Source organism: Bidens hawaiensis, unplaced genomic scaffold (genome assembly GCF_021521415.1).
Source record: "Bidens hawaiensis isolate Kalapana, Puna unplaced genomic scaffold, B.hawaiensis_p1.1 tig00018123_1, whole genome shotgun sequence".
Lineage (NCBI taxonomy): Eukaryota > Viridiplantae > Streptophyta > Magnoliopsida > Asterales > Asteraceae > Bidens > Bidens hawaiensis.
The window spans coordinates 40,288-112,376 of record NW_027492736.1 but is presented as its reverse complement, the minus strand read 5'-3'; the positions used below and the strand labels follow the sequence as shown (position 1 = coordinate 112,376).

The following is a 72,089-nucleotide window of genomic DNA, read 5'->3' as shown; positions in this document are numbered from 1 at the left end:
AGTTGGAAAGCTTAGTCAAATATCACCATTCTCTTAGCCCATATATACGACACACACACATATCCATAGCATCCTTGTCATCTAGTGGGGTAAAGATCAAAAGCCATGCATGCAAGATGTCATAATACATCAAATACACTTTAAAGAATTCTTACATAAAATTGGAGTGAAAATAGTCAAACCAAATAAAAACACTTTCAACATTATTACATACTCACTTCCTATCCAACCTGTACACGCACTCTAACCCCACCATACTCACATCTCGAACACAGCTACACATTTCTTTAACATTTAGTGTTTGGGTAGAGACTTGGTTGCTTATATAAGAAGTCCCAAGGACTATAACACCACACACCACCTTACTACTCACCCTCCCTTATTTTATAACACTCAACACTCCCACTCCTCTGTTCGTTTATTTTTATCCAACATCACCATCATAACCATTAAATAAGTTCCATGGCCTAGTCAAGTTCAAGAAAAGGTGCTTAAGCTCAAGTGGGAAAACCAAGAAGTAGGAAGAATTTACAAGTGCTAGAAGTTAGTTTGGAGTGCTCAAGATTATTTTATTTCATCACTAGAAATCTTCTCCTAGCTTGTCTAGTGGTATGAACACCATTCTAACCCTCTACTTACACTATAAATATAGTTTAGGTTATGTTTAGTTCATCCAAGTAAAAATAATCAAACAAAACTAATAATATAACAAAGTGTCTAAACTTGTCTAAGTAGCATTTTAATAAATATGAACATAACATAAAACTATGGAATCTAAAATGTTGTCGCTTAAAGTACATTTTTAACTCACAAATCTTGTAAGATGCACCTAGTAAACATAGGACATAGAACTTATGATGGTAAAAAACAAAACTTAACATAGACTTAGTGGTCTAAAAACACATAAAATGAGTTGGGTTTGAACAAAGAATCATTTTTGAACACACTAAATAAAATGGTGGTTAAACTTAAACTAATAAGTTACTTGAATAGAATAAAATATTATAAATTTATTACTTTTGTGTCTTGAAGATATTATATATATATATACATTTTTTATATCAAGACTAGTTATAAAGAGATTTATTTAAAATGAGACACTTGAGTGCTACTTTACAAAATATAAGTTTATTTAATAAAGTAATTTAGTTTTTATGAACTTATTTTAGCCATACATAAGAATAAACATATTCAATATTATATATTCTTTTAAACTAGTTAGATGTTTCGTGTAACAACGTAGACATAGTTGTACTTATAATAACTCACATATATAAGTAACTAGTAGCTATTTACTTATTAATTTCTTAAAGTCCATAAAAGTACAAGGTATGATAATTTATCTAAAATTATTTTTACAATAATTTGTATTCTTGGTTGAATAAATACTTATAGTTCCCAAAATATGTTTATACAAGTAATAGATTTAGTAATATAAATATATATAGATACAAGTTTCCTTTAAAATAAATATATAGTGTAATATATATTTTATTTACTATTACTTATAAGATAAGTATATGAATATATATTTACGAAACATAATATATTAAACTTAACGTATCACCAACGAGTCGTACCATGCCTAGGTCTAGGTTGTTGGATGAACACATAGCATAAACCGACATAACTAATATGTCGTGCCGACCCTAACAATAGCCCGTACTTGTCATAGGATATACTTAGGTCGAATAATGTCAAGATTCTTGTCATCACCACTCACCAACACTAAGGTGAGTTTCACAACCCCTCTTTACTGTTTTACTATTTTTGTGGTGGAAACATACTTTATATTTTAATGCGTAATAAATAATCTTTATATAATCATGAGTAACTCGAGGCCCTTAGATCTACGGACCAATGCATTCTATAATCATCAACTATGGGTTTACCCGAGGAATATGTGGGTAGTACTATCGGGATTGATCCCTCGCTCGTGGTTAGTCGCTCTAACCGACGTGTTAATGGGAACATATATTCTATAATTCATACCGTAATGGCACGGTTATCGGGCATACATAACAGATTTAGGTTTAATTATAGGCTCATGTGTTATATATTAATTCGTATTCCTTGCAAGTTTACGAAGGATTATGCATTACATTACATTTACTTTACACGTTTTAAATTCCTTATTTAACATCAACGTTTTAACTTTTCGAAACAAATGATTTATATTGTGTCATTGAATTTGTGATCTCACCAACATTATGTTGACGTTTTCAAGTATGTTTTTCAGGTCGCTAAACAAGTAAGAAGTATTATGATTGCCAAGCATTGCATGTCGGATCACCTATTTTGGAGGATTTTTGTCTATAACTTAAATTATTTTGAGTCATAGATTTGGGAATCCTATATTTAAGTCATGTTTTGAAATGCTTTCAAACCTTTTATTTTGTAAAATAATTAAACTATTTGGTGATCTATGAATGTGATGTTTGCTTTAATCAATAGCTGTGATTATCCATGATTCGTCTCACGCTCGCGATTCCGCCGAGGCGCTTAAGCCCATGGACCTAAGGCCCATTCCATCTTCTAAAGTCCAAGACCAACCGTGTACAGTGTATTATCTAAACCGATAAACGACACAATCTAAAATAAACGAAATTTATTTTATTATTATGACCAAAAGTAGGATGTTACAATTTCCTCTTTTTAACATTAACTAGTTTCAATACCATGATTAGGCCCTCTACCTCTAATATCAGCGCCTTCTGCAATAACAACAACACCGCTATTTTGAGTTTTTAAAACTTTCTCTCGCTTTTGTGTGTGAAAACGGTAACCCTTAACAAGGTACCCAGAGTAACTGTTGGGTCAAGAGTTTGACCCAAATGAGGAGATTTGACCTAAACGAAGAATATGGAAGATTGAAATCTTCTCAACCTCCTCAGAAACTGCTAAGTATTGAATCCGAGCACACCTTGGAACTCCGAGCAAGCTTTTACTTAGCCGAGTACGAGATTTTGCCTTCCGAGCAAGGTTTACTTCAAATAGTCTTCTTAAGTGGATATCCGAGCAAGGTATGTTTTTTAGTGATTTCCCGAGTAAGGATCACTGATTTGGCATCTCCGAGCAAGGTTCACTTTGTCAAGCAGGGTTGTTCTTCAAGACCAAGTATTTTACTCATCCGAGTAAGGTTTGGTTAACCAAGTCCATGAAGCCAAGTGATTGGAAGACCGGGCAAGGTATTCTTTAATAATTATGGTCCGAGTATACTTGATGAGTTAATGGAATATCTCCAAGTTATATCGAGTAAGGTTCTGCTCAAGTAAGGTATGTACTCCCGAGTACGCCTTATCAACAAGTTAGTCAATGACAATGAGCCGAACAGGACCATAGAAGAACAAGGTTGCTCGTAAGGATTTGTCGGGCAAAGTTTGATAAGTTCAAGAAGATTGAAGTCTACTCGGTGAATATTTTACTTGGTAAAATATTCTTTAAGTAAAGTCTACCCGGAAACTGATCCCGAGTACACTTCTATGTTTACCAAGTCTGAAGGAAGGCCGAGTACACTGCGTACTCGGAGACTGAAGATTAATGAAAAGCCTACCCGGAAGACTTGTTTTACACTTAGCTTATTTTGAATATGTAATTTGAATACGTATGATTGTATTTAGGGTTTCTAGAAGGAATAACAGCTGTCCTAGGTTGGCAGGCCTATAAATAGAATATTTAGGGCAAGCCGCCAAGGAAGAGGCAGATGGACACATGATACGGATAAGACCGACACATTAATTGAGAATATTTTGTGTGTGCCGGCTGTCCTAGGATTTCTTATAAAACCCTAAATCGATTACCCCGTTTGTATGATTAACATTATATAAATGGAAATCTTTTGAGTGAATCCTATGTGTGCCATCTATCTTTGAATATTCATTGCAACCGTATGTTTGTTATTGATTCCGCCTTTAACAAACGGTTATCTTTCTAAATATAGCAACCCGTCATTAACTCTCTTGTCAACACGATTAATTTTGTGTGAGTTATGACATGATTGATTAAGATCCGAGCCGAATCGACCATATAAAAGGGGACCTGACAAGTGGTATAAGAGCTGAATACTGCTATTTTTAAAAAGAGTGTTGCTGATTGAAGATTTGAAGAAGAATGACGTAAGCAGGCACTGTTCGATTGATTTGTGACGTCAGCAGCCCTGTTCATCATTTTTCTTCCAGATCTACAATTTTCGATGTTTTCTTCCGAGTATGCTTTGTGCTAGGAATGTACTCGGAGTATACTTTGTGCTAGGAAACAGAGTTTAGGAAACAGAGTTTGTGAAACATTTCAAAGTTTTGAAGAAACTTTTGAGATTTTTAGTACCGTTGACCGTTTGACCAAGCTGTTCTCTACGGAAGATATATACCAGGGGTATTTTGGTAATTTTTCTCCAATCATCAACAAGCTTATGGAATTCAAACCTCATCCAATTTCACGACTTCATCAAAAGCTTTACAAGAACAAGTGTTGACCAAGCTTAAGGATCTAATCACTTTTAGTGTCAACCAACTTTTGAATATGTTCATTTGAGATTTTTATAGTCTTGATGAGGATGATCAAGATTGTTTCACCCGCACTTGATTTGAAGACACATTTTATTAAAGACAATTGCAACGAAATTGGGGGAGTAAAATCTTTGAATTTCATTGCAAATGGTTAGCTTCAAATCAAGTAAAAGACTCAAGTTAAGGAAAAGTTGATCAAGATCAACAATCCAAGGTTTTTCAAAGACGTTTCATCATTTGTAAGTTTTCAGATTTCCTAGTACGGATGAGAAGATAGAGTCATCACGAGTAACAAGTTGAAAGGATGATCAGTAGAGTTTAACCTCCTATGAAATAGTCACTTGAACAGTCAAGAACGGGTTATGGTTGACTTGAATTCTATCTTAATTCAGGGAATGGTTTGAAGATGATTTACAGGGGAAGACACAAATTTGAAGAATTAAAGATTATTTGATGATCACAATGAGTTTATTTCTTTTTGTGATAACCTTGTTACTTGAAGTTGATCTTTTGAAGTTCAAAGCCTCGTTCATATGCCCATACAACTATATCCAAAAGTGATATAAGAGTGATGATTCGAAATGAACAATGGGAGAAGCTTAACGTGAGGGGGAGAATTTCAATGAAAGACAACGAGTTATGAGGTGATCATGGAAGAAATTCGATGGCATCGGTCTAAGAGGGAGATTGTTGGGACTTATATTTTAGACCGACGCATCGAACTAATCTTTGGGTGAAAAATGTATTATTCGGTCTCAACCAAGGGTGGATGGCTTGAAGACCAAGTCATGCTAGACTAGTATAAATAGATATTTTTATTCATTTGTCTAGTATGAGTGACTGTATTTTGTATGTGTGAGATTTAGGGTTTTATCCCTTTGAGAGAGTCTCTGCCGCCAGGATGAGCTCTCCTGGTGGCAGCTGAGATATTTCTTAATTGATTGTATGCATGAATGTATGTATGAGTGTTTCATCTTAATGAGAATCATTCGGCTAATATTACATACTACCTTTTCTATATTGTTTGTGTTTTGATTACAATTGTTCATCCTACTTTATTGTTGATTGTTAATCAAATCAGGCTCTCTCCCAATACACCTCATCCGTCCAACTGATATCATCATTCAAGAGTGAATCTAAGTAAGATTCGATCCTAACCCTAGACCCGAGCTCCACACCGTTGATTGGTATTGACTACTTATTCACGCTTCCGCACCGGGGCTCGGAACTCACAGTAACGTTTCACACTTCTAAGTGGACCACGAGCGAGCCATTTTAGATCTTCAGTTACATCTTCATCTTGCTCTTCCATACGTGCAACCTACAACACAATTGTTCATATTAATTACACTATGATTCCAAATAACAAGTAATAACATATTCAATATTCATTTAAAACTACCCTTCTCTTGAACCAATCAGCAAACGTTTGCACATGAATCTTCTTCATTTCATAATCTCGCATCCTACGAGAACGATATTGTCCCTTGACTATTCGTTTGTGTTCCCTTAAAAAGAAAACTCATATTACTAAATTTGCGTTATAGATAAATGAAGAGAAAGAGTATCTAATAACAAACGTATATTATCTTACTCTCGAAAAGGTGTAATTAACATTAAATAATACATAACGGTGTGCTTGAGGGAGAGACTTCTTATCAATCTTTGAATTTGAAGATCTCTTTCTTTTTTTAAAGAATACTTTCAAAGGCAATTTACGACCTATGGCACGACCAGGGAAAATATTGTTGGATTCTTCAATGTGATTTTTGTGACCCTCATCATCATTCCTAATTGCTCTAGTGAAGATAGTTTCTACTTTCGATAGATATCTACAGCAAAATGTTATACTTTCCTCAGCTATATAACCTTCAGCAATTGATCCTTCAGGATGAGCTCTATTATGTACATATGACTTGAGTTTTAGAAGTTCCCTGTTCGAGTCATACAAGTCACTCATAATTTAAAAATAAAAAAGTAGCAAATAATGGAAAAGATTTATAGAAATGTTATTCACCTTTCAATAGGATACGTCCCCCTAAATGCAACGGGATCTCCCAACTTAACCTCTCTAGTTAAATGAATCACCAAGTGCACCATTACAGTAAAAAATGATGGAGGAAATACCTTCTCGAGTTTGCATAAAGTGAGAGCAACTTTAGACTCAAGAAAATGTAGATCAACTTCAGATAAATCCTTGTAGCAAATGGTCTTAAAAAATCACATAACTCGATTATAATCGAGCTTACATGGTTTGGTAAAGTTCCACATAATGCGATTGGCAAATACTCTTGCATCAACATGTGGCAGTCATAACTTTTCATCCCAATTAATTTGCTCTCATTTAATTGTACACATCGAGAGATATTGGATGAAAATTCATCGGGAGGCTTGATGAACTTGAGGGTCTTTAAAAATTCAGTCTTTTCGCCTCGAGTCATTTGATAGCAAGCTTTTGGCATGAAAGTGATATCACTTCTAGGTCGCTTTTTTAGATGAAGTTCCTTTCTTATACCCATTTCTTTTAAATCAAGCCTTATTTTATAGTTATCTTTTGACTTTCCTTCTTGTCCCAATAAAGTCCCCACTATGTTGTCACAAACGTTCTTCTCAATGTGCATCACATCAAGATTGTGACGTAACAAAGAAAATGTTCCCAATATGGCAACATAAAAAATATACTTTTCTTTTTCCATGGACCACCAGCATCATTGTCAACAAGAAATTCCATATCATCTAGCTGTTGTATAACTTCCTCTCCGGAAGGGGGGACATGAGCAACTCTAAGCTCCTGGCCTCCAACAAAGGATCTAATGTTTGAACGCCACCGATGGTTAGGTGGAAGCCACCTCCTATGACACATGTAACACCACTTCCTTCCATGAGTTAGCCATTTTGAATCAGTATCAAAACCACATACAGGACATGCAAGTTCTCCTTTTGTGCTCCACCCGGATAGATTTGCATAACCTCAAAAGTCTGATATGGTACAAATAACGGAAGCCTTCAATTGGAAGTATTGTTTTGTTGATGCATCAAATGTATTAACTCCATATTCCCATAACTCTTTCAATCCTTTAATCAAAGGTTGCATATACACATCTATTTTGTTTCCAGGACCTTTTGGACCTGGGATGATTAATGAAAGAATTAAATTCGGTTGCTTCATAACCAACCATGGTGGCAAGTTGTATGGAATAAGAAAAACTGGCCAGATACTATGTGCCACATTCATTGTCCTAAATGGGTTAAAACCGTCACTTGCCAGAGCAAGACGAACCTTACAAGGAGCACTAGCGAATTTAGGAAACTTTTCATCAAAATATTTCCAAACTAGTAAATCTGTTGTATGTCGTAACTTTTCATCTTTCACACGCTCTATATGATGCCACTTCATTAAGTTTGATGTCTTTGATGACATGATGTGCGAAAATATATATATAAATAAAACACAAGTCACAACTAAGCTTTAAAACCAAACAATCTATCCTAGCTCACACAAACGGCAAGTGTACCGATCGCGTATAGCACAGATAAGGAAAGTCCGGATATCGAACTCGAAGACACGTGAAAACGTTTTTAATTACTAAACTCTAACTAAGACTCACCAAAATAATATTTAAATGATTTTTAATATTTAAAATTGATTAAACTACTTAACTTAATTAAACGAAAACTTTTAACAAAACTCTTTGAAAACTTTGACTGCAGTGATAAAAACGTCTACCTAGGAATGAATCATGTTGACAGAAATAACAAGACAATGGATTGAAAACATTCACGACACCGGCTATAAAAGATGACACAACTAAAACTTGTTTAAGAAAGTCAAATTACCTCTCAGTCTCTCTAACAATCTCTAACTTATTTTAGTTGATTTTAAAGAATAAACCAAAAAAACAATTATTAACGTGTTCAAATACCGACTCACCTCTCGGTCTCACCGACACACTATCCTAATAGAAACGAGTACTACGCAACCAATGATAGAGGAACAATTTAACTTAACCCAAATTAAACCAACTAATTGCACATAAACACTCAAACTTGACAAGACAAAAACCCGCTCTCGCGCGGTCTTAATTCTAACAAGTAAAAGCAACGAGACAATATTACTTCTTATCACCTCTCGGTCTCAAAGAAGGTGTATTCTAACTGATTTTAGATGATTATATTACCCACTTATCCCTACGGTTGTACTTCCCGCAAATAAACCCAAAACACCAAGTAAAGAGTTTAACAAGCAATCAATTAATCAAAACCAATTCAATTAACTAATGCAAGAGGATTATAAGTAATAACAAATAAAACACAGCCATCACACACAATCTAATTTATGGTTTAGTTAAACTTTACATCAATAATTTAAGTCTTGAACATTAACAATCCATTAAACAAGTCAAAACTACTCAACAATCATCTATCCTAGGTAGAACAAACAAGTTTAGCTACATGTTAATTTTGGACAGCCACATATACTCAAGAAAAACACCATAAACATCATCATAAACATTATAAAACTCATTCAAGATCCAAACACAATCAATCACAAGACAAACAATCAATCAATTGCAAAACAATTCAAAACAAAAGATCAAATCAACTAAGTTAGGGTTCTTGAACAATAATTAAAGATTAAAGATGTTTTACTATGTATTATGGCTGAGATTTTTGCTTATTTGAAGTTCCTAGCTGCTGCCCCGATGTCCCTCTTTGATTTCCAACCGCCTACAGCCCACAGCCGCCACTAGCTTCTCTTTTTTTCTTTCTTCTTTGGCCGGCGGCAGAAGTTCCGATCGGAACTTTAGGTTATGGGGTTAGGGTTTTTAATTTTGGGATTATGGAGAGATTAATGGCAGATTTCTTTTGATAATTAACTTCAAATAATATTATACAAGGCCTCTAAGATGTGGGCTTGGGTCGGGCCTTGATTAAACTTTGAAACTTTGACACTTAAACCCTCCAAGTTCTCTTTTTCTTGCCTTTTTTTCCACATCTTTCCATAACCTACACAAAACATTTCAACTTTGTAAAACTTTGCACTTAACCCCCTAAACTTACATAAATTTGATATTAAATCATTAAAACATTATAAAATTGTAAGGAAATATAAGTGTGTTATTCAACACATCAAACATCCCCACACTTAAGACTTTTTCGTCCCTGAAAAAGATTTTACTGCAGTTGGATCAGAATCGGAAAATCAAAGTCAAATCAAACATATAGGTTAGATTTTAAAGCTCAGAAAAACGCAAAAACCGCGATCATCGATATTGTTGTCCACCTAAACCCATGCCTTAATCTTTACCGGGACAAATAAGATCCAACAATAATATTACTTAGTGGTTTACACAATTAAGACCCGCTTATTTTCTGCTTTTACCGGACCAGACCACCCCAACTTGACTTAAACCTCAAAATTAGCAGAATTAAAACTTTGTTGCTCAATATTTATGAATAGTTAAGACGATCAAGGGTATTGTCTATCCACCTAAGCTTAAGCATCAAAGTCTACCAAGCAGCCATTAGATATGATTAAGGTTCAATTATTTATAGCCAGTGCTCCCCACAACATGACATACCCCCGTTATCAAGCAATACCCCAAATCCATAACCATAGGTGAGTATGCAAAATTTTATCTGTAGGGCTTACATGTAGCGTGTCCCTTGTGGTCCGTTTCTTAATGGTAATGAGACGCGAGCAAGGGGACCCCACATGACTAACAGCGTGGATGATCAAGTCTGTAGTGTATTTGTACTTTCGTACTTTTTGTGATCATGTTTATAGACTTATAAGGGTTTTGCTCTTTGGCTTTATTTTAAATATCCACAACCCCACTTAGGAATTGTGAATACCCAGCTAAATAGATTGCATACAGACCCATGGTCTCCGGACCCGAAGCATCCTATCAATACAGGATTTAAGGTTATAAAACTATACGCCGATGAGATGTAAAACACTAAACTAGCATTTTAAGATTTATATCACAGGCTACACAACATACTCTAACGTTAAACCTACCCAAGCATCATATGATAACGTATTCAGATTTTTAAAACTCATGATATTTCCATTTTTTTCATACCAAAATTTGAGGCTTGAGTATGGCCCGACCTTTCATTGCTTATATTCCACGGACAAAACGCTTTACCCACAAAAGATTTCCGTTTAACCGTTTTATCAAATTTGCCCTTTCATTTTCAAGGCTGAGCCTACCGACACATCCCAAGTTAAGTGCGTTTTCTTTTATTTATCTCATATTATTAGTAGTTTGAAAAACCGATTTCCGAATAAAATCATCATCTCCGACTTTAATGCAAAAGAAACTAAAAACAAGGGACATTTTTTCTTTTTTTTTTTCAACTTAAACAACGTACGAAAACGAAAAACGAGTGAGAAATTTTTTATTTATTTTTTTTTCTACAACTAAGTAAAATAAATTCTCATCCCCACACTTAGAACGAAATCGTCCTCGATGAGAACAAGGAAAAGAAATAAAATAAAAATAAAACGTAAAGCATAAAATTAAAACTTTAAAGAACAGAAATTAAAATAGAGAACGGGTTACTCCCCTGGTTTAGATGCAAATTCTTCATCGGCTGTATATGACTCGAACGACCGTATAGCATTTCATTCGCGGCCGCAACCACGGGTGAACCAGTTCCAAAACGCCATCAGAGCTACCATGCGCATAATAATACCTGTAACAACTCAAACTCGCTCGCATGTAGCGGCGTACAAAACAGAAAACAAAAACATAAGAAATAAACATATTTTTGTGTTTTTGAATTTTTTGAATTTTTTTTTATTTTATTTTTTGATTTTTTTGATTTTTTTTAAATATTTTTTTTTTGTATTTTTATGTTTTTATAAATAGAAATAAAACAAATAAAAACAAAAAGTAAAGGGAATTATAATACAAACTCTATAACTCGGGCTGTCTCCCGAGTGATGCATCCATCACGACTATTCCTCGGTGAATGAGTCAAGGTAGAACACCTCGATTGTCTGATCAGTTCTCGGCTCTCCAATGTAGTGCTTCAATCTATGGTCGTTCACCTTAAACTTCCCGCTTCGATCTTGTATCTCGATCGTGCCATACGGGATAACTTCAGTAACCGTGAACGGTCCCGACCATCGGGATTTCAACTTTCCCGGGAATAACCTCAACCGTGAATTATACAGTAAAACCTTATCCCCACACTTGAACTGCTTATTACCCTTTAATTTCTTGTCATGCAGTTCCTTTGTATGCTCCTTATACCGAAATGATTGTGCATATGCGTGATCCCGGAGCTCCTCTAATTCATGTAATTGATGGAAACGATTACCCTCTGCGGCGGGTAAATCAAGATTAACCCTTTGAAGGGCCCATGAAGAGCGGTGTTCCAATTCAACAGGAAGATGACAGGCCTTCCCATAAATCATCCGAAATGGTGTGGAACCAGTCGGAGTCTTGTAGGCTGTACGGAAGGCCCACAGAGCGTCATCTAATTTGTCGGACCAATCCCGACGATTTGAACCAACCGTTTTCTCGAGAATACGTTTGATTCCCCGATTACTCACTTCTACTTGCCCACTAGTCTGTGGGTGGTAGGCGGTCGCAAGCCGATGGGTGACCCCATAACGCTTCAACGCTTTATCCATCTGCGAGTTGCAAAACTGAGTACCTCGATCACTGATCAAGGCTTTCGGGACTCCAAAATGAGCAAATAGACTTTTCAGAAAACGGACTACCACTCGGGCATCATTGGTGGGTAGAGGTTTGGCCTCAACCCACTTAGACACGTAATCGACGGCCACGAGTATGTATTTGTTTCCACGCGAGGATGGAAACGGTCCCATGAAATCAATACCCCATACATCAAAAACCTCACAAACTTGAATGGCATTCTGAGGCATTTCGTTTCGTGAAGAAATGTTGCCGACACGCTGGCAACGATCGCAACTCTTAACGAACAGATGAGCATCCTTAAAGATAGACGGCCAGTAAAAACCAGAATCAAAGACTTTCTTTGCCCTAGAACTCACACCGTGGTGACCTCCAGTCGGTCCCACATGACAATGGCTCAAAATTTGCCATCATTCCTTGACATCTACACACCTCCTAATAAGCTGATCAGCACCAATGCGGAAAAGATATGGATCGTCCCAAAGGTAAAATTTGATGTCAGCAAAGAATTTCTTCTTTTGCTGGTAAGGCATCTTTGGGAGGTATCCGTCAGCAAGATAGTTCGCGAAATCATCAAACCATGGAAAACCTTCCTCTTGTGCTGTAACGAACATCAGACTCTCCGTCGGAAAACGATCGTCGATCCTAACTCCCGAGTCTCCTAAATCAACTCCCTCTAGTCGTTAAAGATGAACAGCCGCCACATTCTCGGCCCCCTTTTTATCACGGATCTCTATATCGAAATCTTGAAGTAAGAGGATCCATCGGATAAGACGAGGCTTAGCATCCTGCTTGCTGAAAAGATATCTAATAGCGGCATGATCCGTATAAACAATCGTTTTGGACAAAACCAGATAGGACCTTAATTTGTCGAAAGCGAACACCACAGCTAAAAGCTCTTTTTCGGTGGCGGTATAGCTTTCCTGTGCGCTATTTAAGGTCCGGCTCGCATAATAGATCGGATGGAAATGTTTATCCTTCCGTTGTCCAAGAACCGCTCCGACTGCGAAGTCGCTTGCGTCACACATCAACTCGAATGGTAACGACCAGTCGGGAGCAACCATGATCGGGGCGTTAACTAGTTTGTCTTTTAGAAGATCAAACGCCTCGATACACTGCTCAGAAAAAATAAATGGAGCATCATTCTCCAAAAGTTTTGTCATGGGTCTCGCGATTTTAGATAAATCTTTGATGAACCAGCGGTAGAACCCGGCATGACCAAGAAAGCTACGAATTGATCTCAAAGAAGTAGGCAGGGGAAGATTAGGAATGGTCTCGACCTTTGCCCGGTCAACCTCTATCCCCGCACTTGAGATTCGATGACCTAGAACAATACCCTCGCGAACCATGAAATGACATTTTTCCCAGTTAAGGACTAGGTTGGTGTCAACGCAGCGGGACATCATCCTCTCGAGATTTGATAAACAATGATCGAAGGAACTCCCAAATACGGAAAACTCGTCCATGAACACCTCCATGGAATCCTCGATCATATCATGAAAAATGGCCACCATACACCTCTGGAATGTGGCCGGAGCGTTACAAAGTCCGAACGGCATACGTTTGTAAGCAAACGTTCCGTAAGGGCAGGTGAAAGTGGTTTTCTCCTGGTCGTCGGGAGCTATCGGAACCTGGAAGTACCCGGAGAAACCGTCTAGGAAGCAGTAGTACCGTTGACCTGCTAAACGCTCTAACATCTGATCAATGAATGGGAGAGGAAAGTGGTCTTTCCTGGTGGCATCATTCAGTCGGCGATAGTCGATGCAGACTCGCCATCCTGTCACAGTCCTCGTGGGAATAAGCTCGTTCCTCTCGTTGGTGACGACAGTCATGCCACCCTTTTTAGGAACCACTTGGACTGGACTCACCCAAGCACTATCAGAAATGGGGAAAATGATCCCCGCATCAAGGAGTTTAATGATCTCCTTCTTTACGACCTCTTGCATTTTCGGATTAAGCCGCCGTTGTGGCTGGACGACAGTTTTGAAATTTTCCTCCATGAGGATTTTATGAGTGCAGAACGAAGGGTTGATACCCTTGATGTCGATAATCTTCCAAGCAATAGCCTCCTTGTGCTCTCGTAGCACCCTCAACAACTTCTCCTTCTCGACCTCGGTCAACGCAGATGCAATGATAACCGGAAGCTTCCTCTCTTCATCTAGAAAAGCATACTCAAGGTGGGAAGGTAAATCCTTAAGCTCTAAGGAAAGAGGAGGACTCTCGACTGAAGGTCGGTCCATCGGATCGTCTCGTACGAACTCAGCAGACACGCCAGATTCAGGGGTATGCGACTCGGTGTCGTCATTTAAGGACTGATTGGTTACGGCAACCATTTCAATCTCCGGAATCTCCCTATCGAGAATCTGGGTGTCGGAGGCAGATCCTCCACAAATTTCGCTGAAAAACTCCCCGACATGCTCCATGATGGTATCAACGAAGTATAAGGAGTCATCAGCAGACTTGGGGTGTTTCAGTGACTGTCGAACGTCAAAGGTGAGGTTCTCATCCCCAACTCTTAAGATTAATTTACCCTCGCAGACATCGATCAATGCCTGTGCAGTGGCAAGGAATGGTCGGCCCAAGATAAGTGGGACACTATCGTCATCGTTCATGTCCAGGATGACAAAGTCCACCGGGAAGATGAACTTGTCGACACGAACAAGCATGTTCTCGACCACCCCTCGGGGGTATTTCACAGAACGATCAGCAAGCTGGATACTCATACGGGTAGGCCTCGGTTCACCTAGTCCCAACTTGCGATACACGGAATACGGCATGAGATTAATACTGGCACCAAGATCTGCCAGCGCATGGACGACCGTATTATCACTCAAGATGCAGGGAATTGTGAAACTCCCAGGATCGGACATCTTTTCTGGTAACTTTCTCTGCAAGACTGCAGAGCAACCAGCACTCAGCGGAATGGAAGAGACTTCGGCTAACTTCTCTTTGTTCGAAAGAATATCCTTGAGAAACTTTGCGTATTTGGGCATTTGCGTAAGTGCCTCAAGGAAAGGAATATTAAGATGAAGTTGCTTCAGAAGATCAAGAAATTTGGAGTTCTGCTCCTCGTCTCTATCTCTACGGACTCTCCCGGGAAATGGGAGTCTTGGTTTGTAGACTCTCGGTGGTGTGCTGGTTAGTGGTTGGTCCTCGGCCTGTGCTGTACTTCCTGGGCTGTGCCTTTGATGCACCCTGGCCGGTGGAGATTCCAACTGAATCTCTTCGTCTACCTGCTCCTCTACATCTACCGCAGGCTCGTTAACGAGTCCTCTCGTCGCCTCTTGAATAACGGGCTCGCTACGTGCCCCCACACCGCTCCTTGTCGTCACAGCCTTCGCAAACGCCTTCGGATTTTGTTCAGTGTTACTTGGAAGTGTACCTGGTGACCTCTCATTTAGATGACTTGCTATCTCTCCCATCTGACGCTCAAGATTTTGAATTGACGCTCCTTGATTTCTCATGAATGACTCGTGCTCCCGGAATTTCTCTTGAGTTTCTTTGTGACGGGAGTCCTCTCGAGTCATGAGTTGCGACAACATCTGTGTCTGCTGTGCCATCATCTCCTCTAACGTGGGCTTCTTCTCCCCACTACTCGGTCCCTCACCGGAATCCTAGAATAGGCTCTGATGTTGCTGGAAGCCGGACTGATTTCCGTTCCTCCAGTTGGAATTTTGGTTACCTCTCCACCCCGAATTATAAGAATTGAAAGAATGTTGATTTCGGTTTGGATTATTAACGAAGTCGACTGCCTCCTCCTAGAAACATACGGGGCACTGAACCATATCATGTCCCCCTCTACAGATCTCGCATAACTTACTTTTCACCTGCAAGTCCTTCACAATCTTTGCTAACGCTTCAACTTGTGCCGCCAGTGCGGTGCTGTTGTCGACCGAATGCATGCCGCGTGATAGGGAATCGACGGTTTTGGTGCTCTTAACTGGTGGTCGCTGGTATCCACTCATGGCTTAACCGTTAAACAAGGCAATGCACTCATCCGTATCTTTCGTCGTCAGTGAGTTACCTCCTGCAGCTGTGTCGAGCATACTCTGAGTTGCGTACGTCACTCCGTTGTAGAACTTCTCGACAACCGCCCAGTCTTGTAGGCCGTGGTTTGGACATAACGCAAGTAGATTTTTGAACCTTTCCCACGCCTCGTAGAAGCTCTCGGTGTCCTCCATCTGGAAAGAATGAATCTGGTTACGCAAACGAGCGGCCTTAGCCGGAGGATCGTATTTTTCAAGAAATTGGGTCTGCATGGCAGCCCAAGTAGCAATGGATCCCTGTGGGAGGGACTCAAGCCACAGACTCGCATGATCAACGAGTGAGAACGGAAAGATTCGGAGTTTTATGGCGTCTTCGGATACGCCGGCAAGATGAAACGTGTCGCAGATACGTGCAATACGAGTGAGATGAGAATGCGGGTTCTCGTGGAGCAACCCGTGAAACTGAGCAGAATGAGCAATCGTGTTCAGAACGTTAGATGGAATCTGCCAAGTCGTTTGAACTCCTATAGCTGGTGGAGCAATGCTGGATCTCGCGCCAGCATCGACCGGACGGGCCCGGTCTGCAACTGTCCTCCTCGGTAGTGGATTCGCGTCGCCCATAATCCTATCCCTATTGACGGGTTCAGAAAAAGTAGGAGAAGAAAATGTATTACCGACGGATGTAGATGAACTGGAAGACGGTTTTGTACGACGTCTCTCAAGAAGCTCTCTCTGGTTCGGGAAATCCTTCAACTTCTGGTGGTCCTAGAGATCGAGTACGTCGCATACAACTATTAAATAAATAAAAGAAATATTAATTAGCTAAACTATTTTAAACTAACAAACAAAACAAATAAGAAAGACAAGTAGTAAACAAGGCAAGTCCTAACTCGAGCCGTTCTTAATACGCCTCAAACCGTGTCCCCGGCAACAGCGCCAAAAACTTGATGTGAGAAAATATATATATAAATAAAACACAAGTCACAACTAAGCTTTAAAACCAAACAATCTATCCTAGCTCACACAAACGGCAAGTGTACTGATCGCGTATAGCACAGATAAGGAAAGTCCGGATATCGAACTCGAAGACACGTGAAAACGTTTTTAATTACTAAACTCTAACTAAGACTCACCAAAATAATATTTAAATGATTTTTAATATTTAAAATTGATTAAACTACTTAACTTAATTAAACGAAAACTTTTAACAAAACTCTTTGAAAACTTTGACTGCAGTGATAAAAACGTCTACCTAGAAATGAATCATGTTGACAGAAATAACAAGACAATGGATTGAAAACATTCATGACACCGGTTTTAAAAGATGACACAACTAAAACTTGTTTAAGAAAGTCAAATTATCTCTCAGTCTCTCTAACAATCTCTAACTTATTTTAGTTGATTTTAAAGAATAAACCGGAAAAACAATTATTAACGTGTTCAAATACCGACTCACCTCTCGGTCTCACCGACACACTATCCTAATAGAAACGAATACTACGCAACCAAGGATAGAGGAACAATTTAACTTAACCCAAATTAAACCAACTAATTGCACATAAACACTCAAACTTGACAAGACAAAAACCCGCTCTCGCGCGGTCTTAATTCTAACAAGTAAAAGCAACGAGACAATATTACTTCTTATCACCTCTCGGTCTCAAAGAAGGTGTATTCTAACTGATTTTAGATGATTATATTACCCACTTATCCCTACGGTTGTACTTCCCGGAAATAAACCCAAAACACCAAGTAAAGAATTTAACAAGTAATCAATTAATCAAAACCAATTCAATTAACTAATGCAAGAGGATTATAAGTAATAACAAATAAAACACAGCCATCACACACAATCTAATTTATGGTTTAGTTAAACTTTACATCAATAATTTAAGTCTTGAACATTAACAATCCATTAAACAAGTCAAAACTACTCAACAATCATCTATCCTAGGTAGAACAAACAAGTTTAGCTACATATTAATTTTGGACAGCCACATATACTCAAGAAAAACACCATAAACATCATCATAAACATTATAAAACTCATTCAAGATCCAAACACAATCAATCACAAGACAAACAATCAATCAATTGCAAAACAATTCAAAACAAAAGATCAAATCAACTAAGTTAAGGTTCTTGAACAATAATTAAAGATTAAAGATGTTTTACTAAGTATTATGGCTGAGATTTTTGCTTATTTGAAGTTCCTAGCTGTTGCCCCGATGTCCCTCTTTGATTTCCAGCCGCCTACAGCCCACAGCCGCCGCTATCTTCTCTTTTTTCTTTCTTCTTTGGCCGGCGGCAGAAGTTCCGATCGGAACTTTAGGTTATGGGGTTAGGGTTTTTAATTTCGGGATTATGGAGAGATTAATGGCAGATTTCTTTTGATAATTAACTTCAAATAATATTATACAAGGCCTTTAAGATGTGGGCTTGGGTCGGGCCTTGATTAAACTTTGAAACTTTGACACTTAAACCCTCCAAGTTCTCTTTTTCTTGCCTTTTTTTCCACATCTTTCCATAACCTACACAAAACATTTCAACTTTGTAAAACTTTGCACTTAACCCTCTAAACTTACATAAATTTGATATTAAATCATTAAAACATTATAAAATTATAAGGAAATATAAGTGTGTTATTCAACACATCATGACATAAACAATCTTTGAAGACTAGGCTTTAAAGGAAACCACCGTAATATTTTTGAAGCCTTATTCGGGGGAGGACTTTCTTCATTTTCTGGATTAGCTTCATGAACTTTTCATCTAGAAGATCCACAAAAAGAACAAACCTCATCTTTATCCTTGTTATCCCAAAACAACATGCAACCATTAGGACATGCATGAATCTTTTCGTATCCTAATCCCATGCTGGCCATGATTTTTTTCACTTGTTGTGTTGTTTTAGGTAACACATTTCCTTCAGGTAACAAAACTTTTATAAACTTTAACAACATGGACAGTGATTTGTTACTCCATCCATTTAGACATTTTAAATGGTACAAATGCACCACACATGATAATTTGTTGTACTTGCAATTCGAGTACACCTTTTTTTCAGCTTCCTTGACAAGGTTATCAAAATTACTTTCTCTATTGTCCGTCTCTTGACTATTACCGTAAGTATTCTCATGTATCTCTTCTCCACTTCCGCCTTCTGGTGGAAAATTTTCATTCATTTCATGGTGAATTACTTCTTCCTCATTAAGGGTTGTGCTCATCGATGTAGTTGTTGTGTCTTCCCCATGATACACCCATTTCAAGTATTCTGGTCGGAACCCTGAACATAAGAGGTGATCCCGAACAATCTGCCTACATTGAAATTTCATGTTTAGACAATGTGTACATGGACACTTTATCGTGTCCCCATTGACACATGCTCTCTCAAATGCAAAATTCAAGAAGGTTGACACCCCGGTAACAAAAGTTTGGCTTTGTTTAGATAATGTGTACATGGACACTTTATCGTGTCCCCATTGACACATGCTCTCTCAAATGCAAAATTCAAGAAAGTTTGACCTATCCATTACTAATCAAAATGAAAAGTAATAGGTTATTATCACAATGTAAACATTTTTATAAAAATTATATATATATAATCATCATTCAAATACAATGTAATGAACCTAATTTTAGTTTTCCAAATTCAAACCCCTCAAAGAGAGTTGAATGATAAGCCTGGAAAATTCGTCGGGATGGTCATTGCTGTTTGACCACATATTTTAGTATCTTACCACATTATTATTTTTTTATTTAATTCAAAGTAGTATTACTAGTAACTAATAAATAATTTAAATGAATATTCATGAGCATGTTTGTGTTTGTTCGATAAATTATGAAAAAATTATATTAGTACTAATAAGTTTTAGTAAATAAACGAACACAAACACGTATTTCACTGAACGGTGTTCACTAAAGTTTCACTGAACATGTAGTGTTTATGAAAGCTTGAGAACAACCGAAGCCTGTTTGCGTATTTTTCTAAAATTAAACAACTTGCACACACTAATAGTAACCCTTTTGGATCTACAACTTGGGGTGACATTCACAATAGGCCAACACAGAGGGTAATTATGATAAAGTGATAGGTCATCATGGTGTCACCGTATAATATTATTTTCTATAAGTAACACTAACCATACCCTATAAGTAACACAGAGGGTAATTAAGAGAGTCTTGAGTTCTACAAACTTATTCCAAGACATTATATATAAAATTGCACATTTTTTTATTTAATTGCAAGTCATTAAAAACATGTAAAATTAAGGGGGAAAACAGATATGAACTACAAACAATTCAAGACATTATTAGTACTTAATTGCTTACATCACACAAGTAATGAACCCTAATTGTAAAGAAACTGAATCAAATTGAAACCATAATGAAGAAATAATTTCCTTACATAGCACAAGTAATGAACCCTAATTCTTAAGCCGTTGAAACCATGAGGCAGATTGCTTTCGGTAGCCGTTTAGGAAGCCGTTAAAGTTGTGTGGGAAGCCGGTGACCGACATTCGACGACCGGTGGCAATTATGATTGGTAGTCGGTCTTGTTATTTGTTTGTAGGGAAGAAGAAAGAAAGAGGGGTTTGAGATTTGGAATTTATATGGTGTGTGTTATAAATAGAATTGTATATTACTTTTCTTATTTGACTTTTCAAACATGACTTTATACTTTATTTGATTTTCTACAATATATTTTGTTTGATTCGTATATTAATTGTCAAAACGTATCTGGATCATATAACAATAATTAAAAACACCTTTTTAATTAATTAATTTAAAAAAATCTAGTTAAGGTATATTTTATAGAGATTGCGTCATAAAAAAAATTAAAAAAAAACAATATTTTTAGGTAATGTCGTTAAAATGTGTGGCACTAGAATTTTAGTGGCATAGCAAAGTGCGACTGGAATAATAAATTAGTGGCATTAAAACTAAGTGGCATTAAAACTAAGTGCCATTAAAATTCTAACTTAGTGGCACAAATGCTAAATGTCATTAAAAACATGTGGCACTAGATTTTTAGTGGCATAGCAAAATGCGACAGGAATAATAAATTAGTGGCATTAAAACTAAGTGCCATTAAAATTCTAACTTAGTGGCACAAATGCTAAATGTCATTAAAAACGTGTGGCACTAGATTTTTAGTGGCATAGCAAAGTGCCACTAGAATCGTAAATTAGTGGCATTAAAACTAAGTGCCACTAAAATGTGTTATAAGCAAAGATAGCATACGCAAAGTGCCATTAAAAAACAAAATTAGTGGCATAAAACCTAAATGTCATTAAAAACGTGTGACACAAGACTTTTAGTGGCATACACAAAGTGCCACTAATAAATTAGTGGCATTAAAACTAAGTGCCACTAAAAATTTGTTATAAGCAAAGATGACATATGCAAAGTGCCTAAAAACCTAAATTAGTGGCATAAAAGTTAAATGCCATTAAAAATGTATGCCACTAAATGGCCTTTTATTTGTAGTGTTACCATCCGGTATCTTTGAACCAAAGGATTTTGAGAATCCAACATTGTCTTCAACTAATTCATTATTTCTTTATCTAACATTTCCAAACTTGATTCTGAGTCGTTGCGTAAGAAAATGGTTATGTGTTAAAAATAACTTAATTTAATTACTTATAATTTAGATTGTTCATAAAAAATATTAAAAATAATAAATGATGTTTTAAAGATCCACCTTGAGTCGTGACAATTATGATATGTATTACGTAAATTCAGTTATTTCATATAATAATCTTTATTTATGACTCTTTTAATAAGTTTTTGATATATTTATGCACTATTAGTTTTAAGTGGCAAAACAAAATCTAGTGTGATTTATTTTAAAAATAAAATATTCATACTGATATTATTTATTACATTTTGGTTGTATAAAAATGATATTAAGAAAACAAATGTTGTCACGGATTTAAAATATAAATTTACAAAGACTAAGATTTGGTTGTAAACAAAATAAATTATCTTAAAATTATAGGAGAAATGTTCAACATGAGTTAGTAAATCAAAGAAGTGTTTACTACACAGGTGGAAAATATATATGTTATACATTATAATGAATGGTAAAAAGTTATATTTAAAAAAAAATATAATTCTATATGAATCATAACGTATTTATAAAAGTAAAATTAAATGTTCAGTCATCTTTATAACTTAAACCATGAAACAAAAAAATACACTAAGAAAAACATGCAAAATCTATTTAATTCATATGTTGCATGTCCAAAAACTTTGTAACATTAGGAAAACGTTCGAAAATATATGCTTTAATAGGTTATAGGTTAGTGACCCGTGTATTACACGGGAGAAAATTATATAAAAGAAAACGTCAATTATAAATATATGTTAATATATTGAAATATATTATAAATTTTGTATTTATATGAACGAATAATTTTATATACATGTTATGTTTTTGAAATGCATCAAAAAATGGAATGCGTAGAAAGTCATGCCTAATAATTATAATATATGAAATTATTCATTTACTGAATTAATCATTAAATTTTCTTTAAGAATGATCAATAAGAATGTAAGCATTGTTATCATCCTTAAACTCTTCTTGTTTTAGCCTATCAAATTCAAATACAATCGCATAAAATAATATAAAGAAAGTTAATTGAATGTTTATGAATCCATTTGGTGACACCGTTACCATAAAGAGAAAAAATAAACCACAAAGTAAAAATTAAATAAGAAATATATATATATATATATACACACACACACATACATACGTATAAGTCAAAATTTGAGAAATCTTAAAATGACTTTATAATTTGATTAATTTTAATTTGCCTGAAAGTATTAAAATCTCGTAACAATAACATTATATAAGACGTTTTTGAATGTATTGAAAGGCAATTATTCAAGTATTGATATTGATATATAACTAGGTGGTATACTCGGCGCGATGTGCCGGCCTGATGTTATTGGCATTCATATGGCATATTAACGTGTGTTGAGCGGCTGCGAGTCGAGGCGAATTCAATCGTTGCTGGGTTACGACACCGAAAATAAATCAAAAGAAATTTGTGTTAATGTTTAAATACATCAAATTAGCGTAACAAAAACATTGCGTTGTGGTGGTGAACTCGACGCGAATTTGATCGGTATCTAGTTATGGCACCGAAAGTAAAACAATAATTTTGTTTACACTACAACAAATTAACATATTTAAAACAAAAAAGAAAAAAAACTAAGGTCAACAAAAAAAACAAGGAGTCGACAAAAAAAGAAAACACCAAAAATAGCACAAAATAAATCCACGTTACGACGAACCAATACAAGTTCAGTCGGTATTGATGGTAAAAAAAAGGACTACACGCGACGATGGCAAACCAAGAAAAATAACTTAACTTATGTATTACGGTGATAAACCAATGCGAATTCGGTCGGTATTAGTCATAAACATTAATTAATAAGCTAAAAAAAATAATATACATAAAAGAATAAATAACATATGAATCTAATTTTAGAACCAAATCAATACGCTTGGTATTGAAAATAAATGAAAAAAAAAAAACTCACCGCCCAACATGCAAGAGTCGAACCAACGTAGAAGGAAGAAATCAACCCAACATGCAAGAGTCGAACCAACGTAGAAGGAAGAAATCAACCCAACATGCAAGAGTCGGTAGAAGGAAGAAATCAAAAATCACCTTAATATATCTCAACTAACCATCACAACAACAAAGAATCTTTGATATCGGCTGGAAATTAATTCATTTAAAGCCTAAGTAAATTCATACGAAAAGTTGTAGCACCGACAAATTAATATGGCAAAATTTTCAAAAAGACCCAGATGAAGAAAGAGAAAAAAAAAGATCATAGAAGTAACCAAATTTCCAACATAACCCAACGATCTTGTACTGTGGCGAGGCTTTGGAATTATAACTGACGGGATTGTAGAACCAATTAAAACTTGACACTTGGCATGAGTCTGACAAACCCGACGAGATTTTTAAAAATCTTGGAGTTTTCGTCCATATTTATAATTGAAATCCTTTTGTAAAAAGCAGTCTCTCCAGACGTTTTTTTTATGTTTCTTATCTGGTCCGTTCAAATTCTATTTTTCTTGAGAAAAGGGCTTTTTGAATTTAGTCTCCAAAGACACATTTTGAATGAATTTGTTCCAAGGAGATCATACTCTCATGACTTGCCTTTTGATGTGATATTAGGTTTAACCTTTTGATGCAATCCGTGGTTTCAAACCACGACTTGCTTATTTTAATCCAAAGTATTATTTTCTGAAATATGTTTATAGAGAAAATAACCAAACCGTGATTTCAAACCACAGTTCCACCATTTTTATAATAACCCTCAAACCATGCCATTTTTGAAACAAATTTAATATAAACAAACATCATTTGTGAAATAAATTTCAAAGCATACTCTAAGACAGCTTGACATATATATATATATATCTTTAAATAGAAAAAAGTATAAATATAAATATAAATATAAATATAAATATAAAAGGGTTCACCAAGCCAGCAACCCGGGCAAAATGAAATGGGGAAGAAGAGGCGGAGGGAGTCGGAGAACAAGTACTCTGATAATAACCGACCGGACTTCGGTCTTCTGGCATCTCTCTATCCTTCCTTTCAACCCTATGTTTCCTACACTCGTCAAGGCAAAAACCCCAAGATCGACTGGAAAGACTTTAACGCCACTCGCGAACTCACTAGGGTTTTGCTTCTGCATCATCATTCAATCACCTGGTATGTATGTATTTATGTATGATACGCGTATTGTTCCTGTTGGTGTCAATTTTACCAATTTGAATTTTGAATATTTTAGGGTTTACGTTTTTTCAATTTGGCGTGAATTAGTCGTTCGTGACTTTAGACAATAAAGAAACATATTGTTGATAAGAGATGCTAATTTAACTTGAACAGATCATAGGTTTGAACTCAATAGTATTATGTTTTTATCTTAACGTAATATTAATAAAAGTGCTACTAATTGTAACTACCAGTGTGATCTTTTAATTACTTCCTGAATCACACATTAAGACCTTCCAACTATGTACTCGGTATAAATTTATCATTCTTGTACCTTAACAAATTAGTTTTAAAACAAACTATCATGTTAATCAATAGGTGGATCCCCGATGGACAGTTATGCCCCACGGTACCCAACAGATCTAATTACATCCATTGGATCGAAGACCTTTTATCCTCTGATATCATTCCCAGTCATCACAAAGACGACAATATCATAAAAGGATTTGATATTGGCACCGGGGCCAATTGCATTTATCCTTTACTTGGTGCATCCCTTCTCGGCTGGAGTTTCATTGGAACAGGTACTTATCGTAATGATTTTTTTTGTTAATTCGTATACAACTTCTAATAGCTATGAATGTTGGTTAATTGTTAATAACAGACGTGACAGATGTAGCACTCAACTGGGCCGAGAAAAACGTTAAGAATAATCCCCAAATATCTAATTTAATAGAGATTCGGAAAGTTGACTTTGATGAAGGAGAGTTGACTAGTCAAACCACTAACAACGGTGGAACTTACAATGGACCTCCTATACTTCTAGGTGTGGTCAAAACCGATGAGAAGTTTGACTTTTGTATGTGTAATCCACCTTTCTTTGAGTCAATGGATGAAGCGGGTCTTAATCCAAACTCATCTTGTGGTGGGACCCCTGCAGAGATGGTTTGTCCAGGTGGCGAACAAGCTTTTGTCAGTCGAATGATTCAAGATAGTGTTCAACTTAAACAATCTTTTAGGTATTATCCTTTTAGAATAAAACTTAAAGGCTAGTTCATTGTGATTTGGGAAACTTCTTTATATTATGTATTTGTGCTTGTTATAGATGGTACACATCAATGGTTGGAAAGAAATCGAGTTTAAAAAATTTGATATCAAAGCTTCGTGAAGTGGGAGTTACGGTGGTTAAAACTACTGAGTTTGTTCAAGGTCAAACGTCTCGGTGGGGAATTGCTTGGTCTTTTGTTCCTTCAACTAAAAAGATAATATCATCTTACGTGGCCACTAAAAATGTCCTCACTTTCATGCTAGAGGTCTGTATATGTTAATTTGATTCGGTATATTAATCTCTATATTCATTTTTAATAATCATGCTGTTATCACCGTTGTAGGGAATCCAACGCCAGTTCAGTGCGTTTCATGTCCTCCAATCAGTTGAATCTTTCTTTAAAGGGAGTGACGCATCCTGTAAATTAAACGCTCCTTTGTTTTATGTTGATGTAATCTCAAATGATTTGCATTTTCGTGTAACGGTAAGTATGCCATTTTCTAATGATTTTATACGTTTGTATTGTTGCAAGAACACGTTTGTGTTTATAACAATATATATATTTTTTTGGTCTTTTTAATAGGTTTTTGGGCAGATTCCGGGCACTCTTTTAGTTAGAGGATCTTTGAAACCTGGAGAAACCGTTGCACCAGGTTTGTTTGTTTTTTTTTTATGTTATTGAATTATGTGTTATCTAGTTACTTCAACTAAGAACAACGGCTTATCTGTTTTTGTTTATGGACATGATTATGTATTTTGTTTGCAGGGTTACTCTCATCAATATTCTTACAGTTGGAGGATGCTTTGAGAAAAGAGTTTTGCCCACAAAAAGCTTCTACACACATCTCAGATTTGTAATTTTAAAGTTTAGTTCTTTTTTTTTATACTATCTTTTGTTTATTATTGATTAATTTATGTATCAGAAAGAGTATTAAACATATTAGGGCTGCATTATAAGTGATTACGAGTCAACTTGCCTTGGCTCAAGTTCGGCTCATTACAAACCAAGCCAACTCAGCTCACTTGTTTATAAACAAACAGATTTCAAGAGAGTTTTTTGAGAGAGTCATGAGCCACATACTTTTTGAAATACAATTGATTTGGGAATTGGGATAGTCAAAGAAAAGGTATTGTTTATTTGGGCTCTTCGAAAATCTCGCTCAAAATCAACCCATGCCAAGATAAGCTCGAATCGTGGCTTGCTCGTTAGCTATCTAGGTTTGAATTAAACTCAAATTTCATTATTATAGCCTAACATTATAACAATTAACAAGGCATGGTTTTCAAATAGTAATATGGCTATTTTTTAACGAAGCAAATAAATCTTGAAGATGCAATCGTTTATGATTCAGTATTAGTTAAAAATAATAGTTAGAAACCAAATAATTTTGAAGTGTTAAAACGCTAACCCTGATTTAGTGCTCAAATATCCTAAAAATGAAAAATAAAAAGAAAAAATAGAAGAGGAACTTGCTGGAGGTATTAAATTAGTCACGGCCATCACCACTTTGGTGAATGGTAGGGACTCACAGGCTCGATTCCTGGCTCATGTGAACACCTTGAAATATGAGTAAGGGGGGATTTAAATTCGGGTAATGAAGATGCAAGTGTTATGACCATTTGGGAGAGACAGCGATACCACTAACACATATTTTTCGAAAAAATCAAATTAGTCATAGAGTTGCAGGTTTGACAACATGACTAAAATAAAAATAAATCTAGTTATGATATATAGTCTTAGTTTTGCTTTTGATGAGCGTGACATGGATGGTTTTATGAGATGATAAAGAACGAGAATACTAAGGAGTATGAAGAAGTCGCATTATATTATGGTAGGAATTGGGTTAAAAAAAGTTACACGTGGAATTGAATCAAATAAGAAAGGCCCAACTTCATAATCTTTAAATTGTCATAACATTTTCTAATTTTCTAATACACCCAAAGGTATTCTATTCCAACTTTTTCTTTTGTAACACTAATCTATTTCATTATGTCACAAATCTCGCATACCTCTTTCATTGAATCCTGTTTTTCATCGCCGATTAGGCATCAACAATCTATTGGGTATTAGGTTTATTGTCATGAGCCCATGGGCCCATTAGATACTTAGGGTTTGCAATCAACACTATTTAACGTAATTAGTTATTTAGTATTAATGAATTTAGTATTTATCATTGTCTTAAATATGTAAGTTCCAAATCCAGATCTACACAATATGATATCAAGCAAACACAACTACTAGGCGGAATCTAGTAGTTATGGTGATTCAAGAACAAGCAAAGATGAATGAGAATAAGGTGAAAACAATGATAAATTTTTTTAACACGATTATATTGACTAACAACCGTCTGGTACATAAGCATTCTTGATATCGATAATATGCTTAACCCTTGAACAAAAACACAACACCTATATTTATAAGGAAGCATACAAAGCCCAACACATACCCTAAAGCCCACCGAAAACTGATTGAGTTCTCGGCTACTAGCCGGGAACCTTTACAAGCCAACCAAGTTCCACTATACAAAACGAAAACGTTATATCACAAGCTTAAACCATAATTTAACTCTAATAATCTCCCCATTGATTTATTCTTTCTTCATATTGGTTTAGTTACCAGATATGCATCCACCCCATCGAACGCTCCAGCCCACAACTTGTTAATGATCGTGGCACCATAGCAGTGTATTCCTTTGCAGCATGTTCAAATAATGGTTCAACTTCAGTTTGAATGTAGTCAAGGTATGAATGTCATGCTGACCAAACTTCAGCAAATCCTTGGGATCTACAAATTTGAACTGACTTTTCTCAAGACGAACAATAATGCACGCAGTTTCATAATCATAGCACCAGAATTTCATATCATCCAAAGAACCATATGCAATTCTCTTGGCAATTGGTAATGGCTTGAGCTTCTTGGTAGCAGTAACACTCTTTATTGTTTTGTTGGTAAAAGGATCAATAACACCCTTTGTCTTCTTAACAAATGACTCGGCTGTCTTCATCCCAGAAATTCCAGACTCAACCTGGTTTTTTAGAAAATTAAAGAAATTCTACGCCTTATTCACGTTCCCTGGATTCTAAAATGGTGGATGAAAAAGTTCAGTCAAATTCACTTTTGTCCATGTGCTAAAATCAATTTCATTCTTGTAATACTCAGTCCTTTCACTATTATACTTCATAATCCACAATTTTTTGTCAGAATGAAACCCCCACATCAAAATCCCAGACCGATCTCCATATGTATCATATTAATCTTTGTTTACATACACAACAAATCTTTCTGGATGATTGGATGACATGACATTCTGATTGGAATTCTTCATAGTCAACAACTTGTATTTGGTGAGTTGAGAATCTGGAGTATCAACTTCACCTGCTACTTAGTTATTGAACTCTGTAGATTCAACAAGATCACAAGATGCAGGACGAGAATCATCTTGATGAGTAGAAAACTCTGGAAACACATCATTTCCAGATCCAGACCCTGATCCACCAAAATCTTGGTTATATGGCTTATCTTGTCTTCCTTGATCAACAAAATCTTTTCCAAATTTTTGTTCCAGTTTTTGCTTCATATCAAAGAACATGGCGGTTAACTCACCAAGATTAGCTTCCAGTTCCATAAAATTAGCATCCTTGGCAACGTTACTTTTCTCCAATCATTTATCTTCACAACTTTAATAGTTAAATCTTGTTCTAACACAAATACCATGTGTTGCATAGCGTGAATATGATTCAAACTAAATACCTGTGCCCTAAGATTGTAAGAATGTTTCTTACAGAGAAAGAATGATATCAACTCGATCATCTTGAGAACCAGAACTTTCATTAATATTGTGAGAAGAAGAACCGCATGGAAAGCTCACATCCGGGTCAACTATAGGTGGCTGTTGCTCGAAAATCGCTGAATGGACAACATGTTGAACTTCTGATGCAGGTTCATCTGAAAAAATAACGTTAGGAATATTTTGGCTTTGGTTTTGCCTTTGGCTTTGTACTAAGACACATGGTCGTGGATCTCTTCGTATTATCTTTCGTGGAATGAGACAAGTGTCTTAATCTTCAGAAACTTCATCAAGATCACTTAGATTGATGAGGTTTCAACGTTGTTCGTTGTAATTTTTCTTTAACGAAAACAATCCTCCAGAGTCGCTACTTACTGGTTGAATGTTAACTTAATGAGGTATCTCCATGGGTTGTGCTGGAGATTCATAATGAGTGGCTTCCTCATCATCAGTAAGTATAATATTCTCAAGTTCAGGAATAACCTGTTGAGGAGGTAAATCATGCTCTCCCTCCACCTCATTATTCAATTGAAGTTCTTGCTCAGGTCTTTCCACAACCTTTGCTTATAGTTTATACAAACTTTCAAAATTTTTCCAAGGCATGAATCCCTTGATACATTACTTTCGCCCCCTCTCTCTGTTGCTTCATTAACCCAAAGGTATACGGACCCATCCCCATAACATCTATAGTCTCTACCATTTTCTCTATATTTGGATAATTAACATCTAGCTACATCTAAATGAATGTGGGTTACATGAAGAATATCTCCTTATTTCTTTCAAATTTCCAAACATCTCATTAAAAATGAATTTTGAAAAATTATAATCCCATTCATGATTAGTGCAATAACAGCTGATGACTGCACATGATTTATCTGATCAGTTCCTTCCTTATTCCCAGCCAACCACATAAAGAACTAGTGAAACAAATATCTCCAACATGGATGTAACAGTTTCTTGTTGATTAGAGGATATGTTCTCTCATAACCCGTTCTCTGTAATATTTAAGTAACAACCTCTTTTGGGTATTAAGTAGGATGATCTGGTAAATCTCCAAACAGTAAGGAATCTCTAATAGACATCTATGAGATAACAAAATCTTGCCTCCTAACTGTAGCTTCGATAATACCAGCCCCCTTGATCCTTGTGGATTGTGTTTAGCTGAACTCCAAAAATCAGCAATCAAGTCCTTATAAATAACTGGATTTTCTCTAATAGCACAAGTGAGTCTGCATGTATTCAGCCCCACTATCAAAGACTTAAAGCTCTGGATGAGTAGCTGGAGGATCAAATAAATAAGTAGTAACATTGTGCGAGTCTACAACCTTCAATGGATTTTGAATTTTTGATCTACCATAATCTACACAAAACTTTCCATGTGAGAAAAATATTTTAGTAATATAATACCAATTTTCTTAAATTAAATTAACTTAAAGATGCAATTCAAAAATTTATTCGAAAACGCTTAGGTTTCGGTGTCATGTGAGTGTTCGGAAATACGGGTGGTTTCAATATGTTAATGTTTTCGGTATCTTTCCGAAAACATTTAGTTTTCGGTATATTGTGGTTCTCAGTATTTTTCCGAGAGCCCTTAGTTTTCGGTTTAAAATGTGTTACCGAGTTCTTGTTTTGTGAGTTTTAGGAAAACATGGATCTCAATTGAGATCTTGAAAAAAACCTAGAAATCTGTGTATCGTCATCGTCAATCCTAAAACCTCCATTAACGACATGTAGATAACTTCAATGGAATCTTAAATCGTTAATCTAAACCAAAATTGAGAGTGAATTCAGATATACTTAATCAAACCGATCTCATTCACACCAAAATCAAAACCTTGATCACTATTTTTTGGAACTGAAAACCCTAAACATGGCATCGATTATAAAATGCAAGTTCTTATAAACACAGTTAACCATACCTTGAGATTTATTGATATATCAATCTTTGAAGAAAACAAATTCAAAATTAAATGAGAAAGTTTGTTGAGATTGCTTAAGTATAGTGATAAAGAGGCCGAGAACCATGTTCTTATACTCATTTGGGTTCTCGGTCCTATTGAAATTGGGCCCACACAATCTGAGATGGATCCAAGCAAGAAAACTTATCCATTCTTGTTTAAAAAAACATTGATCCCTTCAATGTTTTGTATCGATTTTGACAAAAGTAAAATAAAATAAAGTAGAAAATAAAAATAAAAATTAAATTAAAAAATAAAAAAAAATTGAATACAATCAAATTAGTCACAAACAATAACATTTTTAATACTTTTGGGACCACTTCGTTATGAGTAGGTCAAATAATACTTTTCGACACACAGTTACTTAGCTAGTCTAGAGCCTAGACAATTACCAGTATTGTTGTCCACTTAAACTCATACCCCTAATACTTACTAAGGAAAATAAGACTGGACACAGTTTAAGTTTGTATGACTAAGTAAGACCCACACTTAAAAGTCTCAAAGCCACTTCACCATGCTTAATTATAGTTTTCTCGAACCGAATCACCCAACTTGACTTAAACCTTTTGTCACAAGATCAAAATATTTTTATACAATATACAACCTATGAACACTAACTTGATCTTAGGATAAAGATTGACCGACAATAGTTTCCTTCATGGTGCTTTGTCTAGACACTTCATACAACTTTTTCTTGTGCGCTTTGCTTTATGCTTTTTTGCTTACATTTGCATTGAACTTTTAGCTTGTGCCTTTTTAAAACATAAACTCTTTTAAAAATCCACCATGTTAAACAGTTTACAGTATGCATCTAAGCTCTGGTATGCGCCACCACACAACATACAGATGAGGGATTCTGTCTTCCGAGAGCATCAACATTACGGTCTGCGCCACCGCACAACATAATGCGAAGCTTCGCGGGCATAAAAATGTATACATAGGATTTATATATATAAATTACGTATACAAAAATAGATTTTTATAATCAAATGACACGAGGCTTAAGTATGATATGATCTTTCATTCTAGTTCTTACACTTGCTTAGTTAAGCTAATAAAACCCTAAGATGTTTCCCACTATGTGCAAGTTCATTAATTTCCAACAAGTCAATAGACCAAACCGTCTGTTCATTCTAAAAGGTGAGCCTAGGGCCTAAACCTTTAGCTACAGTACCTTACGTGTGTTGACCGACCATTAGCATGAAAATTCATGTCACTTCCTAGTTAATGCTATCAAAAAACTTTGTATATTTTCTGTTTTAAAATTTACTGAAAATGACACTATTTTTGTATTTTTCTGATTTTGAAATCTTTTTGTAATTTTTTGACTTCTCCCCCCAAATTTGTGCATAAAAGGTAAAAAAAATATGTACAAGTGTGGTACATATGGCTATTTGGAGGCATATGGATCGATCATAGGATTAATATTAAGGAGATGGATAGCGGATATGCCAACTCGCCATCTCGTTGATAAATATACAGGAGTAGCTACTTGTATATTGTCATGTTTTATGTTCGATCGTGTGTACATTCGTACGATATGTTTTAATTTATTTTAATAAGGTTACTTTGCATCGTATCATCAACTGAAACTTCAATCTATATTATGTTTCGTTAAATCATTAATTGTTTGAGCCTATTATTCCGTACTAAGCATTCGGCTCATTCTGTTATTTTTATATTTTTTTATACAGGTCCACAGGCTATTTTAGGCTGGATTAAGAGCGAGGAATAAAACATCAGAATCCTAATAAAATATCTTTTCAACTGTGCTAGTTGGTAAATTAACCTTAAGTTCGACTTGTTTAATGTGTTATACCTTTGACAAGTCAATATATAAATTTTTGTCTTTTGTTCAGAAACCATGTTATTGTGACACGCCAGCCCTTTTTGGGCCGGGGTGTTACAACTCATTCCAACCAAACACCATCCTTCACAAACACCATACACCGCCACACCCCACCGCCGTATACCACCACTGCCGTCAGCCGCAGTACACCCCACTGCTGTATTTTGTGTTGTATTTGAACTTTGTGGGTGTGGTTTACTATAAACCCTCACGAGAACTCACTCATCCACTCGGGCGACCGGGGGATTTAAAGGGCTTGTTGCATAATCTAAATGCAATCGTGATTCCTACGAAAGTGAGTTAGGTCTTTTAACAATTTTACTAGTTTAACAAATTTAATTATATATATATATATATAATCTGGCTTAGTAATTACAATTAATGGTTTTGCAAACAGTTTAAAAGACCTATCCTAACAGTTGTGAGAAGCATGCTTCTACACGTGTGAGAGTTTGCTAATTTTGTTGAGTGAATTGAGGAGCTGGGTTCGTTGAGAGCAAGCACAAATGTACTTGAGTTGCTTACTTTCTTATCATGTGATTTTTTGTTCATAATTCTTTTTGTTTTATTAGTTTTATTGTTAAAAGTGTAATTGTATATTATAAAAAGTGTTAGGACCATCACATTAAGCCCGGTTTTAAAATTTATTATCAGTCAATTTTAACCCCGTCCCCAATAATATATTTTTGATTGCTAAGTTTTAAACATTGAGGACAATATTAACCTCAAGTGTGGGGATGGGAGTAAAATTAAAATTTTTTTGCTTTAGAGTGCCTTGATTGTGCGCAAAAGCTAGAATTGTAAATAATTAATTGTTATTATTAATGCCAAGTAGAGGTCTTTGGTCATGGTCAGTTTTTAAGCTTCCCCCATGCAAATGTTTTGCAAAATGGAAAATTAAAATGTACCGTTTAGAAGGGGATAACGAGTCATGGGGACGGGTACACATGTTTCATGTCGGCAGCCTAATTCCTCCATTACGTGTGTGAGATTTGCCTTATATATAATATGCATATAATATATAGTATACACACATGTCATGTGAGTGCCATTATAGAGACTAACCAGTATGTCCATGATATCTAGAACTTGGTTGTCTCATGCATTTCGAGATCTTAATACCACCTGTGTGGAGAAATAGGACTGTAGAAAACCCACTTTATATTGGCCTGACACAAAAAAAAAATAATACTCCCTACCATACATTATCCCTTAGGAGCCAAGTTTGTGCATTTTCCCTTTTCATTTGTTTAACCACATTACAAGCCGTGTTTGCCTTGGCCTTTATTATTATTAAACTTGTGGATGAAATTTGGTAAGTCAAGAGTTGAATTTAGAGTCGTTTGTCGAGCATAGTACACAATGTGCGTATGTCTCAATTCAGTATTAGTATAAGTGAAAGTTTGAATGTAAAAAAAAATTGAAAAATCTATAAAAACTCAAAAAGAGTTAATGTTATGTTAGTTCAGTTGTAAATAGCTGTCAGTTTGTAATTTTGATTGTTTGTATAGTGGAATAAATCGAGTTTCATTCACCATAAGTCACTAAATAAATCCGCTTCCACACCCTAACCTAAGCCATAGAAAAACCCTTAGTTCTATTCTTTATGTAACAGATTCGTAATGGGTGGAAATATGACTTGCTTCCAAGCTTATTACTTTGTGTTCATACTTGGTATAGAGGGTAAAGAGATACTAGCACATTATCTTTTGGTCCAGATATTAGACCGAGAGGAGAGATGCTATATTATGAGGGGTGTGATCATGTGTGCCCTAACCGGAAACAAAGTACTCTCGTTTGGGAGGATCCATAGTTTTAAATGTATCATCAAATTTTTTGGTGGGTTATCAACCTTTATAGTGTTAGTTCTTAGGAATAGGGTATGAATTTATACCTTACTAATATTAATCGTGGTAATTGATGAATCATCGGTCGAGGTGTATGTGTTGCATGAGAGTTTGCTTGAGGGCAAGCAAAAGATAAGTGTGGGGATGTGATGGTGGGGTAAAAGTCATGTATATTATTATATTATTTGTTTACTTTTAGTTTAAATATTATGTGAACTTTGATACTTCAAGCGTGTTTATGTGGTTCAGGATACTTGATGTTAAGGACGCCTATCGGGATGAATTACGGGCTTGGAACGAAGACGTAGAAGACTCATGACGAGTGGCATGTTTACCTATGCAAGATAAAAGAAGAAAATAATGAGAATGTGTCAAATACCCCTTAGCGCGGTGCTAAGGGGCCCTGAGTGTTAAGAAATCAGGAAAGTAGACCTTAGCGCGACGCTAAGGTCTCACCCCTGGATGTTAGCGTCGTGCTAACATCCCTCCAGACGAAAATTAACCTAACTTTGATATAATCAGTTTTGAGCCCATATTTCGACCTATCCTTCATTCCAGCAACCAAGTACAAGCCGTAGGATGATTTTGCATCATCCCGAAGCCTCTGGTTCGTCCGTTCATCGCATGCTTTCGTCCTCTCATCAGATAAGCGAATCCTCCGTGATGCCGATGGCAGGCTAACCATTGTATTCACTTTAGGCTAGGGTTTTGTGTAGACTAACTTTGATCAGATTCTATGTATTGATAGAGTAAGAACTTGATTGAATGTCTTTAATCTTGTTTTATATTATGAATTGATTTTTTAAATAGTTTATGATTTTGATTATCAAACTTTGCATCACTTTTTTGGTTGTGTTCATCACATGTAGGGTTATCTCATATTTCATTGAACTAGTAATCGTTATTCATTGCTTATTATTGGTTTTCATACATTAAACTGGTAATTGGGTAAACCGGAGTTCATTTGTGTCAACAATTCGGTTAGGATATCGTTTGTCCTTACAACCCAATTGTTTGGTTTAGTAATTATTTCGCAATTAATCTTTATGAATCTTTGATTAGTTGGTCATCGAACTACCTGAACCTGAAGTGAATCGTTTTCCCATAATTGTTTACAACCTTTTAGTTATAATTGTGTGTTTTCTTAAATCAACTTTTCTAAACCGCTTGAATCGTTTGTCCACCTAGTTTAATTAATAATTATGAACTTTACTTGCACTTTCCACTGACTCCCTGTGGAGACGACCTTACTTACCCATACTAGTTATAGGAATTTAAGTCTTATAAATACTTGTTTTTTATTAGAGCACGACATCTACGTCACGCTCATCATATCCTCACTTACTCCTTTGATCTTAAGATCTTCTGTGTTAAACCGCGTGATAAAATATTTGATGGATTCATTATCTCGGTGGAACACGGTCAATATGTCGGCAGGGTCACGGGTATGCCTTCGCTGTTGGCTAAAACGCAGGGAGAATTTAGCTACCAGATCTTCGAAGCTCGTGATTAGGTCTTCTGGGAGCCTCTCGAACCTTTCTCTAGCCGCACCGTGAAGAGTTAGGGCAAACATATGGCACCAAACCGGAAATGTCCACCCAGCTACTCCTTCAGCTGATATAAAGTTGTGCAAGTGATAGGTTGGATCGGTCATCCCATCGTAGTTTCCCACCGCGGATGGCAACTTCGAGTTAGAAGGCAGCGGGGCCTCTGCTATTTATTGTACGAATTTCGACCTTTCTGCAAAAGCTTTTGCCCTGTAGGGTTTTGAAAAATCTACGTCATTGTCGGGGTAATAATCCCAATGTTTCTTTCCCCGCGGATAATCTTTTGTTTCAGGGCTCTCCCCATCGCATCCACTCTTTGTTACTGGCTTTTCCTGCATGCATTCTTTGACTTTGCTACCCGACTCTGGTTAGGGGATCTTTCTTGGTTCTCACTTGATTTCTCTGTTGGTTTTTATGGCTTTGGAGTCTTTCGCGCTCTCTTTGGCGAGGGTGTTATTCGTTATCGGACGATTCCACGTCATCTCTTGAAAATATGATGGCGCGTGGGGCTATCCCTTTCGCCGACTTCCTCGCCTATTTCTCCAATTTCTTTTCGTACTCTATGCTGACCCTTTCTTGTTCCCTTTTTAACCACATCACTGGGCCTTCTTCCTCGTCATCTGTTTCAAACGGGCTTTTTTGACCATCATCGCGTATCTCCGCAAATATTAATGATGCGTCTTGCTGAGTGCATTCCACTTTCTCTTATTCATCCCTTCGTCCCGATGACGCCAATGATGCGTCTCCGCAAATGGTGTTCCCGGTGGGAGTCCGCGAGAACTCATAGTTTTGAGTTTTCGTTACTGTTCTATCTTAACCCGATGACGCCAATGAAGAAACACTAGGTTAACCCGATAATGTTACGCCTAACACTTCGTCCAAGGGGTTAATTAACAGATCAACCAAGCTGATTAAGTTAATCTATTGTTCAACCCGTTAACTCCAAATGAGTAACAATGAGCCCTAACGAACTGTACACCTGCAAAACGAACACCGTGAGCTCGTTACGAGAAGGGGATAAGGGGGGTCTTCTTGTAACCACCCTCCGGCGTGAGAATCAGTATGGTAAGTGGTCAGAATATATTTAAGGAGTGAGAGAGCTTAGAAGTTGGAATCCTTTTACCATTAAATTACCGTCAGTATATATAGCCGAAGGGGGGAGAAGGTTGGATCAGTTGTCCCACTCAAAGGAAGCTTCTCCCGTCATGGTTGAGCATGACGGCTCGTCCTAATTGGTTGGACATTCTGGCCAATAGTATTCTTTCTTTTGGTGCAGGTATAATGTTGGCCCAATGTTATTGGTCCATCATGCATCCATGTAGGGTTTTGTACCATACAACACTTCCGCTGCCTTCTTGTTTGGTACAAATACGGCGTTGGCCCATTCTTATTGGTCCGTGATGCGCCCATATGGAGTTGGTACTACGCAATGGTGTTCCACCACGTGTCCTACCTGTGGCAGCATTTCTGATGTTCTTTTCTGCTCGTATTGTCTTGTGGTTATCTCATGAGGTGGGTTTTGACTTCTTCGCGGAAGATACCCTTTCCGCGGATTAACCATGTTATCCTTTTGTGTGCATGAAGTGTTTTATATCTTACCCCACAGACATCATGAAATATTGACATTCATATAAACCTATGCATATATAAATTAATAAAAAATAACAAAGCCCATTTAATACTTAAAACAGTTAATCTCATTTTAAACTAAACTTATTAGCCAAAATACTTAACAATATTTAAACAATTAAGCTCAAACACCGTTTAACCCGCTCATCTTTAGCAATTAAGAAATAAACTTAATAAGAAAATATGGGCAACATTTTCTATTCATGGACCGAACCCACAAGTCGACTTTTCAAACTGAACACTCAATCGATGATTATTTCGAGACGTTTGCTGTCATTGGTTGTAACGGTATGCATAGATCGGGTTTAGGCTTAAAGCAAACCACATACCAAATTTCGCTGGGTTTTAAAAACCATTCGAATATGTGAATTTAAACAATCGACGACTATGCTGTATATCTTTCAACCCTTTATGTTTTAAACTTAACATTGATTTGAGTTTAAATTTTAATGTTTAGGAAATATAAATGTGATGCAGTGATTTTTTGAAATAAAAATTGGAGTTAAAAGTTTTGATTTTATCATTTTGTTTTGTAAATTGGTTAATACATAGTGAAAAATAACTTCCCTAAAAAAAGTATGATCCAATGAAAAACCTTTCTAAGTCATAACTCAGCCATTTTGGTCCACCCGTCCCCTTTAAATGTTTTTTATATGTTCATTGAACAACTACTTTGGCTAGGTTGTCATTTATGTCCATTTGATTTACGGGTCTGTTTAAGGTATGTGAGATCTATTTTTGAAGAACCAATAGCTGGCTTCTTTTTTTCTTTCACATCTAGACGATACTAATCATCAGATCATGGGTTTTACTCTTTTCTCATATACATTTACCGAATCTAAGGCATTTGTTATTCCGTTGTGTCAACTGTCAAATGTGGACCAAAACTGTTATATTGAAGCCTAAAGCCCAAACTCAAGTGTTAACCTAATTAATCAATAACCGATATATCAAATAACGGATTACAAAAACGATAATTGAATGTTCCGATTATGGACTTATGGTTTCTCATTAACTGAAGTTTCCGCTTTAGGTCATAACCAAACTATAATCATCCATATATGTTAACCACCGTAATCACACAAAATTCACATGTTGGAGTTCAATCTAAACAGACGTCAGTCAGTTTTAAGTCATTTCGCTAACACGTGTAGCTAAATCGGTTGTGTTAAGTTCAACTAAGCAGGCTCATTAACATGTTTACCACAATTAATTCAAGTTGTTTAAAATTGTTTTGTATAATCACTAAAACTGTATGTGCATTTTTTATAACTAAAAGGATAGCCCGCACGTTGCGGAGGGAATTGTCACACCCCGACTTAGGGCTTAGGCGTGTGACCAATAGTTGGTACCTGTTTTGTAATTTTATCAGAGTGCGGGTTATTTAGCGGAATTCTTTATTTTATAATTAAATACTAATATATTTTGAAACATTAATTCATTTGTAAACATTTATTTATAATAATAAAATATTTAATTTATTTGAAACGCTTTTCGGAAAATAAATGTCCGAGTGAATAATTTATGAACTTTGTTTAAATATTGTTTGCAATATTTTAATAATTAAAATTGAGCCATCTCTACCTTGTGAGCTTCTATCTTTTTTAATGGCTGTAATTCCTTGCTACATGCACAAACATATTTCCTTGAAATATGGGGGAAAAATACGTTAACGATATGCTGGTGAATCGTTGACTCTAAAAACATTTTATAAATCTTCCATTGACTGATAAAATAGTTTTGTTGAACAATCTCAACAGAAACGTCTCTTATTTCTGGGATTTGTTCCACTGCCATACACACACAATTACGGTTCTCCGGGAACTGACGCCCATTGGAGAACTTTTATTATGATCTCTGGTCTGCGGCCACGTAGCCTTGATTGAAAGATAAGATAAATTATGTTTGGATCCAGACACATGTGTACTCGGTCCGAGTTGCTTTTATTTTCTATCTTATAAATTAGGGATCACGTAATCCCTTAAATATTTTTGTTAGAGATCACATAATCTCATAAAATTTGGTTGTCTTTGTTTAAGATAAAAAAAACCCGTTTATCTTGACTGAAAAAGGTTTAACGTATTCACCTGTGATTGTTTGTTCTGAATGATATGGTGATCTTGTTTGAAAACCTTTATGAATGAAAGACGATTAACCTATAATAAAATAGGTTTACATAAATATTTGGATCGTCTCTTAATCCGGCTACAAACATTTAGTCTGGTTTTGATAGCTTTAAACCTTGATTGATCATTTGTTTAAATAAAATATTTAGATCTGAAATCTTTCTCTTTATTTGCCACTCATGTGCTATGTTTCTTCTTCAAAAAAAAAATGTTTATGATATGGTTCTTTTTCAAGAAGAAACATCATTAGTCTATAACCTTGATATATAAAATCTTATGTTTTTTAATTATGAAGAAATACTATTTTGACTGTACCTCTTGTAGGTAAAAGCTTATCTTTAATCATGAAGAAGAAATAATATTTTAACTATATCATCATGTATGTGAATACTTACGTTTTTTAACCCTGAAGAAACTATATTTTAGCTATAACCTTTGTTTATATAATTTTATATTTCATAATTATAAAATACCTTATTTTAGTTATTACCTTTTAATTTGTTCAAGGTCTAGGCTATACCCCCAACTATAGGTTAGGAGTTGTTAGGTCGAAACTAATTCGTTTCTGTTGTCGTAGACAACTAATTTACTAAATTCAATTACGAAAGATAAGAGATAATTGCTTTACTAAAATTAATAATTATAAATATTATATAGGTAATATTAAGCTATAAATCCATTTAATCAAAAGATGTCTTTGAGTGTGATTCTTATCATTGCAAGTAGAAACATGCTTCGATAGCAACACCTATCTCGGAAATTGCATGTCCATTTTTAAACTATTTTACATCAACTGAGAATCGAGAAACGAACTGGGTCTGTCTCAGGTTTATAGGTCTTGTTGAAGTCGGGTTTGGGTTAAAATACAAACATTATAGAGTATACCCAATACCATGTCCGCTATATATATATAGGTGATCTCATGATCACCAACCTTGGAAATCTAAAAGATGTGTTGCTATCGATGGTTCACCCGAAAATTCAGTTCAATATAATTCAGACGTGATAACAAAGTAGTATGATAATTGTGATGACTCGAGAACAAACTAACTACACAATTATCTTAAATCAGTATTTTAAATCATCAATTAAGATTTTGACTTTTTAATAAAAAATAAAACAATATTTGTTAGACCATAGATATATTCTATCTTTATTCTAATTAAAGTATAGTAAATTCTAGAACGGCATATACCATGTGATTCGTTCGTGACTCTAAACAGTAAACCCGGCCTCGTAACCATAGTTAAATTCAACCCAACTCTAGTAAATCTCCATCACCATATGATCTCAACACGTGTCAATTTCAACGGCCCAGATCACTCCACCCCCTTAATCCACCGTCTCAAAACCTAAACCAAACCTTCTTCCTAATAATCATATCATATTATTATCATTTCGAAATGTCAAACCCTAAAGTTTTCTTCGACATGACCGTGGGCGGCTCGCCGGCAGGGCGTATCGTGATGGAGCTCTACGCCGACACGACTCCTCGCACAGCCGAGAACTTCCGTGCGCTGTGCACCGGCGAGAAAGGCACCGGAAGCTCCGGCAAGCCGTTGCACTTCAAAGGGTCGAAGTTCCACCGTGTGATCACCGACTTCATGTGCCAAGGCGGCGATTTCACCAGAGGCAACGGCACCGGCGGCGAGTCCATCTACGGCAACAAGTTCGCCGACGAGAACTTCACCAGGAAGCACACAGGGCCTGGTGTTCTGTCCATGGCCAACGCCGGACCCAACACCAATGGATCTCAGTTTTTTATCTGCACGGCTAAGACTGAGTGGCTTGATGGTAAGCATGTGGTGTTTGGACAGGTGGTTGAAGGCATGGATGTGGTTAAGGCCATTGAGAAGGTTGGATCCAGCAGTGGTGCTACTTTCAAGCCTGTTGTTATTGCTGATTGTGGTCAGCTGTCTTAGATCTTTCATGCCTGGATTTGGATTTCAGTCTTTTCGTATTGTTGGGTGGTTCTAGAGTTTGTTATGTGGCTTTGTTGCTTCATCGTTTAGTTTTGTGGATGTAATCAACCAGTGAGTGATGATGGTTATGAAATAATATCATTAGTTTTTGACTGAATAATTCAGTCGGCATCTTCTGTCACATTTTAATTTATTTTGTGCTGTGGTTTAATTTTTTTTTTTGGTTGAATTATCTATCAATTATTTGATTTTTGATCTAAAGTTAACAGTTTGTTGTTTTGTTATTTTAGTTTAATTGGAATGGATTTTATTTTATTTTAATAAAATATATTTGGCATGAATAATGTGTGATGATAAAATCGGTGGCCTATATGTGGCGAAAAAGTCATGAAATAATACTAGTATTTTATCACGCTGGTAGCGGCACGTGTAAGGTGATTCTTGTTTGTTTGCGTCTAGATCTTTCTACTTGCCTATGCCTTTATCCACGTGACTTGTATGGTACAATGCTAGTTTGCTACAGTTGCCAGTTGGTGAGGAAATTGATTTGTCACATACAAATTATTAGTAAAATATTCAAAAAACCCTAATCGCCCTTGCAAATACTAATTCCACCATCGCACCGCTGCTCCAGAAACCCTAATCTCTCCTTGCTTTTCAAGATCATTTTATACGTTGTTATCAGTTTCAATCTTCCATCATCTAAGGCTTTCGTTTCAATAGGTATGTACTCTATTAATTGGTTCATCCAGTTCTCAATCTTTTGAATCTGTTAATAATATACAACCTGTCTTGATTCTGTTCTGATTGTTGATTAGGGTCATCACGCACGAAACCCTAATTTTACAATCGCTTTCTATGTCTGAATTTGTATTCTAAATTCACCTATGTTGATATTCAGTTTAAAAGATATTATTATTGATGACTGATTTATCTCGGCTCCTGGTTCTAACTATTCCGCTCAAATTTTGAATTTTTGTTAATAAGTAAGATAGATCAGTTTGTTGGTGTTCTTCTGCAAACATTCTTGAAGGTGTGTTTGATAGTCTTTCTTTGAGTGTTTGTGATAAGCAGATTACATGTCCTAAAGATTATTCTCCGTGAGTTTTTTTAATTTGTTAAAATCAAGGTGATTAGTATATATACTATTTTGAGAGTTTTATACATAGTGGATTTGGTTAAGAAAGACATTGTCTTAAGGCTATGTTACGAAGTCAATTAACATCATTATGGTGGTTTTGGTTTGAAATATTGATGTACCGGAGAATGAGTGTGACTGTATAATCTGGTGGAAGTCGGTCTGTGTCATGGTGATGCTCTCCAAGATGTTCCTTTGAGGGATGCGTTTGTTTGCTGCCTTGGGCTTTCTGCTATATGGAGGAGGTACTTCATAATTTCATATAATATTTATTAAATTTAGTATAGTTTCATTTTCTTGGTTATTATTCTACAACATTTATTGCATGTATAGAATCAGGTAGATGTAGCACAAGATTGTGAAAACGAGTTTATGATTGGTTAGAGAAGATGACATGAGGATGAAGTGGGTAAAGGTAAATCTGATCTACCATTCAATTTTTACTTTTTTAGTTCCTGTTCGACTAATCGTTGATATTATTTGTTGTAATTTGACATTTTGCAGTTTTTTGTTAATTTGCCGTCTTTTAGCAATTTATGGAAAGGTGTGATCCTATGGCTTCAAATAAACTGATATTTTAAGTTGTTGAAATGTCGGAGAAAGAACATTCGGAGATGAAGTTTTGATTGCTAGATGGATCGGATATTGCAAGCCTGCTTTGCTGAAAGTTCATTTACGTGATATTGATGGAGTGCGTAGTTCATGTAAAGAGAGGGATATTTGAAGATATACTGAGGCGAAGATCAAAAGGAGAGGGTAAATAATTCTTTTTGTGATAAATAATTGTTTTGATGAAATTAGCGTTTGCTGATAGTTTTTTTTTGGCATTCCAGAGATACAAATATATGTATAAGTGCATAGTAATACATATAGGATCATTACATATAAAAAATAATAAAGATTGTCAAATGGAGTTCCAAAGTTACTTGCAAAACAACTTAAACAATCAATAAGAGGTTTAAGGTTAGTACATGAACCCTACTTTTATAGCAGCAAGCATCTCTTTTTAACAGACTGTAATGAACTTATGAACCAATTTATATTAAATTCAAACACATGGTTCATGTATATCGTCTAAAAGTGCTTTCGACATCATTAGTTATGGTGAGAGTGGTCGAAGGGAATTAAATTAATTAGATTTGCTTTAGATATCGATACGTTTCCTACATAACATATGCATAATCGATTCGGTTAAATTTGTTATTTTACACATCAAAAAAGTAACCGAACCATAGTTTTCAGTTATTGCTTACCGAACTTTCGTTAAATGGGGTTGTTTATAGTTTTATGGGTAAAGTAATCGAAATGATTGCAATTCCACTCGCCAACCCATTTAAAACACATTTTTTAGTAGTCTCACACTCTTTTAGTTTTGGAGGTTGTATCTTTAAATGGGTTGGAGGGTTGGAACTGGGTTGAGATCAAACCGGACCCGACCCGTTTGTTAAAGTGGTTTAGCATTGTGTTGACCCGGTCCGTTTAGCATCAAAGCTAACCTGTTTATCACTTTATCTATATCTTATGAGTTTTGAGTGTTGAATTAAAAGATAATTTATTAATTTACTTTTTGCTGCACATAGTGCCAAAGAGAGCAAGAACATTGGGTGTTTTGCTTTGTGAAGAGGCCACTATTTTAAAATCACCATGGAATGCTACTGGTTTGTTACTCTTCATCCTTATTTGCTATTTTCTTTATTTGGACTCGACCAACACGTTAAAGATACTTTTTAACCAATTGATTTTGTTCCGCGTCTTTGATCTTTTGGTTTTTCAGGGTGGATTTCTTCAAGAGTGATTATTTTTTGATAAACCCCAAAGGGATTTTAAGAATGGAAATAAAATAACAAAGATCACTCATGGATGGCAACTGGTTGGCTGGCATGAATAAAGAACACATGTGGTTACCGAATCTGTTTAACGGTTGTACATATGAATTCCATATGAAATCCAACCCAAGAAATTGTCCCTTTTGTGTTTGCTAAAGACTATAATTTCCATTCAGATATACTCATCACTTGGCCTGCTGGCGGTGCACGCATATAATGTATATATGTGTGAACTATCGGGTGGGCAAAAGTAAAATTGCACTAATTTTGACGTTATTTTACTAATCTCGTGAAAATAACGTTAAAAGTGGGGGAAGGTTATTCAGGCATCATGTGGTGGCGTTGATAGCCGAAAGACAAGGGCACATGCACCAATCAGCCGGTGTCCCGATGATTGAGTGCTATGTGCCTTATGTCCAAGGCTTGATGCAAAACTACTATCGAGTCGGGGGTCTCATCGGAAGCAGCCTCTCTATCCCTATGGGGTAGAGGTAAGGTTGTCTACATCTTACCCTCCTCAGACCCTACCATAGCATTGCTATTGGTGGGATATACTGAGTACGATGATAATGATGATGATGATGATGATGATGATGATGATGATATACTCAACACAGGATGAATGAGACATTTCTCTAAAGTTTCAAGTTTTGCTAATATAATGTGGAGATGTCTGTTTATTTTATTTGGCAAATAAAAAGGTCCCTCATGTTATTTTAGGTTTACCGGGAGTTTTGCTAATTTACAGAAGTGTAGGCAATTGTTACATAAAAATGCAGCTTTGTCAAGAACAAATATTATTTGAACATGAAGTACCATAAAAGCTTATAAATTTTATTACCTTTTCATATGGCATTTATTCTTCATTTTTAACAAATGCAGATGCAATTTGTTCAGCAATGATGTCATGCAGAGTATGAGTGTCTCATTATGCTTTTTAATAACAAATTTAGATCTAATTAGGGAAATGTTGATCTAACCAAGAGCTGCTTGATGGATCCGGTTTGCTGGTTGGCAATCTGGAATGAACACAAAAGTTTAACACAACAAAGACATGCAAATCGTGTCTCACTTGTGAATTAACCTGAACATGACACGTATATTTGTGAGTTGACATGAACATGAACCATTTTATTCAAAAAAGTTACTTAACATTTAAGATTTTAATTCATAATTAATTTTATTTTTTTCAGCGATTGCTTTTAAAATATGACAATTTAAATTTAAAATTTGGTACAAAAATACTCGCATGATTCAAGCTTTACATACACATTTTAAAATAAATAATAAATAGATGGGTAAACCATGAAACCGTTGAGTTGACACGAAAATGACCTTGGTAGTTAAAACATGTTTATGGTTTGACCGAAAATTGAGACCTACCCCTTTAGTCTGAACCCAAATTGCCGAACTTTGGCTACCTTCTGTTTTCTAAGAAATTCATACCTAATCCGGTAACTATTATATTTGTGTCATTTGAAGGAATTTTACATCCAACGTTCATACCGATGGATGTTCGATCAGCACCGAAGCCAAGCGGTAATGTGTAATTCATTACCGTCCAAAGCATTATAAAGCACAATTAACTAAACTAATATAAAAAATTAAATATTTAAAAAAATACTAAACAAATGTTACTAAATTATATACTCTAAATAACATTAAAAAAGAATCTAAATAAACCCGCGTAACATGCGGGCTAAATGCTAGTTATATAATATATGGGATATATGCAAATTAAGACACCTTATTTTAAATAATTTATAACTTTTAATGGTAAATATACACCTTATATTGTTTATTAAAAAAATGTTTTGAAATAGTTACAACATTTTTCTTCAACTTTAAGCAACCTTTGTAAATTTAAGAAATAGTTACTACTTTAGACCTTTATCTTTACCTATATATTCATTTTAATTTTAATTCTAAATAACTTCTCACTGACGATTTTTCAACGGTCATAACTTTTTTCATACGTTAATATGTTTATAAAAATATTACACCATAAAAATGAGTATTTTATTGTCTTTAATTTAGATATGATATTGCTATAGTTTTTCAAATAAAAAAATAACATATTACGTATGGATGCTCACAATTAGGTTTTAACGATTTCTAATTTATACCGTAAGCCAAATCGTTGGTTCGATTTTTTGTTATTGAGAACCGAAATTGAACCGTAGAAACTTTAAACTGAATCATTACTAATGGTACTGGTTTCACGGAGCTTCAATAATAAGTTTACCGTCCGAACTGATTTTATATGCTAATTTTCTGTATAAACCATAAACCAAACCGTTTGCTATGATTTGAACATTCGGAAACCAGCTGACTAAAAGTAATGATTGGTTCAAACGTTTTCAAGGTTTCGAACGAACCTTGAATATCCACAGTTGTTACATGATTACTATGATTTTTTTTCTCCGCCGCATCGCGCGGGCACCCGTCTAGTTTAACAAAAAGCATGTCACTAAGCCGAGTTATTTAATAAAAAGAATATCACAAGTGTTAAGGCACATATTTTTGTGCTGGGGATATATTATCCTTATGTGACTTATGGATCAGTTATCCTTAAGATATGAGTTCCAGGTTAGGCAGGATTAATGATCCTTAGTACTTATTGTTCACTAACAGTTGTATTCTTTGAATGGTGTTGTATTTAGCAGGTATAACGGCTAAGAGACCAAGTCCACCCACTAATTCCCAGCTCAACGGAAATGGCACGTGGTCAAAGTGGATGCAACGTTTCTATGGAATAGTGGCAGATTTATATGAATATTAGTTAGTTTCTTTTTGTATTTATAAAGCTATGATCGGTTTAGGTAAAACGCACACCTTTACACTGTACAACTCGAAGGATTATCTAGCTGTTATTGCTCACACTTTGCTACATTTGTAATCACCGATCATAAGCTCCACCATTGTAACACTTTTTCTTGATTAGTATAGTGGTGATCGACAATTGTCATTACCCGGGGTTTTTGTGCCAGCGATCATAATTCGATCAAAGGATTTTTCTCTTAACAAATCACGGTGTTGATCCATATTTTAGCTATATAATCATCATTGTTATACAAGCACTCTACCTCACAAAATCACATTTGGTTATATTATCCTTAAACCGATTTTCGACCAAAACAATTTGACGCCCACCGTGGGGCAAGTGGTGCTTTAATCCAGAAGATTTTTCATAAATTTTCAACATTTTCAACCTATACCATTACCAATGGCCTCTCAACAAACCTCTGCTTCAACCACCATTCCTTCATCACTTTATCTCTCATCAAAGGCTTCATTGCTGATGCCTCCACCACCCATGGGAGTACAGAGGACCAACGCTGCTGGGAGCAAGATGCAGACTCCAGTCTTCCAAGGATCAAAGACCATTGCCGCCACTTTTGTGGTAAATTATAACAATGATGTTTCTGCTATGTTTTCACAGGTTAAGGTGTAAATGGAGCAGCAGAACATGATCAACCAGAAGATCCTATGACAAATTGAAGATCTTAAGAAGACAAAGAGGCCAATGGAGGATCAGACTCTCTTGATGCCTAGGATGCTGGATTTTTACCACTCCAGGATCTGGGGCACAACATGCTCAAGGATCCTCCATCCTTCAACAAGGATCATCAATTTTCTAACCAGGATCTTCTATCCTTCAACCAGGATCCATGGGTCAGCACACTCAAGGATCCTCGATCATCCAGCAAGGATCATCTATCCTTCAACCATGATCCATGGGTCAACATGCTAAAGGATCCTCGATCCTCCAGCAAGGATCATCCATCCTGGAACCAGGATCCATGGGTCAACACGCTCAAGGATCCTCGATCCTCCAGCAAGGATCATCCATTCTTCAGCCAAGATCTTCTATCCTTCAACCAAGATCGTCTGGATTGTTTCATCAAGGATCCTTCAACTTTCAGCCTCAAGGGTCCTTCATGCAAAGTCAAGGATCCTCGGGACTTCAACATCAAAGGTCGTCGGAAGTCCATGGGAGAGATTTCATCCCTATGCAGACCATTGCTTCTGGTGGACCAACTATCATAGCTAATGCTTCTTATCCTGGATACTCTCGTGGGATACCAACATTTAATCAACAAAGAGGTAACCTTTATAATAATATATATTTAGACACTAACCTTGGTTCTACTCAGGATACAGGTATCAATTTCGCCATGGCCAAGGAACTATAGAAACTGAAGGTTATGATATCCAGTGTTCCAGGAGTGGTTCGACCCATTCCTGAGATTCCGGAAGGAAGTTGTTTTGGACAAAAATCAGCTAAGGATCAAGTATCCAAATCTGTTATGTGAAGTGAGGTGCTAATTCAATAACGACAAGTGTATAAGCGTAATAATGGTGAACAAAATGATTTGATCACGAGGGAAAAAGCCCTTAACCAGGATAGTCTTACTTCGGTCAAAACTTATCGAGGTAATCTTTGAAGAAATGACGTCGGTCAAGGATTAATAAGCTAATCTTTGGTCAAGTCACTTCACTCAAGGATCAACAAGGTAACCTTTGGTCGATGAGTATATGATTATCGTGGTCTCCAGCACAAAAAACCCTCGGACGGTGAAAACTATCACCGTCAAGTTTATTAATGAACAAAACGTGATTACAAATATGTTGGAGTATATGATCGAGAATACAAGAGATGTTAGCGTGTAGAGAGAGTGTTTAGTTCTGCTCTAGTGTGTGAAAATACATGTGTTTATCTACTCGATCAAATCTCGTTTAAATAAGAAAATAACATTAACAATATTTCCTATCTATCCGGAAGTCTTCCACTTAGCCGCTCCACGATCTTTGACCACGTGCCAATAGCCACCCAGTAGCGAAATAAGCGGAAGAATTAGTCACATAGCCGTTGTTGATATTTGCACGTTAATCTTCATATGACTTCATCTATTAATAGCTTCATTGAGGTAGGATCCTGGATCCATGTTCCAGCTATAGGATGTCTCGTGAGGATAACTTGCACAAGTACGTCTTAAAGTTGCGATACCTGTCTAACACATCACCATACTAAATGCAATCATTAGTAAACAAGTAATACCGAGGATCGTCGATCATTTATATCCTGATATATATATTTCAAGGATAAACCATCCAAAAGACTGTCAAGGATAAAGGATCCTCAGTATAAAAATCGTGGCCTAACAATTGCCCCCAAAATGGCGGGTGACAGTGGAACACAACTGTCATTTTGAAATTCAAAATTACTGTGAAAACTGATAGATGGGACGGTTTTGCCAAAATATTTACCATTTAGCCCCCAAGGTTAATTATAACCGTCTATATATGCCGCCCTATATCTTTGATTATATACACACCTTCATCCGATGCATAAGGTATTCTTCCAACCTTTATTTTCTTTAATCATGTCTGTTGTTTCTTCTTCTTCTTCTCCGGCCCCATCTAAACCTTCTGAACAGTCCGCCGGTGGTTCCGAACTAGTCAAAATGGAACCCCAATGTCTGCTTGCCAACCCATCTTCTGAAATTTGTAAGCTAACAGATCCCGAGGTCGACAATTTTCGTACATTGTTTCCTTCCGAAACCCTGTTCCGTCCCTACGAATCCAGCGTTAGATGCGATGTCTACTCCAAGGTTTGGGTCTGCTTTCCGGCAACTCCCTTTCTTATCGGCTATAAATACCCTTTTCCGCCTTTTACCCAAAGTTTTTTCGATTCTACCGGCATATCTTACATACAAGCCATGCCGATGATCTGGAGAGTTCTCAGCACTATCGAAAGAATTATCGAGGAGGAAAAAAACGATTTTGGCCTTCCGGAGTTGTCATATTTGTATACCCTCACTACCTTCGGTTCTGCCTGTTTTATTTTCAAACCCAAGCCCCGACAGCCCCATCTGATCTCCAAAGCCACGCTAAACGATTCCGTGTGGAGGAATCAATTTTTCTTCGTTAAACGCGACTCAATACCAGGGGGACTGATCTTCCTTCAACGTGGGTCACGAAGGGTAGGATCCTGGATCCTTATGGAACAGCAGGATCCTTTATTCTTCAGTTTTAAGCCTTATTCTTTTTGTTGTCTGCAGTTGAGAACTTCGCTTCATTGAGCAAGCTACCTGGAACAGAAGAAAAGGCAAAACGGTTCCTTGCATTGGATACCAAAGTCAGGACCTTTCAAGCTCGGTTTGCTGAAGGTTTTTGTGATATCTCCTCAAGTTCAAACATGTCAAGTAAGTTAATAATTTTAAAGTAAATAAAATAAAATAGAATACTTATCTGTCGATTCCCTTCTACAGGCACCAAGAAATCTGGAAAATCTGCTCTTAAGTTCTCCCTCGACGACATCGACTGTATGGTTGTTTCTCCTGCTGTTAAGAACGAGACTTCAAAGGCAGGCACCAGCTCTGAGCCCAAGACTGCCACGACCAGGGCCTAAGCTGCAGCTTCCAAGAGGAAAAGGTCCTCTGATTCTGAGACCCACTGTGACATTGTATGCTCTGTAAGTATACTGTATCCTTTCCTTTAGTATTCTAGGATCCAATATTGTCCCAATTCTGATTTAAAACTTATTGATAGGCTGTGATTGCTATGAGGGATCATTACGAAAAGACTATCCTTCAGATGAGCGAGAAAATATCAGGGTTAGGGAAAGCTATGGTTGTTAAGGATAAAGATATGATCCAACTCAAGAAACAACTGGAGGATCAGATATCCTCAGCCGAAGCCCAACGTCAAGAGGCAGTGGATCAGGCGACTGATGAAGGAGCGGATCAATATGGCGAAGGAGGCTGGTGATCCCGCTTTTGACAAGTCGGCTTGGGATGTGGATAAATGGAAGGCTGCTCTTGACGACCTTGGTGGTGAGGACTACGAGGAGATGGTTGAGAACACTGAGGCTGGGACCAGTGGTGTTAAGGAGGCGGTTGAAGCTGGCAAGGGGGAAGGTGATGTTGCGGTTGAAGATGCAGCTTAAGTGGGCGATGAAGGATATTAAAGACAAGGCCCGAGCCCACTTTTTTATTTGGTGTTGATGTTTTTATGAACAATTTCTATGGTCTGTAATAAACAATAGTATTTAGGGTAAAGGATCCATGATCCTTAAGACAATCTGCTGGGGTGACAAAGGTGGAGGGATCCTCTGTTTGTGGGGATGAAGCCTTTGTTGCCCCTGTTTTTAATTTTCCTGCACTTTATGAACTATTAGTAACTTTCACTTAACCCGGATGGATGGTCCATCTTTTCGTATGGTGAAGTCCGGGTTAAGAATTTTGGATAAGTCCTTGGGGCTTATTCTAATTAATATAAATCTTTTGGCTATTTGCTTGTTATTTATTCTCAAAAACTTGTTGCATATAATTTTAGCATTGTTAATAGTTTGTCAAATATTCTTAAGTAAAAGGTTTTTAGGATAAACGATCCTTAAAAATCGTTTTAGGATAGAATATCCTTAAAGCGCAAATCTTAGGATAATACATCTTTATCAGCTAATAAAATTTATATAAGAGAAATTTTCTCAAAGGACAAGTTTTAGGATAAAGTATCCTGAAAATAGCTAAAGACTTTAGTAATTAAACAACTTAAAAAAAAATAGCCTTTCCAACTGGAATATCCAAATTTATTGCAACAAATATCAAACTTAAGTTAATCAATAAAGATCATACCAGAAGGTCTAGATAGACCTAAGTTACTAGAAGTATTGAACTCTTAATGTTCCTTACAAGAGTAGCTTTAGGATCCGGGATCCTTAGTTTCTTGATCTTCAGAAAAAACTTAGAAAATCCGCTGCAAAGAATTCATATTATCAACTGGGATCGAACCCATTAAACTGGGGACAAGCCCGTGCAACTGGGGACAAGCCCATGTAATCTGGGGACAAGCCCGTGCAACTGGGGACAAGCCCAACAAACTGGGGACAAGCCCATAAAATAAACTGGGGACAAGCCCAACAAACTGGGGACAAGCCCATAAAATAAACTGGGGACAAGCCCAACAAACTGGGACAAGCCCAAACTAGGGACTGGCCCAAAGATTCGGATGTAAACTGGGGAGTCGCCCAAACCGGGATTTAGCCCAAACGTGAGATAATGTGAAAACGTTATAAACCGGAGGTATGGTACATCTACCATAATTCGTAGGATCCTCCGTATAGCCGGAGACAACGAAATTATCAGCCACTAAGCGTGTACTGGTCCCGCTGCCCCGAACTATACGTCGGATAGCGTGCGCAACTGGAGATCGTGAGAAAGGTGAAAACCTTTAAACCGTAGGGGATATGACCATCGGGGGTCATATCCAATCGTGGGCTAGGCCAAGAGAAATAGGATAGTACCTCGAATGTGAAGGAGAGGTGGCCAACCTCTTGGATATTGAATCTCTTTTCGAAATCTGCATTGTTACTTAAAAACTTGGAAAAAATAAATGTTAAGAATATATTATCCTTAAATTAACAAGGAGATGCCTGGGTTCAAATACCGACATGATGGGGCGCGGGACGTTCTTTGGGACATCTTAAGGCGAGCTGGGATATCAGCTAAAAAGGAAGCCCCCGTAAACTTCCTTACCACAGAAGGGAGATCCACTCTACGACTGGCAGATTTGCTCGTCTTTGATTGGGCCAGGGGAAAACACGCTTGTTTTAACCTCACAGGGGTATCTCCTTTAGCTGGTTTGAGGGATAATGGGTTTGTAGCTGAGAAAGCAATGAAAAGGGCTGAAACGAAGAAGTTGGAGAAACATGCTAAAGCCTGCGAAGAGAACCAACATGTTTTTGTCCCTCCGGATTTTGATACCTTTGGCTCCTTGGCACCGGAAGCTACCCGTTTCCTAACCAGGGTCCAATGGGTTGTGCATAGCAATGCATCGACTCCAAAGGGGCAGGGGTATGTCTTTAGAAGGTTAGGGTTTGCAATTCAAAAGGGGGTGGCGGCGCAACTTGTTTCCCGCCTACCTGCTATGTTGATGAAATATCTATGTTTCTATTTAATTAAAAATTTCAGAGTATGAAAAAAAAGCTAAAAAAAAAATTAACAACAATTCAAATAGAATAATTGATCAGAAAGATGTTACCGATTTAAGGATCCTATATCCTTTATTGGATAATTTATCCTCTCAGGATATTGGATCCTGATAAAAAAAAATATTTCTTGAGGTGGATGATATTCCATGCTCTTGGTAACCTGTTGCCTTCCATTATGAGCAAATGATATGCCCCCTTTCTAGTTTCCGACTCAATTTGATAAGGTCCTTCCCACTTGGGCACTAGCTTTTCATCAGCCGGATTTGTTGTGTTTTGGAAGGCTTTTCTCAACACTAGATATCCTTCTTGAAATCTTCTGATTCTGATATTCTTGTTGTATGCCTTAGCTACCCCTTGTTGATAAGCTGCCATTCTGATTTTTGCCAGCTCTCTGAGTTCTTCTATAGTATCCAAGTCTTCAAGAAGGATTTCTCCATTGGCTTCAGGATCACGGATGCTTGTTCTTGCTGTAGGAACCACCATTTCTGTAGGGATAACAGCTTCTTATCCAAACACCAAAGAGAAGGGTGTTTGTCCTGTTGTATTTTTGGGTGTAGTCCTGTTTGCCCAAAGAACATAAGGAAGTTCTTCAGCCCATTTTCCATTCTTCGATCCTAGCTTCTTCTTTAGATTGTTGATGATGATCTTGTTGCTAGACTCTGCTTGACCATTAGCTTGAGGGTGAACTGGAGTGGAAGTAATCATTTTGATGCCCCAACTGTCACAAAAGTTAGTGGTTCTATTCCCGATAAACTGGGAACCATTGTCACAAACAATTTCAGCAGGAATACCAAATCTAGTTATAATATTTCATTTAATGAAAGATATTACTTCCCTTTCTCGGACTTGTACAAATGCTTCTGCCTCAATCTATTTGGAGAAGTAGTCAGTCATAGCAAGCATAAAGACCTTTCCACCGGGTGCTTTTGGTAGCTTGCCTACAATATCCATGCCCCATTTCATGAAAGACCATGAGGAGGATATAGGATATAGAGGTTCCGCTGGCTGATGAAGGATGTTCGCGTGTCTTTGGCAAGCATCACATTTCTTTGAATACTCCACTGCGTCCTTCTTCATTGTTGGCCAGAAGTATCCAGTTCTGAGTATCCTGGAAAATAACGCTCTTCCACCTGTGTGATTGCCATAATCTCCTTCGTGAAAATCCTTGAGTACTTCTTGGATCTCAGGATTCTCGATGCATCTTAGATATGGACCTGCAAGAGATTTTCTATATAGCATATCATTTAATAAAATATATTGGGATACCTTGAGTTTGAAGGACTTGGGATTTTCTGTGGCTGGAATTTCTCCAGTCTGAATGTAGTTCTTGATAGGGTGGATCCATGATCCTTTGTTATTTGAGGATAAAGGATCCCAGAGCACAATTTCTTTGTTATTTGTTATCTCTCCAATTTCCTGTTCTCCTATTGCTGGTGAGAGAATGTGGATTATTGCGATTTTCAAATCCTCAGGAATCTTCAAAGATGAGGCTAAGTTTGCTAAGGCGTCTGCCCCAGCGTTTTCCTCCCTCGGTACCTGTGTAATACTGAATATTTCGAAGGATTTCGATAACTCCTTCACAATATCTAAGTATTTCATCAGTTTCTCACCTTTAACAACATATGAGCCATTAAAGTGGTTAGTTATCAATAAAGAATCTACATAAACTTGAAGATACCTGATCCTCATGCTTTTGGCTAATTGCAAACCTGCGATTAGAGTCTCGTACTCTGCTTCATTGTTTGTTGCCTGGAACTCACAAGCTATGGATTGGGGTAATATGTCCCCATGTGGCGATTTCAGTAGGATTCCTAATCCTGTTCCTCTCATGTTTGATGCTCCATCTGTGAAGAGTATCCAAGGATCCTTGGTCCTTTCCAGTTGTTGGACTTCCAAGTCAGCTTCTTTTTGTAGATCACTAGTGAAATCAGCCACAAAGTCCGCCAAAGCTTGAGACTTGATTGCTGTTCTTGGCTCGTATTGGATATCATATGCACTTAATTTTACAACCCACTTAGCCATTCTACCTGACAACTCTGGTTTTATAAGAACATTCTTTACAGGATAATTAGTTCTTAAAATAATAGAATGAGTTTCAAAATAATGTCTTAGTTTAGTAGAGGCCATAATAAGCACAAGAATTAATTTCTCTAAATGGGAGTACCTGGATTCTGCATCCAAAAGACTCTTACTTACATAATACACAGGGTGTTGTTCACCATCGTGGTCCTTCACCAAGACGGCACTTATTGCATTGCCAGATACTGCGAGGTATAGGAACAAACAAGGGTTCTCCATCTATAGGCTTCATCAAGGCTGGTGCTGAGGATAAGTAATCCTTCAAAGCCTTGAGTGCAGCCTCATGCCTTTCAGTCCACTCAAATTTCTTGTTCTTTCTGAGGATATCATATAAGTCTTTGCACTTCTCGGAGGATCTTGAGATGAATCTATTCAAAGCCGCTATTCCTACGGTGAGTCTCTGGACATCTTTGACATTTGTAGGAGACTTGAGATTGATGATGGCTTCGATCTGTTCCGGGCTTGCTTCAATTCCCCTCTTTGTGACCATGTATCCCAGAAACATTCCAGCCTTAACGCCAAAGTGGCATTTGGATGGATTCAGTTTCATGTTATAGTGATCAAGGATATTGAATGCTTCCTCAAGGTCTCTGAGGTGATCCTCTGCTTTCTTCGACTTTACCACCATATCATATATATATACCTCCATAGTCTTTCCCAATTGGTCCTTGAACATCATGTTGACTAGTCTTTGGTACGTTGCCCCTGCATTTCTTAGTCCAAACCGCATAGCAGTATAACAATATATGCCGGTTGGAGTCATGAATGCTGTATCCTCTTGATCAGATGGTTCCATCTGAATTTGTTGAAATCCAGAGGAAGCATCCATAAAGGTGAGCATTTCATGTCCAGTCATTGCATCCACCATGGAATCTATATGTGGTAATGGGAAAGGATCCTTGGGACATGCCTTGTTTAAATCCGTAAAATCGACACACACCCTCCACTTTCCATTCTTTTTTGAAACAATGACCACATTAGCTAGCCATCGAGGATATTGAACCTCTCTGATCATACCGGCCATAAGAAGTTTTTCAACTTCTTCTTGTATGATCTTGTTCCCCTCAGGAGCGAATTTTCTTCGCTTCTGATGAACGGGTATAACAGATAAATCAAGGCCGAGTTTATGAGTGATTACCTCTTTTGAAATACCTGTCATGTCTGAGTGCTTGAAGGCAAAAGTAGATCTTCTTCGTCCTAAGAAGGATATTATATCTTCCTCGATCTTACTGGGGATACTGGATCCTAGGAACACCTTTATTTCTGGATCTTCGGGGTCCAACGATACTTCTTTAAGGTCTTTCTCCCGAGCTTCCAGCACGTCCCTAGGATGTTGCTGTAGTTGCTATGCTATAGTTGGTTTGGCTGTTGGCTTCATTGATGATGAATAATAGTTCTTGGCCTCCGCTTGGTCACCCATTATTTTTACAACTCCCCAAGGAGTAGGTAGTTTGATGCATTGGTGATAAGTGAAAGCTACAACCTTCATTCCATGGAGCCAAGGCCTACCTAAAATAATATTACAACAGGAAAGGTTATCTATTACACAAAATTTTTGATATGAGTTTAACCCTTCAATATAAATTGGAAGGTTGATGTCCCCCAATGTCTTCTTGATTTCACCACTGAAACCGACTAGCACTGATGTTCTAGGAATGATTTCTTAATCCGGGATGTTCATCTTCTTGAGGACATCATATTGGATTATGTTGACCGAGCTGCCACCGTCCACTAGGATCCTGCGTACATAATGGTTAGAGATAAATAAAGTAATAATCAAACCGTCATGATTAGGATCCTGAATGTTCAATTTGTGATGAAGAATATTCTCTTGTCTGTTGTTAATGTGGTTGATACTATCGGATGATCCCCATTATCCATCTTGATCTCCTTGGCGAATCTTTTTGCTGCAGAGAAAGAAGTTCCACATATGTCTGAACCTCCAGAGATGAAATTGACCGCTTGCACATCTAGCTTATCTTGATGAGGATCCTGGATCCTTGAATTGAAAAAGATTCTCTGATCAATCACTCGAGTAGTGGGGATGAGCCGGTCTTCTCTCATTATCCAACTCGAATTCTTCTACGGGACTCTCTTCTATGGCACAAGAATCTCTAAACAATTCGTAGTTTCTGGAGAAAAAATTGATCACATGAGCATCCGGCGGGGGTGGTGTTGCTTTCTGTGGAAGATCTTCAGGATCCTGGATCTTGGATTTTTTCCTTCCCAAGAGTTCTTTAAAGTGACCCTTGCTCAGAAGGTATCCAATCTCCTTCCTTAAGCCGATGCACTCGTCTGTTGCGTGGCCAAAATCTTCGTGGAAGGCGCACCACTTAGACTTATCTTTGAAGCCCACAACCTTCTCATTCTTTCGGGGCCACCTTGATTTTTCTCCCAGATTCTTCATGACTCAATTTGATAAGGTCCTTCCCACTTGGGCGCTAGTTTCCCATCAGCCAGATTTGTTGTGTTTTGGAAGGCTTTTCTCAACACTATATCTCATTCTTCAACTGCCCGTACGTTCTGGTTTTTGAACTTGGCGTACGGCTTCGAATTGTTGTTCCTATTCCAGGATCCTTTATTCTTTTCGGGAGTTTCTTGTTTCTTTTGTCCCCCGAGACGATCCTGGATCTTCTTATCTTCCTCTAACCGGATGTATCTTAGTGCCCTGTTTCTGACTTCATCTAATGTCCTGCATGGAGTAATCACTAAATCATCATAAAAAGGGGAGCTCTTTTGAATTCCCATCTTGAATGCTTCAACAGCAGTAGTCATATCAAGGTTTGGGATTTCTAGAGCTTCCTTGCCGAACGTGGTAACGAAATCCCTAAGGGATTCATCACTAGGTTGAACAACACGATATAAATCATTGGTTAACCTCTCAAATTTCCGACTACAGGAAAATTGAGTGTTAAACAAATTAACTAAATGAGAGAAAAATGTAACCAAAAAAGGGGGATACTTAGCAGCCATTTTAGTGCAGCTCCCGTTAGTGTGGCTCCAAATCCTTTGCAAAGGCAAGCCTCCTTGAGTCTTTCAAGAACATGATTTATTTCCATCCTTTCCCTATACTGGGAAACATGTTCCTCTGGATCGGTGATCCCATCATACGTCTTCATGTTGGGAGTTTGGAACCGCTTCAAGATTTCGGCATCACAAATGGGCGGAGTGAATCTGGATAATTTGTGACTTCCCTCCGGTATCTCAGGAATTGGATGTATCACTCCCGGGACACTAGATATCATATCCTTTAGCTTCTGTAATTCCTTGGCCATGGCCTGGTTGATACCTGAATTCTGCATGGGAACATGGTTAGTATCTAAAGATATAAGATCGTACCAGTTACCTCTCTGCTGGGTGGAGTTTGGTATTCCAGACGAGTATCTAGGATAAGAGGAGTCAGAAATCGGAGTGGGTCCTCTAGGAGCTATGGTCTGCATGGGGATTATGTTCCCATCATGGACTTCAGAAGACCGTTGATGGTGGGATTCAAAAGATCCTTAATCCTGAAAGAAGGATCCTTGATAAGGAATCCCGGAGGATCCTGGTGGAAGCACTCCTGATCCCCTTTGGAACATCGAGGAATTCTGCATTGGTTGACCCATCGGCCCATGGTTGAAGATAGGTGGTCCTTGCTAGAGATTCGAGTATCCTTGAACCTGAGGACCCATGGATTCTTGTTGAAGGACGGATGATCCTTGCGGAAGGATTGAGGATCCTTGAGCCTGAGGACCCATGGATCCTTGTTGAAGGATGGATGATCCTTGCAGAAAGATTGAGGATCCTTGAGTATGAGGACCCATGGATCCTTGTTGAAGGACGAATGATCCTTGCGGAAGGATTGAGGATCCTTGAGTCTGAGGACCCATGGATCCTTGTTGAAGGGTGGATGATCCTTGCGGAAGTTGAGCCAGGGATCCTAGACTGGTGAAATCCAGCATCCTAATCATCAGGGGGGTGAGATCCTCTGCTGGCCTCTTGGATTTTCTGATGTCTTCGATCTCACGCAGGATCCTTTGGTTGGTCTTGTTCTGTTGATCTATATATGCTTTCACCTGCAAAAACATTGAGAAAACGTCATTGTTAGAGTTTACCGCCGAAGTAGCGGCGGTTGTTCTCGAGCTCTGGAAGACTGGTATTTGTGTCTTGCTCCCAGAAGTAGCAGCCTTTGGTGCTCCCGTGATTGGCGGAGGCATTGGCGGCAAGGTCCTTGAGGAGAGAGAAACCGAAGATGACATAGTTGATGATGCAGAGGTGGATTGAGAGGCCATTGAAAGTGATATGGGTATGAAAATTTGTAAATTGATAGGAATAATTCGGATTATAGCACCAATTTCCCCACGGTGGGCGCCAAATTGTTTTGGACAAAAATCAGCTAAGGATCAAGTATCCAAATCTGTTATGTGAGGTGAGGTGCTAATTCAATAACGACAAGTGTATGAGCATAATAATGGTGAACAAAATGATTTGATCACGAGGGAAAAAGCCCTTAACCAGGATAGTCTTACTTCGGTCAAAACTTATCGAGGTAATCTTTGAAGAAATGACGTCGGTCAAGGATTAATAAGCTAATCTTTGGTCAAGTCACTACACTCAAGGATCAACAAGGTAACCTTTGGTCGATGAGTATATGATTATCGTGGTCTCCAGCACAAAAACCCTCGGACGGTGAAAACTATCACCGTCAAGTTTATTAATGAACAAAACGTGATTACAAGTATGTTGGAGTATATGATCGAGAATACAAGAGATGCTAGCGTGTAGAGAGAGTGTTTAGTTCTGCTCTAGTGTGTGAAAATACATGTGTTTATCTACTCGATCAAATCTCGTTTAAATAAGAAAATAACATTAACAATATTTCCTATCTATCCGGAAGTCTTCCACTTAGCCGCTCCACGATCTTTGACCACGTGCCAATAGCCACCCAGTAGCGAAATAAGCGGAAGAATTAGTCACATAGCCGTTGTTGATATTTGCACGTTAATCTTCATATGACTTCATCTATTAATAGCTTCATTGAGGTAGGATCCTGGATCCATGTTCCAGCTATAGGATGTCTCGTGAGGATAACTTGCACAAGTACGTCTTAAAGTTGCGATACCTGTCTAACACATCACCATACTAAATGCAATCATTAGTAAACAAGTAATACCGAGGATCGTTGATCCTTTATATCCTGATATATATATTTCAAGGATAAACCATCCAAAAGACAGTCAAGGATAAAGGATCCTCAGTATAAAAATCGTGGCCTAACAGAAGTCATAAGCTATCAAGGTTTGCTCCACCGATATGTTACGTTGAGATCCCAAAGCGCTTCCAGACCCCCAACATGAAGGTTTACGATGGTTCAACCAATCCAGAGGAGCATGTGTCTCAATACAGGGAAAGAATGGAAATCAATCCCATTCCTGAAAGACTTAAAGAGACCTGCCTGTGCAAAGGTTTTGGATCCACGTTAACTAGATCCGCTCTCAAATGGCTGCTAAGTTTTCCTCCTTATTCTGTTACTTAATTTTCACATTTAGTTAATTTGTTCAATAGCCAATTTTCTTTTAGTAGGAAATTCGAGAAATTAACTAGCGATTTATATCGTGTTGTCCAACCTGGTGATGAATCCTTAAGGGATTTTATCACCAAGTTTGGAAGGGAGGCTTTAGAAATCCCAAATCTTGGGATGGCTACGGCTGTTAAGGAATTCAAGATGGGGTTACAAAAGGGCTACCCATTATATGATGATCTTGTTATGACCCCTCGCAGGACATTAGATGAAGTCAGGAACAAAGCGTTGAGATTCATCAGACTAGAGGATGATAAAAGGATCCAGGATAGGTTAGGTACTCCAATAAAACAGGAGTCACCCGACAAGAAACAAGGATCCTCCTACATGAACAACAATCCCAAGCAGTATTCAAAGTTCAACAACCAAAATGTCCGTACGGTCGAAGAAGACGAAAATGATGATGAGGATTATCTAAGAATTTCTGAATATTGCTTTTCCGTTGATACGCGTGGCTTAATATGTGCCATGAGAGACCTTGGAGAAAAAGCAAGGTGGTCTCGGAAGAATGAGAAGTCAACATCCTTCAAGGATAAGTCCAAATGGTGTGCATTCCACGAAGACTTCGGCCACATGACTGATGATTGTATCGGCCTGAGAAGAGAAATTGGGTATCTTCTGTGCAAGGGTCACTTCAAGGAGCTGATGGAAAGAAAGAAATCAAGGATCCAGGATCCTGAAGAAATCCCACAGAAAGCAACTCCACCACCACATGATGCACAAATTATCAATTTTATCTCCGGGAGTTCGGACATCTGTGGAACCTCATTCTCCTTGGCGAAACGACATCCCAAGGAAACCAAGTTGGACAATGGGGAAAGACAATATGAAGCATTCAACATCCTGGATTAGTACAATATGAAGCTAAACCCATCAAAATGCCATTTTGGTGTCAAGGCTGGGAAGTTCCTTGGATATATGGTGACTAAAAGGGTAATAGAAGCAAGTCCTGAGCAGATTGAAGCCATAATCAATTTGAAGTTTCTTGAGAATGCTAAAGATGTCCAAAGACTGATGGGAAGGATAACTGCCCTGAATAGATTCATTTCCAGAACTTCATAGAAGTGCAAAGACTTCTATGATATCTTGAGGAAGTTCAAGAAGTTTGAATGGATTCAAAAGCATGAAGATGCGCTTAAGGCTCTTAAGGATTGTCTATCATCAACACTAGCTTTAATGAAGCCAATAGACAGTGAACCGTTGTCCTTATACTTAGACATTTCAGGTAATGCGGTCATTGCTGTCTTAGCCAAGGATCATGAAGGTCAACTCACCTGGTATATTATCTAAGTAAAAGCCTCTTAGACGTAGAGGTCAGGTATTCTCACCTTGAGAAATTAGTTCTTACTTTAATTATGGCCTCAACTAAGTTGAGACATTATTTTGAAATCCATACTGTTATTGTAAGAACTAACTATTCTGTTAAGAATGTGCTTAGAAAACCATAAATGTCAGATAGGATGGCCAAATGGGCTGTGAAGCTGAGTGCATATGATATTTAGTATGAGCTTAGAAAAACCATTAAGTCACAAGTGCTTGCAGACTTTGTGGTTGATTTCAGTAGTGGCATGCAAAAGGAAGCTGATATAGAGGTCCAAGAACTAGAAGAAACTAAGGATCTTTGGATCCTCTTCACAGATGGAGCATCCAACATAGAAGGAAAAAGATTTGGCATACTACTGAAATCGCCACAAGGGGACTGAATACTCCAGTCCATAGCATGAGAATTCCAAGCCACCAACAATGAGGCAGAATACGAAGCACATATTGCAGGTTTGCTTTTAACCAAACAAATGAGGATCAGATATCTTCAAGTCTATATAGATTCTTTACTTATAACTAACCACTTTAACGGTTCTTACACCGTGAAAGGTAAGAATATGATCAAGTATTTAGAAGTTGTGAAGGAACTAGCGAAATCCTTCGAGTTGTTCAGCATCATGTAGGTACCAAGAGAAGAAAATGCTGGGGCAGATGCCTTAGCAAAGTTGGCATCATCCTTGAAGATCCCGGATGACGTAAAGATACCTATCATTCACATATTGTCTCCGGAAATTGTCACACCCCGACCAAAGGCGGCGGACCATGCCGGGGTGCAACGTGATTGGACAAATACACAAGACACTATTTAAAGTGACAATATTTGTTCAACTCATTTTAGTTCAACAAATCAATAAACAACACATCTCATTCACACAACCAAGTTAAATACAATTAGCAAATATATTGTTCGTTTTACTAATATCCTAAGGTAACGTTTTCTTCAAGTCCTCGAGTCAACAATAGTCTAACCTGTAACATTTCATAAAATAAAGTTTGTCAACACAAAGATTGGTGAGAAATTCATAAGTTTGAGCAACAATAGTATATAGTATGAAAAGCCACAAAACTAGTATACAAAACAATAAATAAGAGCTATAAACCTGGATAAGATAGTTATCGCTAAACAAGTTAGCGACACCTAGCTATTGGCAATTAGTTAGCTATTGGCAATTAGTCTAGGATTTTATTGACAATTGCTAATAAGCTTACATTAGCATCACCTAGCTACATGGGGTTGCCAAGTAGTCTAGGATTTTATAGTTATCGTTAATTGCATTACGTTAACAACACTTTTCCATTGCCAAATGGTATAGCATTTATAGTTCCACCATCCAAAAGCTGTAAACACATAGGAAAATAAGCATAGAACACCAAATCGAGCAATTATTCAAGTCAAGTATACAATCACGTTTGTGGGTTTAAGACTCAAGTAAATAAAGCATTTAGTTAGATAGGTATGAAATGTCACCCCAAAACGAAACATAGAAAATGGGGTATGAAAGTACTCACCTTCCAATAATAAAGTTAACGAGAAATTTAAGGATGCGGTTAAGCGAGCTGACTGGTCAGAAAATAAATAAACCTGAAACTTTGAGGGAATAATATACAATTAAAAACGAGAACGTAGCAGCTAGAATCAGGTCTAACGGATGTCTAGAACTTGAGTTATGAAATAAACAATGTTTAAGCGAGCTGGTACTGTTCAGAATCCGAACTGCGAGTCTGGAGTCGGGCTCTGACCACTACACTCCAAATATTATGACGAACAGAACAGTCTTCTGGTCCGAAAGCTAGTTCTAACTAGAAGATAGAGTATTCGAATTATTCCAAAATTGACTAAAATGCCCCTTAACGGGCTGTGATCGATTTGACCACCGAAAGCTCCAGATTTACATATTTTGATTTAAGGCTTACGTTTATCATGCGAAAATGTACATATTTTATAAAAACAACTTTACCCAAAAGATGGTGTCGGGTTTAAATAAGTTAGAGTTCATTATTTATATATTTACGATATATACATACATACATATATATATAGAGAGAGATATATACATATATATACATATATAAATACGAAAACCTTGAAACGATATCGACATAAAAGTGTCGGTTTTTATAAGTTTATTTGAAACTATTTTTAATATTTATTACGATTTTTAGTTAATTAAAACGTATTTATTAAACATTGTATAAATATATATTTATATATATATATAGATAAAATTAGTTTAACGAGTCGAGCCGAGAAAACAGGTTATAATGATGTTCGGTTTTAATACGAAAAAGTTTATTTAAATTTAATATAAATTTCTATAAGTTTTATAAACTTTAAAATACTTAAAAAAATAGTCGGATAGCTCGAAACTATAACAAACGAACTCCGATTTAGGCAAATAAGATATCCACGCATTCGTCTCATTGAACTCCACTATTTATACCTGTTTTCGCCACTGGAAATCACCTTCACCATCGCCGGAAAACCAAACAGTCAGCTGGAGATACGAACACTTTCTTGTTTTGCTCATAACTTGGTCATACGAGCTCGAAATCAAGCAAATAATATATCCACGCGACCGCGTCGCTGAGAGCTACCGCCCCGAACCAGCGCCGCCGTCTTCTGCCACCGGAACTGTTGCCAGTGATGCAAACAGTGGCCGGATTTTCTGTCGAAAATTAAAGTGGGAGTAGCGATCGGTTGATGGAGAGGGAGAGCACGGCTCGGTTTTTTCGGTCGCCGGAAAAACGAGGGAAAGGGTGTGGTGGTGTCGGGTTGAGGGGGTGGCTGAGATGGTGGTGATGCAGTGCGAGGTGGTGGCCGGAGGTGTTTGGACTCGCCGGATTCTCGCCGGAGCTATTCCGGTCGCCGGAAAACGGCTCAAGGTGGTGGCGGCTGTGGTTTAATATAAAGATAGGGTTAGGGTTGATTTTTCTTATATATATATATACATATTTACATAAAGGCCCCTCAAAGTTCAATCAAAGTTTAAAATGAGTTCAAAGGTTCTTAAAACTAATAATAACTTTACGAAATCAGTTTGGACCCCTTATGCTCTTCTTAACGACACTATATTATGACAAACACCGATTTATTTAAAATCGAGGTCCATAATAATATTATATAATAATTTAATAAGATTCTAAAAAGAGTTGAGTCGGGTTTACGTATTAAAATTTTATAAAAACAAATATAATTCGATATCTGAATTTGACGAATGTCACAGAAATTGTGGAACAGGAAGCTATGGAAGAGACAACGTATTGCGTGTTAGAACTTACGGATCCTTCATCCTCCCTAAAAGTAGGATCTTGGTTCCTTCCAATTAAGAAATTCCTCCAAGATGGAGAAATCCCTACAGGGGAAAACCCTAAAGCTTTCAGAATAAATGTGTCACAATTCATTATTTTACAAGCACCTGTATATAGAAAGTCTCTTGCAGGTCCTTACTTGAGATGCATTGAGAATCTTGAAATACAAGAGGTGCTTCAAGACCTCCACAAAAGGATTGCGGCAACCATACAAGGGGGGAGAGTTATTCTCTAGCATACTTAGGACTGGATACTTCTGGCCAACGATGAAGAAGGATACTATGGAGTACTCAAGGAAGTGTGATTCCTACCAAAGGCATGGAAACATTCTTCACCAGCCAGCAGAAACAATGTATCCTATATCCTCTTCATGGCCTTTCATGAAATGGGGAATGGATATTGTAGGCATGCTACCAAAAGCACCAGGTGGAAAGGTCCTTATGCTTGTTATGATAGACTACTTCTCTAAATGGATTGAGGCAGAAGCATTCGTGCAAGTCCGAGAAAGGGAAGTTATATCCTTCATTAAAAGCAATATTATAACTAGATTTGGTATCCCATCTGAAATTATATTGTGATAATGGATCCCAATTTATTGAGAAAAGAACTACTAACTTTTGTGACACTTGGAGTATCAAGATGATTTCTTCTACACCAGTTAATCCTCAAGCCAATGGTCAAGCAGAGTCAAGCAATAAGATTATCATCAATAACTTGAAGAAGAAGCTAGGATCCAAGAAAGGCAAGTGGGCTGAGGAACTTCCTTATGTTCTTTGGGCTGATAGAACAACACCCAAGAATGCAACAAGTCAAATACCCTTCTCATTGATGTTTGGAGCAAAAGCTGTGATCCATACAGAGATGGTGGTTCCTACCGCTAGAACAAGCATCCGTGATCCTCAAGCCAACGATGAAAGTATTATCTAGGATCTAGATACTGTTGATGAGCTCAGAGACCTAGCAAAGATCAGAATGGTAGCATACCAACAAAGGATAGCCGGGGCATCCAACAAGAACATCAGGATTCGAAGATTTCAGGAAGGAGATTTGGTCTTAAGGAAGGCTTTCCAAAATACAACTAATCCCGCATACGGAAAGCTTGCACCTAAGTGGGAAGGGCCCTACTTGATTGAATCAAAATCAGGAAATGGGGCATATCATCTACTTACCATGGAAGGTGACCGATTGTCAAGAGCATGGAATGCTATCCATCTTAAGAGATATTTCGTTTAATCAGGATCAAGTATGCTAAAGTTGGTAAAATCTTATTTTATCATTTATTCATTTCAAATTTATATTACTAATCAAAGGAATCTATATTCTTAACATTTATCTTTTCCAAGATTTAAGTAACAATGCAGATGCCAATAAGAGATTCAATGGCTAAGAGATTGGCCACCTCTCCCCCACGCTTAAGGTACATCAATATTTATCTGGTCTACATCCATGATTAAGGTGCGATCCCTGATGATCACACCTTCTAAGGTTTAAAGGTTTTTACCTTTCTCACGAATTAGAGTTTCTACACTCTCGCCTGTAGCGCACGCTATCCAAAGTATAGTTAGGGACAATGGGATTAGTACACGCTTAGTGGTTGACAGTTTCATTGCTTTCGACTATATGAAGGATCCTACGAATTAATGGTAGACGTACCATATACAAGGTTTTGGCGTTTTCATGTCACTCACGTTTGGGCTAAACCCCGGTTCGGGTAAGTCCCAAGTTTAACATTCGTATATTTGGGCTTATCCCAGTTTGGGCTTGTCCCCAGTTTATTTGGGCTTGTCCCCAGTTTGTTGGGCTTGTCCCTAGTTTATTTGGGCTTGTCCCCAGTTTGTTGGGCTTGTCCCCAATTTATTTGGGCTTGTCCCCAGTTTATTTGGGCTTGTCCCCAGTTTGTTGGGTTTAATCCCAGTTAATATGATAAGCTATTGTAGGTTCCCAGCCGGACCTACACAGGAGTATCTCGTAATAACGAGGGTGCGGAATCCCCACGTATACGATACGAGTGTCGAGACGATTAATACGTTGAATGTATATATAAACACACAAGAGTATAAGATAATACTTGATATATTGCTAGGATCATCACGTGATACAAAGGATCACCAAAACAGCCGAAGTTAAGAGTATATAAAGCTCGACAACTTCGCCTAACATACTAGGCGAAGTTGTCATAACTTCGCTGACCTTCAAGTTCGCTTAAAGCACGGCGAACATATAAGAAACAATATTCAATACAAAACAAACAATCTAAATGATTACAGACACAAACAAACACAAGATACTGAACTACTGACATCATGCACCAATAGACTCCCCCTTGGCAGTAGCTTCATATCTCTATCTTCTTTCTCGTGTCTTGTAATCCAAAATTCTCGTACCACTCGTCTTCAAGCATGAACGCCCTGTCTTACACAGACAGAGACCACCCTCTGGTATTTCTTAGCTTCTTCCTTCCACGCAGGAATGTAGAATATCTTCTTATCATTGAGTACCTGCAAATCAGCTTGAGACAAATTAACCAAGTGCATGTGATCATACACTCTCAGAATCTCCTGTTCATCCTCATCTTCCATAACAGCTTCAGCATTCTTGCAATCAACATACCACCACTTGAGATCCTTCAACACATCCTTGGGCATCATCTTCATCGGAACCTCTTTCAAGCATCGAATCGGTTTGTATTTCATCACCATCCAAGGCTTACCATTAACCCTCATTCCTCTTTCCTTGTCTTCTACCAACCTTCCTTTTGGTGGCTTTAACAACTCAAACTTTTTCTCTTTCACACTTTCTTTCCACACAATCTTTCCAACCCATCTTGCAAAGTCGTCATCACTTCGATTAATCAATCTCGAATGTGCCAAATCTTTCACTTCACACTCAGGCAATGTGTTGAGCGATCTCAAAGCCTTCTTGAAGTACTGAATTCCACCATACCGCTTTATCACAAACAACTTCAACTGTTCGTCATACAACCAGCAAATGATACCTTTCTTTGACTCAGCATAGCCCTTGATATTGTAACTCTTCTTAAACATTGTTGGTACCGCAGGCTTCTTTGTCTTGACGAACCACTGAGCACATCCTTCTTTCCATCTAGGTTGTTCTTCCCACTCAGACTCATCTGGCACACTTTCATCTTGACTCAAGTTCACCTTATCAACATTTGGAATATCTGCTCTACACCATCATCAACAATCTCCCCTTCTTCTAACTCACTATCAATCTCTATCTGTTCTCCAATCTTTTCAATCTCTTCCACTGTTAATACATCGTTAACTGACTCATCATCATCATCATCATCATCTACAACCACTACATTCTCACCATCTTTACCACCTGATGACCAGCAGACTCCCCCTGAGATGTGGAAGTCCCAAGAGTTTGTTCAGTTCTTGGCAACTCACCACCTGCATCTTTTGATGCATTGGGATCATCGTCTCTGTCTTTCCTCTTCTTAGTTCTTAATTCATCACCCTTGCAGCTCGTCTCCCCATGAGATTCTAAGAACTGTTTAAGAGCATCAAAGAGTTTACCGTGTTCAACGAGGAATAAAGATTGTATCTGATTTTTTTCCACCAGCCTTTGAATAGCTTGTGTCTGGATGAGGTTGATCCGTGATTTCTCAGCAACTACCCATTCAAGAGCAGCAATTCTCTCGGAGTCAGACAAAGTAGAATCAAAATCAAACCGCATGTGAGAAATATCTTGAGTATACGGTGGTGGAATTCCCAAACTAGCTGGAATATCAGAGGTAGGCTGAAAAGTAACCATGGGTGGTATGGAGACAGGTAACCCTGTAGTAGAAACCAACGTCGACTCAACAAATCTAGCTACAACCTCCGATGGAGTAAGAGTAGGAGGCGGTAAAGAAACTATCTCCGGAGCTGTAAACTGAAACGTGGTTGGAGGAGTACCAAATGATGATGACGTGGTCACCAAAGGAACACTTGTGGTGATCGGCAGTGTGACAGTAGAAGCAGCAGGTAACATAGTCATACCGGACAACGATGGTGGGGAAAAACGAACAACCCTCGAACTTTCACCAACTCTAGAACTTTCACCAACCCTTTCCTTCTTTGATCGTCGTACCAGACAATATAGATCCTCCTCATAATCTGATTCGCTATCATCTGAGTCTTTCTTTCGCTTGCCATGAATCCTTTCTTGTCTGGCAAGGATTTGTTGCGCTTCAACGATATCGTCAGTAGAGGAGTCAGAGTCAGTTCTCTCAGAATCCACCACAGATGTAGCGACCACGAAAACATTTACACCAGAAACCTTAGCTACTGAGGCTTGAACTTCAGCAGCTGGATCAATCCGTTCCATATCAAAGAATCCTTGCCCTCCAAAGGCAACTTCAAGATCAACCTGTTCTTCTGGAGCTGCAACATGATCAGCAGGCGGTGCTTGTTGAACCACGTGTGGTTGACCGACAGGAGATGGTGGTTGAGCCACAGGATGTGGTTGAGGAACATCGTCCTGTTGCGGTGCCGGATCAAGAAATTCATCACCAGGAGGAGCAACATATGAAGGATTCACTAAGTAACCAAACAAGGCCCTGTGCCTCGGACATAATGCTTCCCTGCTACGTGCACTTGAAGATTAACATTGAGCAAAAATTCTCTTGGAAATACTTTCTACAAAGGAAATGGGACGGCGTTGTGGCAGATTTGGTGCTACATGATTGAGTATCATCTGTAAGAATCTCGGATGCATCAAAAACCTTTCCCGAGCCACTGCACGCCTCCGACGATCAATATCATAAAATATCATCTGGCTGAAACTATAGGGCTTGTTGTAGGTTAAAGCAGTCATAGCCGATTGCATCGTCGCGCTCATACCATCTGTACCAGCTTTACGACCAGACATGCACACTATCATCACGTGCATCAGAAACCTCCACTGATCTAACAAAAATCCCTTCTTTCTCTGAGAGTCTGGGAAAGGTCCTGAATACCCCATTCAAACAAATGCACCATTACGGAAAGTGGCCGAAATTCAGTAGGATTGCCAGTAGTCTCAACCCCAAACTGCAAAGCTACCCTTATTTGATCGGACGAGAACTGTACCACTTGATTATTAACAGTGGCACGTATAACAGGAGGCTCAACCCTACAGTTATATTCAACTTTTCTCCAAAAGTCTTCAATATTTGGAAGTGAAATGGGAAGAGTAGTAGTAATGGCATGAAAAATACGCGAGCGAACGAGAAACGAAATGAT

At 37.4% G+C, this 72,089-nt stretch overlaps 2 protein-coding genes across 2 annotated transcripts; both read left to right on the top strand.

Annotated features, from left to right (window-relative positions):
* Positions 1–24,702: 24,702 nt before the first annotated feature.
* Positions 24,703–26,961, top strand: LOC143555392 (psilocybin synthase-like). The gene is made up of 7 exons (XM_077044956.1): positions 24,703–24,911; positions 25,293–25,498; positions 25,579–25,933; positions 26,020–26,227; positions 26,306–26,446; positions 26,546–26,615; positions 26,729–26,961. Exons 1-7 carry the CDS (start codon positions 24,703–24,705, stop codon positions 26,818–26,820), a joined length of 1,281 nt encoding a protein of 426 aa, XP_076901071.1. The 3' UTR covers positions 26,821–26,961.
* Positions 26,962–42,093: 15,132 nt separating this feature from the next.
* Positions 42,094–42,637, top strand: LOC143555389 (peptidyl-prolyl cis-trans isomerase 2). The gene has a single exon (XM_077044952.1). It carries the CDS (start codon positions 42,110–42,112, stop codon positions 42,626–42,628), a length of 519 nt encoding a protein of 172 aa, XP_076901067.1. The 5' UTR covers positions 42,094–42,109; the 3' UTR covers positions 42,629–42,637.
* Positions 42,638–72,089: the final 29,452 nt, after the last annotated feature.

Coding starts and splice junctions, on each gene's coding strand:
- LOC143555392 (XM_077044956.1), top strand. CDS start 24,703: ATGGGGAAGAAGAGGCGGAGGGAGTCGGAGAACAAGTACTCTGATAAT. Junction 24,912..25,292: donor CATCATCATTCAATCACCTG/GTATGTATGTAT, acceptor GTTAATCAATAG/GTGGATCCCCGATGGACAGT. Junction 25,934..26,019: donor CAACTTAAACAATCTTTTAG/GTATTATCCTTT, acceptor TGCTTGTTATAG/ATGGTACACATCAATGGTTG.
- LOC143555389 (XM_077044952.1), top strand. CDS start 42,110: ATGTCAAACCCTAAAGTTTTCTTCGACATGACCGTGGGCGGCTCGCCG.